The 71322-nt window shown below is 39.9% G+C and overlaps 3 protein-coding genes across 4 annotated transcripts; 1 reads left to right on the top strand and 2 right to left on the bottom strand.

The window, feature by feature from the left end:
• Positions 1 to 7171: 7171 nt before the first annotated feature.
• On the bottom strand, positions 7172 to 17526 carry CDO1 (cysteine dioxygenase type 1). Its single transcript, XM_086770406.1, has 5 exons — positions 17193 to 17526; positions 15077 to 15154; positions 12837 to 12994; positions 10131 to 10300; positions 7172 to 7938 (listed from the first exon to the last, which is right to left on the bottom strand). The coding sequence occupies exons 1-5, from the start codon at positions 17390 to 17392 to the stop codon at positions 7909 to 7911; spliced, it is 636 nt and encodes a 211-aa protein (XP_086626532.1). The 5' UTR covers positions 17393 to 17526; the 3' UTR covers positions 7172 to 7908.
• Positions 17527 to 28835: 11309 nt separating this feature from the next.
• ATG12 (autophagy related 12) lies at positions 28836 to 31934 on the bottom strand. The gene is made up of 4 exons (XM_086770259.1): positions 31750 to 31934; positions 31447 to 31583; positions 29673 to 29735; positions 28836 to 29301 (listed from the first exon to the last, which is right to left on the bottom strand). The coding sequence occupies exons 1-4, from the start codon at positions 31910 to 31912 to the stop codon at positions 29242 to 29244; spliced, it is 423 nt and encodes a 140-aa protein (XP_086626385.1). The 5' UTR covers positions 31913 to 31934; the 3' UTR covers positions 28836 to 29241.
• Positions 31935 to 32046: 112 nt separating this feature from the next.
• On the top strand, positions 32047 to 70716 carry AP3S1 (adaptor related protein complex 3 subunit sigma 1). Of its 2 annotated transcripts, XM_086770554.1 has the most exons (7): positions 32047 to 32280; positions 35549 to 35640; positions 38141 to 38252; positions 47458 to 47529; positions 60799 to 60906; positions 63903 to 63944; positions 70116 to 70254. In XM_086770554.1, exons 1-6 carry the CDS (start codon positions 32212 to 32214, stop codon positions 63936 to 63938), a joined length of 489 nt encoding a protein of 162 aa, XP_086626680.1. In that variant the 5' UTR covers positions 32047 to 32211; the 3' UTR covers positions 63939 to 63944; positions 70116 to 70254. The 2 variants fall into 2 exon arrangements, with proteins under 2 accessions (XP_086626680.1, XP_086626678.1); XM_086770552.1 differs by lacking the exon at positions 63903 to 63944 and having other exon boundaries at positions 32060 to 32280; positions 70116 to 70716.
• Positions 70717 to 71322: the final 606 nt, after the last annotated feature.

Here is a 71322-nt window from a genome sequence, read left to right as displayed (position 1 = left end):
TTTCCTTATATTTTAGTTCTCCTTGGAATATGATGTTATTTTAGGCAGCAACAGAAATACAGACTAGCTAAATGATTGGAAACTACTATGGTGTTTGCAACACTTGTAGAGCTATTTGCCCTGTCTGACAGAAGGTCACCAGTTTCACTGTGCCTTGATTCCCTTATTATTAAAGAACTTAATGTTACTTACCTACCACAGGCTTGATACAGTAGGAATAAATATTTTTAGGAGCTTGGATGCTGCAGCAGCTGAGGTTACTGCTGAGTATACATGTTACTTAGCCATAATTTTGCTCATCTGGTGCATTGGCATCCAGTTCTCTAATACCTATTACATACTTCTACGATCCATGGAAGAATGTCACCAGTGAAATGACATTGCATTGCATGGAGGAAGGTAACAATAATTTACATTCTTGTACCTTACACGTTTCATTTTCATTGAGAACCCTGCATACTTTTCCTACCTCGTTTACAAAAGTTTACAATTTGAATATTGCACTGGTCTGCAAATGCCCTAACCACTGTGTTAATAAAAATTCTAAGTTTGGGGAGTCTGCAGATGACTTAAGCTGTTTTTTCAAGTGCTTTGTGCCAAAAGAGCAGAGGTCAGAAATCAGACCATAAACCTTAACCTAAGGGTTTTATTTTTCCGAGATATCAGAACCCCAAAGTAGGATCTCCTTAATCTGAGTTCGTGTTGCAATGGAGCAATGAAGTGCAAAAGCAGAGGGGTGTGCTACTTGTTTTAACTGACGCAATGATCTGGGAAGAGGCTTTTCCTCTCACACTTGCCTTTTGTCCGGAGATCCTAGTTCTGAACACTCCTGGCCAACATGAAACACTGGATGTTAAACCCTTTCTCAAGCAGTGAGAGAGCACCTTTTCACTCACAAGCAACCATGTTCAGGGAAGGACACAAACTGAAGTCTCAGGTGATAAATGTAACCAGAATTAAGCACTCAATCCCAGTAAAGACTTAAAATATTGCTTCAACCAGTGTAAAACATTGTGACTCTCCCACCAGCAATCCCAGGCCCATTCAGAGCCTTAGTTAAGAAAAAACAATAGTTATACACCACAGGTCCGAGTGCCACTTAGGTTTTTTGATACTTGAGTGTAAGGTTCAAACCAGGGCTTCTATAACCCTGTGTAACCAGACCTCAGATGAACTTGGCCTTTGCAGTGGCAACAGACCCTCAGAGTTTACAGAGTAGTTCTCTAATCTCCAGAGCTGTTCCTGCTCCTCAGGATTGCCTGTTCTTGTGCTTAGGACACGCACTTTCAGGGCCATCCTCGAAGTGAGTGACGGACAAGAGGTCTCTGCACTTAGCACCAAGCACTTGCACAGCTGTTTTGCTCGAAACAATGGAAGAAACTTTTTTCAGCATGCTTATTTGATCAAAGTGCAGATTGAAAATAGATTATGTGTTGCAGAGGCATCTTTTTTTGGCAAGGGAGAGAAGAAAAGGTTCATTTTTTCTGGGTGCTGTTCTCAGGGCTTCCTGAGACAGTGACTTACAGAGAAAATCGAACACTTTGCATCCACAATGTGATTTAAGAAACAAAGGAAAATGAAAAATCAAAGATATTGACGGTCTGAATCTGAATACTGAGTGGGAGCAGAGAACAAGATGTAGCTGTCTTTTGGAGCAGAAGTTTTGCTTTCTGATCAGGGAACATGTGTTGCTCACGCAAATGCTCATGCTTCGTATTGTGATTCATCTGGATTTCAGGGACCTGGCCAGAGCAGAGTAGCATGTGCCACAAAATCCTCTTATGCCATTTCTCTAATTATTATGAATTAAGGAAGCAGGCTAATGAAGTTTCATCCTCTGAGAAATACATTAATTCACTTTTAATCATCATGTTTTAAAATGTTCTTCAGCGCCGTTGGCCACGGGTCAGCCAGCTAGCTAAAGTAAACTGGGAGAGCAAGATGGGCTCTGAAAGAATATAAATCTTAAACCAAGAGTAGAGCGGACATGAAAAATAAACCAAAGCATGAGACAGTGAACAGCATATACATTTTGTGGTTCAGAAAAGGGTTTTTTTTTTCCTACTGGCAAAGGAGGTGCAAATACAGCTGGTTTTAGCATTATGTGTTCTCTGAACCTACAATGAGACAGGAAGGAGGAACATCTCCATTCTCAAGAAGTCAGGCTTTCAGAGAAAATAGTGTACTCGTCTCTCTATACCAAAGATTTGTAGTGAATTGGAGAGTAAAAGCAAAGAGGAAACAGGTCTGGAAAAGACATAACGTGTTTCATTATTTCATAAAAAAAAAACAACACCCATACCTCTTTTGTGTAGCATGCAGGAATGATCAATTAGGTTAGAAGAGTTTGTCTATCCCTGTTTTGGGGCTCATTCATCCATGAAAAAAATACAATGCAGTGTAAAGTACCCACAGAATTCAAAGATTTGAGATCTAATTATGGAATAAAGCTTCATATAAGCTACAAGGGTCAGAACTAGTCTTGAAGGCCTGCACAGTTAGTCCATGGTGGTTTTGCTTCCCTTACCAGGCAAAGAGGCTGGAGCTTCTACCCATGCCTGGAACACAAGACTCTCTGACATTTAAGGACAGCAGAGTCTTTCATGAGCTAAACTGGCAGGAGCAGAATGTGTAGTATGGTTGAAAAGTACTGAGCTTCGCGTCATTCTGCTTGTTGCTGCAAACAGAGTCACGGTAGGCAGGTCACCTCTTCTCACCTTGGGAAGGCTGTATTCTTGCAACACAGCTTTCCCTTGGCCATGAGAGGAATGAGAAAAAATAGCTGTAAGGATTAGCTACTGAATAGCACATCTTGTGTCTTTGTGGTTTAGGGAAAAAACTTATGGCAGCAGGGTTACATATAGGGTGTATTTTGATTCTGCTGTGTTCCCTTATACATCAGCAACAGAAAAAGATGAATAACGCTCAGACATCAAGAGGCTTAACAAAGTGTCATCCAGACTTAAATAACAAATTGAAATAATGTGTGTACACTAGGATTTTGTAGTGAGTTAAACAGAAGGCAACTCTAGACTCAGTTATCCACAGGAATATTAACAAACTGTGTTTACACAGCAGGAGACCCTCTCCCAGCAGCAATTCCTGTTAGAGGCTTCAGAGCTCCCACATCTCAGCATGGAAAGAAGAGCTGCTCACCTGCTGGTTACACATAAGTGGAAACTCCCTGAACATGTCTTGAGCTTCTGCGAACCTAGTTGTGGTGGTTTAGCCCGGATCACTACACAGTTTCTTATTCACCCTCCCCCTACCCAGTGGGACGGGGGAGAGAAATTGGGAAGAAAAGAAAACTCGTGGGTTGAGATAAAAACAGTTTACTAAAAATACTAAAAACTACAAAGCTAACAGGATATAAGGATATTAATATACAAAATATACAAAATGAACAATGTACAACTTCTCACCACCCGATATCCGAATGACTGATGCAGCCCGTCCCGAGCAGCAATCACAGGAACAACACCGAGCAGCAAGCAAAGGGGGGACAGCAAGCTAGCAAGGTAGAGGGAACGATGCCAGCAAGCAAGAGAGAAGAAAAGGATGCCAAGGGTGCCCGAACGGATACCCAACAAGAATGCCCGAACAGAAAAGGAATACCAGAAAATGATGCCCCCTCCCATGGGCAACCCCCACTTATATACTGAGCATGACGTTTATGGCATGGAATACTCTCTTTGGCCAGTTTGGATCAATTATTCTGTCTGTCTTTCGCCCAGCTTCCCGCATCTACACGTTAACGAGACCTTAACGAGACTTGGAAAGCCAGACAGTGTCCTTGGTCTCATTAACAACAACTCGTATCATCAGAATGTTTTTATCAACATTCTTCACACACGAAATCCAAAACACACCAGCTACTAAGAAGAAAATTAACTCCATCCCTGCTGAAACCAGGACACTAGTCCTCATCAGCCAGAGCCACACAGTCAGGGACAGCATTTCCATTCCTGTTGTCAGCTTTTCCCTTGTGTATGGCATACGCCTTCCCTGGCACCCTTTGGTACAGAGCGTTCCCAGGTAAAACATGTGTCTGATAAACAACATCTCTTCTTGCAAAAATTTCTAATAATGGCTCTCTGAAACAACAACAAAACAACCAAACCCTTGGAATTTGCTGAATTCATGTAAATAATTGCACTTCACTCCACTCCTAGCGTTACTTTGCCTCCCTACGTCTTTCTGTTGAAGCTCCTCCTCTGAACTCTTAGTTAAAGCACCAAGCATAGTTGGACTGAGTTCCTGCTACTGTTGCCAGCCTGAATGGTTTAGTAGTATTAATGTTTTAGGGCAGTATCTCTTACCACTTAAGAATCTTAGCTGTAACCCAGGTAAATGCTAAACTCTCTTCAACTTCCAGTGACAGCGCTCAGTGGCACCTTCCCAGATGAAAGCATATGAAAGACTAAACATCTGTTCATTGCCCAATGAATGCTAATTGTCAGCCTACAGCATATTGCTACCTCATCAACTGACCAGTTAGCGCTACCGCAACGCTCAAGTACTTTCATATGCTAGAAGGTTTAATACCTTGGCTGTTCAGCCATAATGATGTGCAAAAACTATGTTGTTTTTACTGGTTTCAGTGCTTTAAGCCAGCACAGGTTATTTAAATGTATTTGTTTAAGTGAAAAAGTGACTCTATTTCTCATTATATCACTGGATATTTATTGATTAAATATTTCTTTCAGTAGATATCAGCTGCATGCTTGTGCCATGCAGAGCACAAGATGCGTAGCTAGTGCTTAGGAAGTAGCAAAGGTGGCAGTGGTGGTATGTGTCCTAAGGACTCTGGACCGAATTATTCATTTATCTTGAGATTTCCTGTATTAGTGCCCTTCATGTTGGATAGGCTACCCCGTTATGTTTCTGGTATGGTGGGCTTAAGTGCCTGGTAAGTACCTTGCTCTGAAACACTGACATTCCTGTTTTATTCTCTGCAATGTATGATTATACCAAGTTTATAATGGCTAAACAGTGTTTGGAACAACTTGGGTAGATAGCTGTTATCTTTTCTGCTTACATCTGCTCTGCCTTACTTGATAGGCATGTGAGTGGCTAGCTGGAGTACTGCTTGTTTCTGCATCAATGAGTCTTGGTAGAGCTGGCTGCTGTCATCCCTGCTGTGCTTCTTGGCTGTTTCTCTGATCTTTCCAGTTCTCCTGAGCTGGCTGAACCTGTGATGTACAAGCTGTTGGGTTTGTCCTTTAATTTTACCTAGTAAGCAAAAGCATGATGAATATGCTATATTTGAAGTTCATTAAGTGAAACTGCTCGTGTCATGTGAAAAGCAGGAGGAGGACAAGAGGCAGTGGATGCAAACAGAAATACAAGATATTTAGTCTAAAGGTAAGGCTCTCTAACTGTGAGGATGGTCAAACACTGGAAGAGTTTGCCCAGAGAGACTATGATGCCTCCATCCTTGGAGATACTCAAAACCCAACTGGATATAGTCCTGAGCTGCCTGTGCCAGGTGACCCTACAGGAGCAGAGTGGCTGGACTACCAGCCTCAGCTCATGTCTGGTGCTATGACACTATCACAATAACTTAAGCCATGCCAAATTACGATGCTTAAGCCCAACATCTAGCTTGAGAAGATTTTTCAGAAACTGGTTCATAATTGTCGTGGTTTAACTCCAGTCGGCCATTGAGTGCCGTGCAGCTGCTTGCTCACCCTCCCCAGGAGGATGCGAGAGAGAAATAGGAAGAAAGGAAAACTCATGGATTGAGATAAAGACAATTTACTAGGTCAGCAAAGGAAGAGGTAGTAATATATATATAAAAGAATAATTATAGTAATTATAAAATATAAGCATAGTAAAATATACACAAGAAAAAGATTTCTCACCACCCAGTGATCTGACAACAGATACAACCTGTCCCAAGCAGCAACCCCAGAATGGAACCAACAGCAGTGTTGGACTGATCCCAAGCAGTGACAGAAAGAGAGAGCTGCTCACTGGCCAACCCCCACTTATATACTGAGCATGATGTTTATGGTACAGAATACTTTCTTTGGCCGGTTTTGGCCAATGGTACTGGCTATATCCCTCCCAGATTCCTGCACCCGCACATTAGGAAAACCTGGGAAGCTGCAAAAAGTCCTTGGTCTACTAGCAACAAGTCATAACATCAGTATATTATCAACATTCTTCAGACACCAAATCCCATACTAAATCCAAAACAGAACAGCTGCTGGGAAAAAAAAATTAGCTCCTTCCCACTTCAAACCAGCAACAGTGAATGAGAAAGAAACATGCTAAACTCTGGGTTGCTCTGGAGCCCAGGTAAAGCACAGGGGATTTTTAAGCCTCTGGTGTCATTGCTCCTAGTTCTTCTTCCAGTTTTGGGCTGCACATTCCCTTGACTCCTCTTCGGCATAGCCTCCAGATCCACCTCATCCACACAGTCCCCACTTGCTGCTGGTGCTTATCCCTGTTCTTTTTGCCTTTAGGCCTGCTTTATATTTTCTTTTCTTCCCCCTTCTTCTTCCATGCTCCCTTTCTTCCTCTTCCCCGTCCCCCAAAAAGAAAAAAAAATACTGCAAAGCACCTACTGCTTTCCCACTGGCCCTCAAGGAGTAATGGCAGCCCAAGGGCATAGGTTCATTTAAAAATTGTTATGCTGCCCAAACATTTTTTTAAAATTTGACACAACCTCCCTGGAAACAGGGTCTCATAAAGGAAATATTTTTCTGGGCTTGTCAACATGGAGGGAAATATGTGAGTCATCCAAAAAAGACATTGTTAAAACTTAAACTGCTGCCTGAGTAACCAGGTGACTACCTATGAGACTTGCTACACAATCTCTACTTGTCTTACATACTAGCTGCATTAAATGAATGGGATAGCCTCAGTGTGGGCAGCTTTGCTCATTTTGATATGTTTAATTAGCGTTAACCATTTTCAAAATAGTTCTTTCCTTGTAACTAAATCTGGAGGATAAAACTAAGTACCAGTGAACTCCATGGCAGAACTCCCACCGACTTAATTGGGATCAAGATTCTTTGCATATTTGAAATACTTTCAACTTTTAAAAGCCTTTTCTAATAATATATTGCTTGGAAAAGACTTAGATGTTTGTGAGGAATGTGAATTATGGCGAAGTGTGATTAATATTTTCATGAACAGGAGAAAAAGGCTGAAAACTTTTAAATCTGTGCACAAATTCAGTTTTATTTCAGTTACCTTCTTCAGTGGCTATACAGAATACTTTGGAAAGGACATTAGCTGAATTAAGTATGATTAATCTTATTAAAAACCCAAATCTCTCCCAATCAGTTTTGAAAAATCATTGTGCATTAAGCGTTTCACTGCTTCTATTTAAAACAAGATCTGACAAATGAAATTGTAAAAAAAAAAAGAAAAAAGTAAAAAATGCACAAAATTATCAAAATGGCCGACAGCATTAAAACCTAAAAGGTTTAATAAAAAAAAATAAGATGCTGTTATTAGTTGTATCTAGTATACTACCCATAGGTACAAGTGACTGGAAGCTTAGAAGTTTATAAAATTTTTATTACATTGGGAGCATACATACACATAGGCCTATTAAGTAGTGTCAGATGATGTTTAAAAACCCTATTTCTGATCTTCTCAGTGTGGCATCAGAAGTAGAATTAAAGGAGGCTAGAATCAGAAAACAGACTACTTAATTCTGACAGGAGCCTAAGAAAAGGCATCTAACCTCTGAAGTAGTTTACAGCACTAGTTAGCTTAGTGTCCCGCAGTCGGCATTCGCTCGGGGGAACTGCGGGCGGCCTGGAAGCTGCCCTAGTGTACTTCTATGTACAAGGTATACAAATATAGCTGGCTGTCGGCCTTAGCCGAGCGAGTCTTCTGTCCCCATTTAAACATTCAGCAGGTCTTAATGCAAACACGTGCTGGTGCTTCTCAGTTGTTCTCCTGCAGCACTCCTGTTGCCTAAAAGGAAAGAGGAGCGGTTGATGTTTTAAGGAAAGAGACAGTCACCACCTACTTCATGGTCTCAGCATGGGCCTTTATTCCCAAAATACCAGCACCTTGAAATACTTAGTGTATTTATTTTGACAGTTTTACAGAAGGCACTGTGCACCTGAAAAAACTACCCTGTCCATTGGCTCTGTGTGACCAGAAGCAAGCCCACAGCAGAAGGGACAGCTGAGGACTGCTATCTTTTCTCCCCAATACTTCGCTCAACTTTGTTTGGACAGAAAATGCTTGAAAGTCCAGCTTGGAATACAGGCTGCAAAGAGAAGCCACGTCCCACAGAAAAATTTGTGATTTTTTCTGCAGGAACTGATGTACTGTGACACTCAAGACAAAATCAGTTTTCAGCAAACTTTCACGCTGGTACTCTCATGGTTTGTACCTGAACTGTGTAAACAGTTACTTTCACGGACAAGTAACATATGTACTATGGACATACTACACAGCTGGACATACTCCATACTTTTAGTTACTGGGCCTACATAACTTATTATGTATTTATTGGAGATCTGGTTAATTAAGACTTGCTCATGGCCACAAGCCACTAGGGATTCACCTGTGTGCTTTAAAACAAAGATGAAGCACTGAATGTGAGCCAGGCAGATCTTCTCACTCGTAAAAGATACACAAGTAGACTTTACATAACTCTCTTGGTGTTTTTAACTTACAGCTCTGTTTTCCTATGTCCTTTTGAGATCTGGTAAGCAGAAGAAAGTTTGATTTTCCACTCAGCTGTCCAGAAATCCTCACTAAGACAGGAAGGTTTTTGGAGCATGAAGTCATTTCAGACAGCTGGATAGCCCAGACTCACTACAACCTTCCCCCTTACTGGAATTCCGTTTACAGGAACTCATGAAAAAGACCCAATGATTAAAATTTACCTCTCTCCTATAAGCCAGAGCCAGTTTCCCACAAAAGGTACAAACACTGCCAGATGGTTACAGATCAAGGGTAGGAAAATAGTCCAAGACGAAACATCTAGTCTTGCTTGTTATCTTACATACTTCATATGCAATAAACACTTAAACCAAAAAGAAAACAAGTAAATGCTGAATTCTTGCTTGAATTTTGTTCAACATTTTTTCATGTTTATTTCCCTTTAAAATTTGAATTGTAAATCTGAGTTTATTTTCTCAAGGAGCTTTCAAACTCAGGAAGGTTGAAGTTTGTGTTTCAGCTGTTTGGTAAAGTTGTAATCACATAATATGACAAGCTTTGAAGAAATAATTTACATGGTACTTGTCAATTATATAAAACTTTAACTGGATCTTACTAAAGGCTCACTCTGGGAAACTCCCGAGCACTGAATTTCTGGCTTCAGTGAAAGGTGAAAGTGTTCCGTATCTAATAAAACCAAACAGTCTTTGAACCTCTGTGGCTGAACATCAAGAATCTGTCTTTTCTCCCTGCATAAGTAGTTATGTTTCCCAGTGCATGGAAGAGCACTAAAAGGAACCCTGTTAAACTCTCCCAGATGTCCTAGCTTGATACCCCAGCGCTGATCTTAAGATTTCTTTTCTGTCCAAACAAAATCTCATGCCATTGCTCAAGAACGCAGACAACAGCCAACCAGCCTACTCTCACGCTCAGAGCAAGTCTTTCTGTGTCAAAGTTTTTATTTTAAAGAATTAAATTAACTTTATTAAACAATTCTTCACTTTACTGCAAGCTACAAGGTTTAAAACCTGAAATCTGATCCTTCTTGGCAGAACAGTTTAGGTGGGAAATGTTACACATGACTTAAGTTGGCCAAAACAATGTAGCTGCTTCACTGTTTTCCATTGACTAGGTTGCCTTCACCAGGGTTTGCTGCTGGAGGAGGCTTAGCTAGTAGCAAAATTCTCATCAATCCTCCTGTCTGCTCAGAACTGACCTCCGGCTGATGAATGGCAGGCAAGCTACAAAGCAGGGACATCCACATCAGGGAAGTGCGAGTCGGCAAACTGAGTAGTATTTGGAAACAGGTTTTATGCTGGTTCTAGACAAGCATGCTCTGGGAAAGATGGGGCTGCTGGACCTCCCACCTGTCCTGGGTCACCCGTGCTCTGCTCTATGCAGGCAAGAGGGCAGCCCCTCCTGCCTGTCCCCCCAGGGGCTGAGGGCTCGGAGCCCAGGGGTGGGCGGTGAGTGCGCCGTCTTGTACTTACGCAGAGAGTCCTCTCTCCAAACTGGCTGTAGAAGGTCATCTTGACTTTGTGCTTGTGTCCAGTCCTCTGATCAAAGGTGTTACAGCTGTCGAAGGGCGGGCTGTACAAATGCAGGCTAACGGCAGACTCTGTGTGGCTTATGTTCTCCACACGGTGCAGGCCAATGGAGTCTAACACCAGCGAGGGCATGAAATGAGAGGTCGTGTTAGCAGGAAGATCTAACGAGATCTCAGACACCTGGAAAATGCTTTCCAAACCAAAACTCATAAGCAAGACAGTTAGGCATGCCTGCACTTTTATGGGCAACAAGTAACTTGGTACAGGGAATTTGACTGCTGCTCTCAAGCACAGATTCCTAAATACACTGGTAATTCAAAATACCCCATTGCCTTCCACGCTTCAGGTGACTTCTGGATTATCTGCTACAAGGTAAAGGCCAATAGAAATCCAGAGAAACGTAGGGAAGGCCATGCTGTCAATAACTTTCTAGCTATCATTCCCAAAGGACCTCAGGGTTATTTACTCTCCTAGGAGATGCTGTTGTTATAGATGCTCCAGAAGCAGGAAGGTTTGTGTTTCTAAAAATTAGCAAGACATCTTACAGGGAAAAAGGTTCTGTATTGGTAATTCTCAGCCCAAGTAACAAGGATATCAGTCACATTAAAGGTCAGCTGCATGTGTTTGGGGCACGGACTACTGCACAGAGATATAGTACTCTTCTACTGCGGGCATCTGCTTCGTAATTAATCCTTTCTATTTGTTAGTTTGGAGAATAGGCTTTTCATTTGTCTGCTCTTTTCACCTAGGTGACAAATCAGTAGTGACTGGCATGCTTCCAACCTTAACTGAATAGTAAGCATAATCAAACATGTAATAAAAGAAGGCACTGTCTGTTGTGTGGTGACTGATGAAGTAATGGCACTTTCTGCGATGGCAGAGTAGAAATAAAGCTATTTCGTAAAACTGTAGGGTATGAAGAATCACATCCATGAAACAAACCATTTTCATTCTACTCTAAAGTGGACTTTTTGAGTTAGTTGAAAGAGACCTTGAAATTAAATTTATGACCCTGTCGTAAAAACAACTCAGGCCTTTGTACTTGAATTAATTAATGTGTTATATAATACCCAGACCTGCATTGTGCAACATCGGCACAATACTCTGAGAATCATGAGTACACTCTTAACTCTGATACATCTGAGGTGTAAGCCCTAAGTGTCATTACCATAGTTTATCTAAATAGAGGGCATACAGGAAAAAAGTCCTAAACCTGTGCTCATCTAATGGGACACTCAAATGAACTCTGTTTAGTGGGTTCTAACCTTGAGAATAAAGTACGAGAGCAACCAAGAAGCACACAACAGAAACATGAACGTCACTCACTATTGAAGTAGTCAGGGCAGTCAACACATTATCAGTGTTTTCCTTCTACTTGTTTTACCCATTTATTTTAAACCAAAACATCTGTTATGAAACATGGCAGAGACCCAAACTGCCTCAGAGAAGTGGATACCAAATTTATTTAAAACAACCAAGGAAGCTTTGGAACAGATGCACGCAGGGTGCAACTGCTTGCATTGGAAAGTACTGCAAAGGTAGGAAAACCTGACTGAGTCTGGGAACCCACATCCCTGGCATGGGAGCATCAGCAGACATGTCAAGCTCCTTCTTGCATTTCCTGCCTTATGGATTTTGTGGTTTTGCTTAGTGTGGCATACCTTCAACAGAGGGCTGCAGGACACTAGTCTTTTTTTCCCCAATGCCCTGGTTTAGTCTATAACGCAACATGAGACTTCCTCCAGCTGGGGAGTCCCCATGCTCAGCCTCGCAAGGTGTCTGCTCCAGTTTTTAACCCCTCACATAAAAGGCAGATGGCCCCCTTCTCTGATGCTTTCCCTTTGTTCTGCTGAACTTATCGCTGTTCAGCATGATGTGCAATGTCTTTCATAGCATCAGAATACGTTACACCCAGCTGGCCATGCCAGAATGGCCTCCAGTGTAGCACAAGACGGTGATAGTTACAGACACGTGTAATGGCATGGATTTCAGTACCTAGGGAGCCTTCCTGGTGGAGATTTACTCGTCTCTCAGCATCTGTGCCATCAGGCATTTTCTTTTGTAGATTGGATAGACTTGAGCATTTCAATTCTGCTGACACTGCACTTCAGCACTACAGACTTGTGTTGATTTGGACAAGAAGTAGCACTGAGGAGGCCTCTGCTCCTGGCTGGTCAACGTATTCTGTAGACAGCTTTTACATTTTGGACCTAGGATTTCTATGACTGACCAAAAGAATTATTTGAAAAAAAAAAAAAAATTCAAGGTGCTTAAGCTATCCAAACTTTGGTTCCCTTATTTCTCACACAATACTATTTAATTTCTATTCTTACAAGCAATTTCAGGTAGTCACTAGGACACAGTGCTGAAGGCTTCTTGATCTAGAGGAGATACTCAGCATATTTAAGTATCAAGCAAGTGCTGCAACGTCTTAAGAGTGAGTTAAAAGGACATTCTTTTGTTGTTTGTTTTACTGAATCTAAATCCAGGTTTGTGCAGAATCTAGAAAGCCACATTCTTAAACCATGCATAGAGCTGTTAGTATTACACTAACAGTATTAAAGGTAGGAGACTAGAAAGCAGATGAACTCTTCTGTTAGGAATAATACTCGTGGATGGGCAGTTGTCAAAACAAGCTTAATAGCTTACCATTAATGTAGGCACATTGATTTTCCCTCAAAACGCGTTCTGATTTCTTAGTCATTTCACCATTCCCTTTTTTCTCAGGCCATTCAAACAGAGTCTCCTTTAGATTTCCCTGGAGGATCTTCATAAAGCAGTGTGAGTCAGTGTGATCATGGATGCTGCTATATATGTAAAAAGAATAAGCAAACTCAGTGCGATCTACAGATTTAATTTGAATACAGCAAACAGGACAGATGGCATAGCATATTGTATCTGGACAGAGCCCTAGAATGAAATGCCATTGCACAAAAGTCTTAGGAGAAAAAGATTCACAGTGCCTAAAGTAGGCCTACTTAAACCCGCTACTTTAGAAATGCATTGCGATAAGCTCACATACAGCAGGACTTGGAGAAGAGTCAGGTATTGATCAACTTGCCACAGAGAAATACAAAGGAAGTCAGAGGGAGGGAAGAGGACAGAAAAATTCTTCATAACACAAAAACTCATGTGGGCCAAGAAACAAAACTACACTTTCCACAGTGACCCCAGGCAGAGGCTGGTATTAACTTGCAAGAACACCTGATATTTGCAGATCCACCATGCTTACTCCCGAAACATGGAAGAAATGAGCTACTTCTGCTTAATTTCTATGGTCTCTTTACAGCTGGGGTGCAGAACCATTTGTTGAAGAAAAAAATGCTATACTTCTCACTCTGATAGTACTAAGTACTACCAGCCACAGTAAGCTGTTAATTTCATAAGTTCAGCAAAACATGAGCAAAATAGCAGGATCTGATATGATTTCTCTGCTTGCTATATCTGTCTCCTTCCTCCAAAGTATGTTTTAATTATTACATTGGGAAACACATGGGCTAGATATGTAGTTTAGTTTTGGTTGGTTTTGTGGTTTTTTTTTTGTTTGTTTGTTTTTTTTTAAATAGGGGACTAACTGTTTCAGAAGTCAAGGGGATTAGGACAAAGGGACAGTTCGCCACTCATCAGGGCTGAGGGAGAAGGGTGAATTTGACCGTCCCAGAAGTATGGTGCTAATGAGTTTCAGTCAAAAACTTGGTACTTGTATGTTGCTGTTTTCAGTAAACAAATATCAGAGTTTCTTACTAACTGAGATGCCAAGAGAGCAGAGCTTGCTTCAGGCACAGAACAGTTCACAAATGCCACGTTGTCATGCTCCTTCCACAAGCCATGAGAACAATCTGATCCTCCTCATGTAGGAAGCAAAAACAACTTGTGGTCTCAGTCTCACTCTAGCAAATGCACATCCAACTCAAACACAGTTTGACATAAATTACTGGCTTTGTGGGAATAGCCTGGAAGGAGTAGAGGTGGTGAGCGTGATTCCTGTATCCCTCTGAGTATAACATCATGGCATTCCCTAGAGAATACTGCAAATATTTAATTGCATGCCTAATTAAAACAAACAAAAAAACAGCTCTGACATCTCCTTAGGTTTTCAATTCATATGTGCGAATAACCAGTCAAACCCTGCACATTTTCTGTATTCTGTATTTTGTTTTGGCCAATATTTTGTGAAAGACCCTCCCAGGGACAGATCCTGCCCTCATGTTTGTAGGGACTAAGTAACCCAGCATGCAGTCTGCATCCACAACTCCAGAGGCCACAGAAGCAGTGTGGTCCATTACAAGAGATGGGTTGTGTGAACCTAAAGAAAGCCAAGTACTCCTGGAAAGGGGCTCCCTCCTCACAGCCTGCAATCCTAACCCAAACATACTTTTCTCATCTTATCACAAAGGTGGGATTTAAACACCATGAGAGAGCAAAGACTATTTAAACTGCACCAAGTCCTACTTCTGCAAGCAAATATTGTATAGGTGCATTGTATGGGAGAGATTGGACAGGGTCTGTTCAACCTGTCCTGCCCACAGGTTTTGTGTTTGTTTGTTTGTTTTTTAAATAGAGGACTAAATGACTAAATAGAGGACCTGCCCACAGGACAGGTTGTATCTCTGCAACTGAAATGTTCTTCTGGCAGAAGGGAAGCTTAGACTTGGTAGAAAAACAGAGTATTTTTAAGAGTGTTCTAAAAAATGTCCACAGGCTACAAACTTGCAAGAGATATAGCAAATATTCAGGACTGCTATGCCAATAGGAGCTCTGCACATCTTAGTTTCCAGTTACTTTCTGGTAGTTCACATAGGGCTGATTATTTGTGTATTTTTGTATGATGGTGAAAGATAGAGTGGTTTTATATCTGTTTGCTAAAACCATAGTCTTTGGATACGAACCTGCCATGCCCTTCACCCCAGCACAAGATCATCAAGTTGAACTTTCCATTTCCACTGTCCACAAGATTTCTTGTATACCTGAAATACAAAGTGTTTGCTTTTTACTATACTGATGTGCCTGTAAGAGACAAAATTTTACAAACATGTTTATGAAGGAAGGTTGCAACATATAAAAATCCTTTTTCATCTTTTTCTTGAAAGCCAAGTTTTACCTGGAAAAAAATGTAAGCTTTTTTTTGGTAAAAGTTCTTTTTTCTGAGAAGAAAAAAATAAATGGACATATTTAATATTTTATAATCATATTGCTTTTGAATTACATAGATGATTGGATTTTGGGAACTGTGAGTCTGCGACTAGTGTGGTAGACAGGATCAAATCAAAATAGTTATTGAATGAAGTCACTTCAGCAGCTGGCTTATAATTAGAAACAGAGGACTGCAATGAAACAAGAAAAATACATGGTTACATTCTTCTGCAGTTCCTTTTCAGATATTCTTGGCTCTCCTTCTATTACGCAGCACTCATTTGTACAGAGCCAAAAAACCAAAAGAAATAAGATGTCAGGCTTTCCATACACGGTCTTCCTACTCTGTTCCTTAAAGTTCTACGTCTTGTACTGCAGCATTTGTGTGTGGATAAAACACCTGTGGGGTAATTTCTGCCAGCATCTACTTGTAAACAAAGTTTATCAGAGCAAGATTTCTTAAAAATATTTTTCCATGTGCTAAGTTACAGGTGGCACACCATAAGCTTGCTCCTAAAAACTTTTTATTCATACTTGTGTTCTAGACTGATTTGCTCTCAAGGCTTGAAAACATCCTCAAAAACATCTTATGGTGGTCTCCCTGTACTCTCCTGCAAGCCTCCCCCGAGCTGCCGCTCATCTCGTCCTGCTGAAAAGTTCACTAGGGAAAGTGCTGGGATTTTGCTCTATACGTTACTCTCCATGCTGAGGCTTTTCTGATCTGGGGACAGTGCTTCTAGCTGTTGTGGTGCAAGCAACCCAGTGGGACCTCCTGGTTTCATTTTACCATTAGTTATGTCTATCCGCACTTTTCCAAGTAAAGCAAATATTTATGCCAATGATAGGATACCTCACTCTCACCTAAAAGGTGCAAGCAGGGGCACACAGAAAGTGCACTGATGTCAGCTGAATGGGTTTTTTTAATTAGTTTCCCTATCAGACCACTCTATTTTAATCAAGATAGGAAGCTCATAGCGAATTATTTTCAAAGCATAACACGTATGTCTATATGCTGCCTCTCACTGCATCGAGAATTTGTGTGTATATCAGGTGAGACATATTTCTCCTATGATACCAGAACACAAGCAATCAACGCTGGCATTTGACTGAACTTTTCCAGTGCTGTTATTTCTGTGCAGCAGGTCTGGTTAGCCAAAAAAAAAAAAAAAAAAAAAACCAAACCCAAAAAAACCTGCCATGCATACTTCTAATGTTAGCACACTTTGTTTTCCTGATTCTTGGTTTCCCATGTTCTGTTAGGAATTTTGTGATCTGTTCTGAAGGGAGGACAGCCAATGTGAAAGGAGGCTAAAAAAGGTCAAACTAGAGTGATGCTTTCATGCTAGCAAGGTTAAAAGGAAAAGTTTGAGGGGGTTTGTTTGTTTTATAAAGGAAGCACTCAAATAAAATGTACTTGTATCAAAATGTAAGACGGGGAAGCCACCAATGGCGGGGGAAAAAAAACCAAAAACCACACACACACACAAAAAAAAAACCAAAAAAAAAAAACCAAAAAACCCACAGCTGTTCGCGAAGCGCGAGCGACTCCAAACCCACCCAGGTACTTTTCCTTCCTCCTGGCAAGCAGCGAAAAGCCTCGACCTGCATTACTCCGGTGTTTCTGCGTTCTCCGTGGGTTTGTTTTTTTTTCCGCCGGGACCCAGCGGCACGGGCGGTCCCCCGGCTGCCGTCCAACGGGCCGGCACCGCCGCGGCGGGTGGGGGGGGGGGGTACGGTAGCCGGAGGAACAGCCTCGCCGCCCCTCACCCCATCAGCCAGGTCGAGTAGGGGGTTCCCCTCTCTCTGCTCCGCCGGCACGGTGATGGGGCCGTCGTCGGGAGAGGTTGGGAGGGTGTCTTCCCCGCTTCGTACCTGTACTGGTCGAATTTGGCGTAGCGCAGCCACTCGTCGGGATTGCTCTCGTAGGACTCCATCAGCGCCTGCACCTCGTCCACGCTGACTTTGTCCTCGGCGAACAGCCGGTGGAGGATGCGGATCAGCTCCTCCAGGCTCTGCGCCTTCCACGTCTCCGTCTGCACCGGCTGCTCCATCATCGCCGGTTGCTCCATCATCGCCGCCGGCCGCTGCCCCCCGCCCGGCCCCCGCCGCCTCCCTTTATGGGCTGGCAGGCACGGCGGGAACCTACCACCGCCCCGGCGGGCGGAGGGGCCGGGCGGCGGCGGGCGGGCCCGCGGGCAGCCGTGCCCGTCCCCGGGAGCGGGGCCACCGAGCCCCGGCGGGCGGGGGCAGCCGGAACCGGCTGGGGGGCCGCGCCTCGTACCGCCTGCCGCTGTCCGTCCGCCCGTCCGGCGATCCCACGGCGGACGTCTCGGCCGAACCCCTCGCTCTCCCCTACCCCAGCCGGAGGGAGCGCCGAGAGGAGAAGTGGCTGCTGCAGCCGGGCGGAAAGCATCTCTCCCGGCGGCCGCAGCCTCGGTGCAGCTCTCCCGGCCAGGCCCCTCTGCCTGCGCATCTTCATCCCCCTCGGACGGGGTCACAGGGTGGCCCTCCCTCCCCGCTGTCACACAGAAAGAAGCTTCCAGGCAGAGAAGCTGCAGGAAAGAACTGTTAATTCGAGGCTAGCCTTACTTCTGGAAGCTCTCTTTAAAACAAAACACACTGGTACCTCATTCACACACAAAATTGCTGGCAGAGGTTACATCAATACAGCTGGCCTGCAGAAAGCCCTGTGCCCGGCAAACCATGTGCTCCGCAGTCACACCGAGGCCTGCTGTGACCACTAGCGCTCTGCAGGACACCTTAAAATGCAATGGATGGGACAAAGGAGGCCAGGCTAACACGACAGACCGTCCTCATGCTCCACCATCTGTCAAACCTATACACCCGCTGCAGAGCCAGCAGATGCTATACCAGCTGCCTCCATTTCCAGTTCAACTGTTAATAGGATGTTTATCAGTCATGAATTCTCACAATGAAACTCACTATATGTCACAGAATTGTGTTTTCAAAAATCCATCTTTTCTTTATGAAAAAAAAAAAAAACCCAAAACCAGAGTTCAGCTCATTAGGTCTGCCTGATGACTGTGGGGCTGGAAGTCAGCAGAGTCGTGAAGCTTAAAGGTGCTCACAGTACCGGCAGCTTGCGATTTCCTTGAGACAGTCACAGCGAGGTGCTTCTAGCACGCCTGCTTTCTCTTCCCTCTTCCTGGCCTGTGCATCAAGCAGGTGTGAGAAAAAGAAGCATCATTAATACACTACTACAGCTTGAGAGGCTGGATGGATTTCTGGCTCCACTGCAGTCAGGAATACATTCCGTAGATTCAAATGGGGCTGGGATCCAGCGCATTGGAGTGAAATAGGAATGAGCGCACTGACTAGGTACATGGTCAGGCATCAGTCCAGAACCTCTCCCAGCACACAAAAAGCAGACCCAACCTTGTCACCACTCTTTTAACAAGTAGTGTTTGTGTGTGCATGTATGTCAGAGAGAACTGTGATGATTTCAAGAAGACTTTTTTAATCCTGAATATCTGAAAAATCAACCAGGATAACCCTGGTATCAACACACATCGTGCGGTTTAAGAACAAAACATCCAGTATTCCTGGGAGAACCACAGGTAACAAACAAACACATCACCTCCCTTAGTGACTTGTTCAAGCTCACAGTTAAGCACAGGTGCCTTATTTCTTGATGAAGTTTGCCTTGGGTCCATTTCAGCTATTGGTGGGTGTCAAAATATTGTGTGGGCAAGTACCACTGCTGTTCAGTACTTGCCTGAGTGTTCCCATACGGGCACTGTTAAAACTGCTGTACCTTGCAAAGTTGGGATTCGTGTGAAACACCTTATGCCATTTATTTCAAAGGCGGAACATACATCATTTTAGAGGTTGTCGGAAACACTGCCTAAAGGAATAAAATACCTTACAAGAATAAGTTGTGGTAGGAATCACCAAAATGGGTTGTGAAATGAATGAGAAAAGTTTTCCAAATTTTTTTTTGTTTTATTCTGATATTCCCAGGATCTAATTTAAATTATTTTCAAGCAGTTGTAATATCTCTTTGCTTATTTGTACAGCTAGGGGTTTGGTGATATCCTGGTATTTAAATAAAAAAAAAAAAAAAAAGAATTATGCTGTTAATCCCAGAAACCTCAGAACTTTTGTTCCTTTGCCACAATGTTGATGAGATCATTACTGATGACTTTAAATACCGCTACTAAAAGCAAATGGACATTTTGTATCTTCTTCCAGGCTGGATCTACCTACTGCAGTTTCAAACTGCTGTTGTTGTTTATTACAGCTCACCTATATTGCTGTACCAATTTGTAAAACTTTTTCCCTTGATTACCAAAAACTTAAATTTCGCTAGTAGTGATAGAAAATCTTATACTTTTATTTGCTCTTATTCAAAAGTATTTACACAGTTTTTCATTCTGCATCTTTCAACGTTATGTGTTGATCCTGAAAACTTCTAGATGAATCGATTCCTTGATTGCATGAAAATCACTAGGAACAGTATTTGTGCCTCTCCAGCTTGTGTTTTTTGCTGATACCCCACTGACAGAAATGGCACAAGGATCTGAGCACATACAGCAGTTAAGAAGATTCTAGCCACAGCTACTGAGGCTGTCACTGAAAACTGAAAAAAAAAAAGAAAAGAAGAGAAGAGAGCATTGTAATCCACACAGCATGGGAATTGTCTTCAGATTCTCTGTTGTGTTTCCTGTAAAGAGGTGTACAGCATTTTACCCATTTATTTTTATTTCTGAAAATCATATATTTATACCCCTGTAGAAATTAACTATTTCACATATTTCTGAACTGCTCTGCTATTATAGAATAATACTTAGTCTGTGGGAGGCTTTATTCTAACAAGTCTAAGGAATGTTGTAACTTCCAGTTTAATAGCAAAAAGCTCAGGTCCCTTTCAAGACCAATTACTTAAAGCTTATTCGAAAAATACGTCCAAAGTTGAGGCAAATGGCACAGTGATTTACATCTCCATATCTTACAATGCAGGATGCAACACTGCAGCTGGATGTTCAGTTCCTCAGGAACTGGACTGCACACCAGTAATAGTATCATAGTCACATATCAATGAAGGTTAAAAAACTACAGAAACAATAATTTTTCATCAGATCTTTACCAACGTGCCTCACAAATTAGGTCTCTCACTCTGTCTTTGGGTAGCACCAGTTCTCTCAGTCCTTGGCTTTTCATGACTAGCAGGTAGTTAGTACCATACTCCCATTAAATAATTCTGCAAGAATTACCTTGGCTAGTTCTTGTAATCAGAGTCTCTTATCTTGTTCCTCTGATAAATGAGCTATTGAGCTTTGCTTAATGATGCCACACCTTGGTTTTTCTTGGAGGAGATATGCAATCACATTTGGTTCTCCTATATCTTTATGATGCTACAACATCAGTAAGATGAAATGTGGGTACTTCATACTCCTGTGTTCAAACACCACAGTTCCTAAAGTGGATATGTATTTGGGCTACAGAGAAAGAACAAGCCTGTAGCTTTGGGAAAGAAGCATAAAGGTTTAAGGACTTTTCCTATATTTCACATCATGCAGCCTCTGTGAAAAGCACAGAACCTCAGAGGGTTCACACATAAGTGAATCACTTTTGCGTTCTTCATGACGTAACTTCACTGAGAGGAAAAGAGGAGACTGACAAACCATTTCTGCCGATACCCTGACGGTTAAAACCTTGTCTTGGAAAATTGGACTTTGGGATTTAACCACAGAAACATTGATTTATGGACAAATGCCCAGCCACTCAAACACTATGCAAAAGATGTGTAAGCACTTCAAGCAAGCATTTTTACATGAGGTCTAACTCCAGGACAGACTTACCAGCTGAAATGCCCAAGCATATACTGGCGCCTCATCTCCTATTGGTGCACAGCTCACAGGGCTTTTGTCCTGACTTACTGAGGAAAATCTTCAACCAAGACTGACAGAATTAACATAGATAACTTGCACCCTGTACTGGGCCTGAATATGTAGCTTGGGATCGAGGATTTTATAGCGCATCTTTTCATTTCAAATAAAAATTTTGGTAAAGTCAAAAGTGGGATGAAAGGTGTCTGAATCCTCAGACTATTGTGGCAAACAACTACACTGTGTTTCTCTGGTCTGGACAGGTAACAGCACTTCAACACAATACTGAGCATTTGTATCTCCTCCTCCAGATACTATGACTTTCACCCCCTTAAGTCTCTGTTCATCTAAGCTGCTTTATGTTAGCTGAGAGGGCTTTTTTTTAAGAGAAAATCTGGATCCGCAGGTGTAGGGCAAGTTTTAGGGCTACACAACTCAATAGTAATACCTCCCTGAGGAGGCATAAGAGAACATTTTGTCACTCAAATCATAACACAAATAAAAGGTTAACAACCTGCGCCAAGGAAACTCACCTTACTGAAATACAACATTGTGTTGTGTAGTACCAAAGCATTACAAAAGAGTTACTGCCTTTCCTTTAAGCTTTGTAGCATTTAAGGACTGCATCCTGCACCTGAAAACCTGAAGTGCCTCAGTCTACAGCACCTAGAGTTCTATCCCCTTTTATTTCACATGAAGGTCTTTGAACTCTTGGAAGGATACCAATTACACAGAAGAGACCTTTCGGGTTATAATCAGGAGGAAACGTAAGTAAATGTTTGTTGTAAACGTCACTCAAATTGCCATTTGGAAGCAATGCACCATCTAAAGCAGCAGTTCCCAAACTCGGATCTGGAAAACCAAGCTAATTATGGAGACCTGCATCCAAGTGGGATGGCTCCTTCTGGGGCTGTGGAACAGCACTGGAGCTGATCCCTCAGCACACAAGAGATTTTGTGTGAGAATCTGCTGCTTGCACAGTGATTCACAAAAAAAAGCCTGAGAACAAATCACATCAAACACATTACACAGTGAAACATCATTAGACTACAAAATGTAGTAATCAATGAGTTAAATGAGGGCAGCACATACTAAGTCATGTCATACGCTGAAAAGGCTAACAGCTACTGAGCATGTGTACTGCGAAGGAAAAAAATAAACTGCACTGAAGAGCTGTGGGGCATTAAACCACACAGCATAAAAAGCACTCTTGGAAGAAATCAGTTTGATCCACTTTTGGTGGGAGGTTAGTACACTATGTATGTGTTACAAAATATAAAATATTGACATTCCTATCTGGGAGAAAAACACTTTAAAATATGTCTCCATTTCTTTCAATTTGTGGTATTTATATGAGAAGGCTAAAGTGCTCGCTAGTCGTCTCTGCACTGACAATATTTACTATGTAGTTTTCTGTTTGGAGCCCTTCTCTTTGAGGTTTCCTGTTTCAGAGCTGAAGAGCTCTTAATGCATTTTAGTTCCCAAGAGTTGCTAGGGTTATTAGTTCTGTTACCAAATGGGGTTTGAGGGAGAGGCATTTTTGTCTGCTTTAACGTCATATACTGATTTCTGCAACTGGAACATGTAACTTGAATCTTTTTTTTTTTTTTAAATGCTAAAGCCCTCTATGCAATTATGTTTTAAAACTGTATTCACTCAGTCCAATTGGTACCTATTTGTATACATTATAATAAAAAAAAAAAATCACATGGAATTGTTCCATGAGAAGATACAAAGCAAGGACACTGAGACTCCTGTACTTTTTCCTAAATCTTACTAATTAATGTTTGTCATCTACTTCTAATAAGAAAAGGTATGAGTGAATTGAGATGTGTAAGTAGTACTTCCTCATCATCTATCATCTGCATCCTTAATAAAAATGCTGCAGCTTCTAGCTATTGGTAGGCATTTAAAGCAAGCATCTATGTGATGTTTACATGGAAGGAAAGCTGGAGAACCAGCTAAAAAAAGTTCTGAGATTGCTCCTGGAGTTTGAAGAGAGACAATGTTTTCCTTCCCAAAGTTTAATTCTTCTTAATGTGCAAATAAGGGATCAAATCTCACCTGAAGTTCAGACTGTGTATCTACTAATAGATATCCCAAGGACTGCCCTCTGGCACAGAGGCCAACTTGCAAAGAACAGTTTGGATTGACATTATTTACCTTTCAGCCTCCAGAACAGGCTGGTCATGTCCAAAGTATCTACCAGAAACAGTATCTTGCTAACTCCTGAATTGTGCAGAGGCAAAAATCTGTGCCAGCAACTGTTCTACCAACCAGCTGTACAGATGACTGAGCTACAGTGCCCCAGAACATTTCCTGATACTATGAGTCCAGTGACTGGCTTAATGGTAACCTTTTAACATACTAATTTTAGTCTGTTAATAGTCAATAAGTATTGACTATTTAGTCAATAATATGATTCATTCAACCTTTCTTAAACACCTATTTTAGGATGAAATGAACCTTTAAATGAGTTTTTATATCTCTAAGTATTCTGACATCAAGCCAAAAGTCTTCTGACCAAGGTACAGTGAGATGCACCTGACAACTCGTGGCATTACAGCTATTGAAACAAATGCAAAGCACAGACAAGAAAAATACATAGAATTTTACAATGTTCAGCCTTAGAAGCATATGAAATACGATGCTAGCAAAGCTGAAGCATGGTGTCTGCAAATAAGAACAAACATATTTAACATGCTTTCTTGTCAAATGTTTTTATTCTCTTGATGATTAGTACAAAACAAGGCTGAAAACACTTTTCATTTTTTAATGCACACGGTGTTTATACAAGCTTGTAATAGTCATAATCACAGAATCTTTAGAGTTGGAAGGGGCCTTTAAAGGTCATCTAGTCCAACCCCCCTGCAAGAAGCAGGGACATCTTTGACTAGATCAGGTTGCTCAGAGCCTCATCCAGCTTGGCCTTGAACGTTTCCAGGGATGGGGCATCAACCACCTCTCTGGGCAACCTGTGCCAGTGTTCCACCACCCTCATTGTAAACATTTTTTTTTCCTAATACCTAATCTAAATCTACCTCTCTCTATTTGGAAACCACTACCCCTTGCCCTGTCACAATAGGCCCTACTGAAGAGTCTCTCCCCGTCTTTCCTGTAGGTGCCCTTGAGGTACTGGAAAGACCGCAAAAAGGTCTTCCTAGAGCCTCCTCTTCTCCAGGCTGAATAGTGCCAACTCTCTCAGCCTCTCTTCGTGGGAAAGGTGCTCCAGCCCTCTCATCGTCTTCATGGCCCTCCTCTGGACCCTCTCCAACTGCTCTATGTCCTTATGTTGGGGTCTCCAGAACTGGACGCAGTACTCCAGGTGGGGTCTCACCAGGGCAGAGTAGAGGGGGAGAATCACCTTCCTCAACCTGCTGGCCATGCTCCTCTTGATGCAGCCCAAAACCCCAGAGTTAAAGGCATTTTCCCCCTTTTTCTGTCTCATCTCCGACTATGAAGATGTTGTAGTATGATAATGCCTTGAAAAACCCTGCACAAAATCCCTGAAGAGTAATTAAAACTTCAGGATAGTCAATAACAGCATAAGCCAAAAGCCTGTGCAAGTAAAAGCAGAATTCGATCTGCAAAATCAGCATGAACAGCAGCAATGGATCAACAGAAGCTGCTTTAGCATTGAAAAGGAGTTCACAGAATGGATGTGTGAATTTCCACACCCCCTGCCTTGATCTTACTGTAGATCAGTACATTCTGATCTATAACCCACACTATGTTGTGGGGATAATTAACATAGACATATCTTCTGTTAATACCTTAGCACTAATTCCTTCAGGACTTAAAAGTAAAGATGACATTTCCTTGATATGCACACAGGTGACATGACTATGCATTTTATCATTTCACTGTCAAGGTAACTTTAGTTCCACTTAGTTCCTTCATGTTTTCCATGTGCTTTTAAGACTAGTGCAAGCTACAGATTAGAAATTTATAATGAATGCTAGTCTCAAAACCATTATCTGAATAATAATTCATATAAATAACGCCTCCCAGTTCAGAGGGTTTGAACTTGGCAATTGTTACCTTGGAAACAGGATAACTGAATTTTGCATAGCACCATTTTTTAGTATCAGGACATTGTGAAGTACTAAGTCTCTTATAAAATAATAATCTTCCTTTCCAATATTGTATTTCTCAATCTTTAAAATTTCATTTATTTACTGATTTTTTTTCCCATTTGCCTATTCTGTTAATTCAATTACATAAAATCAAATTAATTTAATTATATTACAAATATTGGTAGCTCAGCACTGCAGCATCTTCGAGTGGAATACAACACTATTCTAAGTAAGTCTACTCTTTTTTTTTTGTTATGTACCACTGTGACAGACTTGCCCAAAACGTCAATCCTTACTTTCATATCCTTTTTCCTCCTATCATAGCAATCAAAGTCACTTAAACTACACAGCCAACACTGTTGCTCAAGGCATACTGAATACAGAGAACATATTTCATGTTCTACTTAAGCTTCTGATGTTTCCAATTTACTGGAATTTTTCCTTTTAAAGAGATACATCCATACATTTTAAAGCACTTCAGGATCATCTATGATCCTGAAATCATACATCATCTATGCCAGCTCCATCAACATGAACTGGCAATGCGCACTCACAGTCCAGAAAGCCAACCACATCCCGGGCTGCATCAAAAGAAGTGTGGCCAGCAGGTCGAGGGAGGGGATTCTGCCCCTCTGCTCTGCTCTTGTGAGACCCCACCTGCAGTACTGTGCATCCAGCTCTGGAGCCCCCAACATAAGAAGAACGTGGACCTGTTGGAGTGATTCCAGAAGAGGGCCATGAAGATGATCAGAGGGCTGGAGCGCCTCTCCTGTGAGGACAGGCTGAGAGAGTTGGCACTGTTCAGCCTGGAGAAGACAGAGACTTTATTACGGCCTTTCAGTACTTAAAGGGGGCTTATAAGACAGACGGGGACAAACTTTTAGCAGGGCCTGTTGCGATAAGATGAGGGATAATGATTTTAGGCTGAAAGAGGGTAGATTTAGATTAGATATAAGGAACAAATTTTTTACAATGAGGGTGGTGGAACACTGGCACAGGTTGCCCAGAGAGGTGGTGGATGCCCCATCCCTGGAAACATTCAAGGCCAGGTTGGCTGGGGCTCTGAGCAACCTGATCTGGTTGGAGATGTCGCTGCTCCCTGGGGAGGGCTTGGACTACATGACCTTTAAATGTCCCTTCCAACCCAAACTATTCTATGATTCTATGAATTTAGATGCTACCACTGTCACTTTTTAAAATATGAGTTTTAACTAGTCTTTGGCAAGCTTTGTCTTTTGCAAATTCTACAAGCCACAGGCTGCTAATCGTTTTTTTGTTCACTCAACATATCACCTACTTGACGTGTTTGCAGTCTAGTCTGTTATTTAAGCACATGCACAAGGAAAAGTTTGCACGACTTAAAATGGTCACACCTTGACTCCAGATAGAGACAGCTCACGGTACTTAAGCAGTTACAAGAGATAAACAAGTACAGACTACCTCCCTGATGCGAGAAGGTAGAAAACTACAGGGAACAGTGGCAAAAAGGAGGACTCTCTGTAAAGAAGGTACAGAGGCTATAGGGGGGAATTAGTAGAATTGGAACTGGCAGCCGTTAAAATTAAAAGAACAGAATAAAGGCAGCCACTTAGAGCATTCAGGAAACCGAAAGCAAGAGCAGGATCAGGTGAGCAGTCACTGGTAAACTAGGGGACAAGAAATAATTAGTGGAGGTTGGAGAAAAATTAAGAGCAGAAAAATACTGGACCAAACAGTAACAAATAAATACTGTTCAAGGAATAAGCTGAATTTTAAATAAATGAGCAATTCAGATCTGCATGAGCAAGTTCTCCAAATTAAAAAATGCAGGTGGTGAATAAAATAAATCCAAACCATTACTGCAGGTTTTACGCTAGTAGACTATTACCTTTGAAGAGATCAAGGCAAACATTTATTTATTTTTTTTTTAACTCCAAAGGATAAAGAATATCTACAGTTCCAACATGAAGGACAACCTTCTACCATTAGCTGGCAAGATACAATGACCTACAGTCCCCCTTCACCTCAAGGTCCCAGTTCTTTTAAAAAAACCCAACAAAACAAAACAGAAACCCTGCCCACCCCCAACCTAGCCTTCTTGCATCACTTCTGAAGAGCACATTTGCAGTGTATCAGTAGTTTCATTTGTTAAGATCAAATGAGGTGAAAGGCACCAACAGAACATTCTTTAAAGAAAGCCAGACTAGTAGCTTATCTCAGGCAAACATACTGCCACACAGGAGAACAAACTACTTATATTTGTAAGGCCGACAAGTGGACATACTAAGAAAAAGACTGAAATGAAAAATCTAGGATAAACTATGCAAATACCTTTGTCCTTGTGTACCCTCTAGTGGCTGTGCAAGCTTACGCCGGCCTCACAGTAACAGCAGGCAATTTCCTCAAGAAGACAGAATGCATACCTCTGCACAGACAAAGATTCATGACATCAGGGTTCTGAGCAGACACAAGTACTGATTATTTGAATTGCTTACGTTTACAACCAATTCTGCCTTGTTAGCTTCATCCAATGAATCCAAGTTTTCCACTTTAAAAAGCGGTAAAATGCATCAAGCTATTCACACAGTGAGCATTCAGGGCATGTGCCTGTGTTCAGGGCAGTAACAGATTTCAGGTGCCATATACGTAGCTTCTATGCAAACTGCAGCAACATCAGTAAGCCAGGCAGAGTAATAGTTTTCCAGAAGTCCTCTAAGGGTGGAAACAATCTGATACACAGGCTGCAGACACCACACAAGAGCCACTTATACAAGAAACAGCAAAGAACAGCTCAAGACTATCGTACAAGCTTGCTTTAAACTTGGACACGCTGTTTTGCCTGTACATGCTGAAGAAGCGGATTATGCCAGGGACCAAAACTGTCATCCAGCATAAGAACACTCTGTGAGCAAAGAGCTGACATTTAATTCAGTTCATCTTAAGCAAACATAAAAGATTGTACAACAGATCTTTAAAATAAACCTTCAAAACCCACCCCCCACATCCAAACCCATCAATAAATAAAAGCAAAGGTCAGTACCCTAGTCAAGGTACCAAAGACTCTCCAGAATGCAAAAAAATTCCTCATTATGTTATGACTTAGCAAAACGATTTAAAGTGTATTCTATATTGTTGATGGAACATGTAGCTGGTTAAACAGGAAAATAACAGCAGCCAAAAGCAAAATATATATAACAGGTTTTTAGCACCTCATGTCAATTTCTTCATTAACTGAAAGATGCAACAGGTAGTTGCACCGTTCAGCTAATGATGCTAGTCATTAAACAGTGCCAGAAGAAACACCTTGGCAACTGCTGAAGCATTCAGCCTTCAAGAAATCACAACACAATTTGGGTGGAAGGAAGATATTTCTGAGGCCTATCATTATGCTGTGCCTGTAAGTGAGGTACTTACACTACCAACAGGATGAAGGCACAGGATGAAGTGATTAGATTATATACCAATATCTATATATTAATTATGACCAAAAAAATCAAAATACTGTCTTGAAATGACATGAGATAATGCATGCTCAAGATGAAGCCCTCACAAAGAACAGAATGCACATAACACACAACATGTCAGAAGTAAAGTGGGTCCCAGGCTACATGTACAATAAACATCCCTTTTAATAAAAAGGAACTTTTATCTTCAGTACAGCACACAGAGTGACAGAGTTGCCCAGTCCTACAGAAAACTATGAAATCTGATATCTGATCTGTACCTGATTTCCCTTCAGATACAGCAATTGAGAACTCAGCAGCAAGAGAGCTGGCTCTACTCTACAGATGGCAAATGCAGATTTTTTTCTGTACCCTAGACGTACAAAAAAGCTACACGATCAGATAGCCTAGGTAGCTCTTCTTTTATGCTGTTCATCTGCATTCTCTTTATAAATGTACAGTCATAAGCAGAAATGCAAAAATCCTTCTTTCTGTGTGTTTACAAGTTGAGTTTGAGAGTTACTCCCTTTTCCATTTTTGAAGACAACACCTAAACAACTGCATTGCTTGTCATTCATCCCCATGCCTGTGTTTTGCAATAATGCAGTACAAGCTTGCCATCGCTTCCAAAACACTGCAAGAAAAAACAAAACAAAACAAACAAGAGCCGTTAGATTAGACATGGACTATCATATACATGAAGCAAAACGAACAAAACCCCCCACCACCAGATAACTGTGTCATGGAACGCTGTTACTGATAACAAAGCTCTCCGTCATAACGGGAGGCATGACATACTGCATGTGAAGAAATGCATTTCCAGAGGTTGTACAAAGTCATTTCTCTTTAAATCATATTCATACAGATCTGTGAATACCAACTACATTACATTAAATGCAAGATATTACCAGCATAGCTACGGACAGTAACAGATTTCAAGTGCCAGAAGTGAACTGATAAATTTTGCTAAAGACATTCGGAAAGGATATTTAAGATGAAAGTCACCTCATAGAGAGTCCCAACTTCTTGGTCTGGAGATGGAGCAAAAGACTGGTTTACATATATAAACTGCAAGAAAAGAAAACAGAAGATGGAGATCCCCCACAGGTATCACAGATCACATAGAAGAAACATTGTGCAGCTAGAAGTATGTAAATCTGTCCTTTATTTACCATTTATTTTATAATATTTAATGTCCATATCAAAATACTACAAATTAGTATTTTTACTTCAGTGTGGAGGGTCAACATGACTTCCAGGGGTCAGCTCTGACTGGCCAACCAGATCAAGCCAAGGCAAGCATGCTGATTGCCTGCTCCTGCAAGCTGACCCATTAGTCTCCCATACAGTAGCACAAAGTGAACCCACTGGTTTAGTTCCTACTCTTTTTCAAGTATCCAAACCATTCCCCCTATTCCAAATTTGCTTAATGAGAACAGCAGTCACAGACATAAAAAACAACTATTTTGTTCTTTTTTAAAGTAATCCTTCTCACTTCCTCTTCCAAACATTTTTATGCAGACAGTAGCTAGTCCATAACGTCTAAGAGGGCCTTGGGATCTGCAGTGCAAGAGGGCAATGTGTAGCAGGGTATCCTGTGCTATTTCCAGAGAAGAGTCACAAAATTCCTAGAGCTTTGCTCCTGAAATATAGCCTTAAGCTCAAGGCACACTGCAAGACTCCATGCTCCTATATTTTTTCCTGAGACAAGGAGATGCCAGTTAATGACCTAAACTGTTGAGACTATCCACAAACAGTACATACCTGAACTACTACTCTTCTTTGAGATATTAAGCCTTGGGAACAGAAACCCTTCACGATTTCTGGGTGAAAGAGATGGCTAGTGAAACTGTTTAAGCCTATATGCTTAAATAAGATCCTCTAGACCAAGCGCAGAATGATTTCACCTACACTTTAGCTATGCATTTGACTATTTTAATGAGTCTAGCTTTCACTTTGTATCTTAAATCAAAACTTTGAAGTGTATGGATGTTAAGAGTTTACTGCTAACTGCAAAATTAGTACAATTATATTTCTGAATCTGTTCCAGCTCTTCCAATGTTACTAAAAGGGCACTTGGGCTTCACAAGGAAGCAACACATAAACAATAGTGGTAATGTGCTGCCAAACTAGGAACATTTCCAAGTTACCCATTTTAAAAGAGATATGAGTCCTATGAGAGCAATTAAGCTGCTTGAGAAGTAAGTTCTGAAGGAAACAGACATCAGTATTCAGCAGGTCAAGGCCAAACACTTCAGGCTTTTTCCCAAATACTCCTTCCACACACCTAACTTCTACAGTTACACTGTGTATGCGGACCTTTCACCGACGTGCATCGCTGCACAACATGCGCACAGCTCTGCACGTCAGCACGAAGGAATGGAGACACTGCGAAAAGCCCAAGGGTTGGAGCTGAGCACAGCCAAACTGCAGCGCTGCAGCTCATCTCAACGTCACGCTGCCGTGCGCTCTCCCAGGAGCTCTACTACGCCCAGTTTCCTGCTGAAAAGCGGCGGCCGACATTCACGCAGTGTCCCCGGAAGGTGTGACAGCTCGGACCCAGGGGGAGCCGAGCTCCCCGCCGTGGCGGGTGCCGCCTCCCCCGCGACGCGCAGGGCCGGGCAGGGCAGGGCAGGGCAGGGCATGGCAGGGCAGGGCCGGGCCGGGCAGGGCCGGGCCGGGCAGGGCAGGGCCGGGCAGGGCACGGCAGGGCAGGGCCGGGCAGGGCAGGGCCGGGCAGGGCAGGCCGGGCCGCGCCGCCGGGTACGCCCGCCCCTACCAGCTGCTCGGAGGCCACCAGCTTGAGGAACTTCTTGATGAAGTCGACGAGGCTCTGGATGGTGCGGGTGCGCTCCACGGCCCACTTCTTGGTCTTCATGATCGGGGTGTCGCCCACGGCCTTCAGCAGGATGTCAACTGCGGGGGAGGGGCGCGCGTTAACGCCGCCGGCCGCGGACCCGCCCCCCGCCGTCTCATTCGCCAGAACCACCCGCTCCCACCGCCGATTGGCTAGCGCACCTGCCCATCACCGCACCAAACCCGCCCACCCGCCCGCCCCGGCGGTGATTTCTCGCCCCATTACTTTTCTTTTTCGTGTCGCCGGTGGGCTCCTCGGTGCCCGGCGAGCCGGCGGGAGGTGGGGTCGAATCTGCAGCCCCCGTTGCCGCTCCGCCTTCTGGGGCTTCCTCCTCGCCCCGGCCCTCGCTCTGAGGCGAGGCAAGCGGCTGCTCCTCCGCTTCCGCCATGCTGCTGCCCGGGCGGCGGAAGTCACGCCCCGCACAGGCGTTTTGTCCCTTGCGGGACACCGCCTTCCTTCCCGTCAGGTGACGGGGAGGGGCGCGTCACGCGCGGCCGGGGCCGTTCCGCCGCTGAGGGCTGCGGTTCCGCCGGCGACGTGGTGCGCGCGACCGGCCGGCGCCGCCGCCCCGAGAGCGGGGAAGGGGGTGGGGGGAGGGGAAAGGAAAGGAAGGGCGGGGAGCAGCAGGAGCAGCGCAGCGCAGCGAGCTCGGCGGCCGCCGCCGCCGCCGCAGCCCCCCGCCCCACCATGATCAAAGCCATCCTCATCTTCAACAACCACGGCAAGCCGCGGCTCTCCAAGTTCTACCAGCGCTATGTACGGGCGGGCCGGGGCCGCGCGGGGCCTGCTGCTGCCCGGGGGCGGGGCGGGACGGGACCGGGGGGCGGGAGGGTGCGTGCTTGCGGTCCGCGGGTCTCCTCGGGAGCGGCCGGGAGGGCGCTGCCGGCTGGCCGTGCCGCCTGCTGCTCCTTGCTGAAGGCCGCGGCGTGGGCCCGGCGCGTGGGAAAATGGAGGGTGCTGAGACCTTGTCAGAGCTGGCAGTAAGGAACATCAGACTTCGGAGAGGGCTGTTTCCCCAGCCAGCGTGCTTTTCACTGGACGCCTCCTTTAGTAGCACTGAGACTGAAGAAAGGGAGCCGCGCTCAACGGCAGACTCGGTTCTCAGGGCTTGTTTGTGGAAGCCCTCCTCTGAACTCTGCCCTGCTTTTTAGCCTGGCTTTGTGCCTCTCTGATGTGGTGCTGCCGGTCTCCATGCTGTGGCTGAGGTGTTTTAATGGGGAAAATGGGTGTTGGAGGACTCGTAGGTCCAATAAACAGAGCCATTTCTTTTGGAAACTTTCAGAGTACTATGAAAATACAGTTGACCTGAAAAAAAAAAAAGTAGTGAAACAGAAAAGTTTATATTCTTTTACATATGAGAAGGCAAGTAGGAAAGCAGATCTGAAAATGCAGCACAAGCACTTGATCTGAATGAAATGAAAGTGCAGCCACAAGGAATTAAGAAACAGTGTGGAAACAGTTGATTTATTTCAAGGATAAGAGATTTTAAGGTAGTGTTTTAGTCATGTACTGTATTTCCTAGCAAATAGGCTGAGCTCTGCTTGGGCTGGCCTTAGGCATTAAAACACAGGAAAGCAACCGATGCTTCCCAGAATTATGTGAATAAAATACTCTTTTCCAGTAGTGTTATTACTTACTTGGATTTGTGGCCACCTACTTGTGATTCTGGCTATTACAGAAGTCATATTTAACTTTATTGGAAGTGATGTATCTTATCTCTACATCTCAGAGCAGAAATGATGACTCTGATAATTCAGTTTGCACTGTCAGGCTTTTCATTAAAGGAGTGTAACTGATACACGTCATTGCTGTGGATACTGAATTTGATGCCTTCTCCTTAAAAAGGCAATATTGGGAAATTCTGATATACTTTTGTGAACCCATTTTCTTCTTTCTCACCAGTTCTGGGCTACCAAGTAGATGTCTTTCATTTACCCTTTCTAATTTAAAACTTAAAATGGAATATTCTCACCTGCATAGATAGATAAGCATTCTCCTTGTGTGCATCCCCGGTCTGTGTGGAGGTAACAATTAAACAGGTAGATGAAATACTTTGGAAAGGTATGCAAAATTTGCATTCATTTGAAAGAGTTAACTTCCATTCTCATTTTCCATGCAAATGTAATGATCCTTTTGTATCTTCTGTTACTGCTGTGTAATCAAAGTCCTGGGAGGGAGAAAAAGCAAGGGAAGGAGACGAGTGAATGAGAGGAGGATACCAGATTTTTCTTGTCACCTCCATTCTGCTCTACCACTGTCAGAACTGGAATTAGAACAAATCCTCAATGCTTAAAGTAGGGTAATATGTCTGTATAAACAGAACACCTTGAAATTTTGAAAATGTGAATAGTAAATGAAATAAAGAAATCATGTGATTTCCCTAAAGCTTGGTGGTGCACAGAAAGAGGTGCAATTTTCTTTATTATCTTTTTGTGTGTGACTTCAATAAGACAGGTTTATTTATGGACTTTTTGAAACTTATGCATACTTTAATATTGATGGACCCAGTACTGGAGACAAATCTGAGGGTTTTTTTTTCTACAAGTGAAAGCATCTCCTACTTTGTAGAGAGATTAATTTGGTCAGATCTGTGGAAGAGGTATTTGTTTGCTTTGTGGTACCAAAACTTATAAAATGTGTGTAACTCTTTTCCCTGATATATATGAGAATGAAAAGAGTGTCTGGTGCATAAAATGAAGTTAATAATCTTTTGCAATTAGGTAGCGAAATAATAATTAATGGCAATTAAATATTAATACATATGTGCCATGGTTTTATGTTTCAGAATATAGACCTGTGTCAATTTCAAAGTTAAAAATAAGTTTCTGAACAACTTTGTGAATAAGGGCAGATTCTGAAACCAGAAGTTATCTTAAATACTCAGTTTCTTAAGGAAGAAGACACGTTGTCTCTTTCCTATAGAAAATATGGAGGAAGTAACTGAGATAAGTGTAGCAGAGTAAGACAGGCACAATTTAAGGAACACAAACTATAAAAGCAGAAGAACCTGCACTTTCTTGTTCTGAGTTTCATGGAGCAATTTACTTCTGCTGGAGCTTTTTGCTGATATCTTTGTGGATTCTAGAGGCTGTTTGTGAAATAACACATTGATTTAAGGTGATGAATTCAAACCAGACTGATGCGAGGCTTTGTTTGCTTAGCAGTTTTGCAGGGTATTGCGCTGTTCTAGCCGAAATAACTTTTAAGGTACATGCACCAGTTGTGCTTAGAGTGTTTGTTCATATGCTGACTTATATGCTTGGGTAGGGAAGGGACCTAACTGTGCTCTGTAACTTTAGGGTTCTGTGCTGTAAAACAAATGCAGGATTTTAGGAATAGTATCTGAATTTTTTTTTATTATGGAAGTACAGGCTTGTTAAAAATGAGACCATTCTTACAGAAGGGTAGCAAAAGCAAGTGTGCAGGAATGATGGAGTCATAGTGGGGCTTCAAGAAGAGTCAAACAAATTCAAGCTTAGAAGTGCTGTTTCTGATCTGCTAGAAGGAGAGTTCATGGCTTAGAACCTGTTGCTCATTATGCCATTGTGTTTTAAGCTATTTCTGAAAGAGTTATTTATTGTGGGATTTTTAGCTTCCCCACCCTCTTCAATCTTTTGAGACTTTGTTTTCCCCCTTGAGTGAAAGTAGTTTCAAAGCACATCTATAGCTATTCAGGCTATGGTAGAGATAAAAGAAAAAATTCAGAATACATGAGAAGACTTCTTGTTTACTTGAAGAAACTCTTTTTAGATAGGGTTTTTTTTTAGAAGTTTCTTAAAAACAATCACGTTTTTCACGGTTCTTTCTCAGGCATATGTTCTTCTGCAACTTAACTTGTAAAAATGTCTTTTTGTGTTGAAATGACAAAACCAATATGCATCTTGTTAGTCAGCAGATTTAAGGCTTCAGAAGTAGATGGTTTGAGGGTGCTGATATACTTTGTGTTCTGTTTATTAGCTCTGTGTGCTGTGCATTTTTAATTAATCCATTTTAACTTGATAGCAAAATATGTTTTCTTTCATAGAGTGAAGATACACAGCAACAAATTATCAGAGAAACTTTCCATTTAGTATCGAAACGTGATGAAAATGTCTGTAATTTCCTAGAAGGAGGATTGTAAGTATCAAGTTTGAAATAAATGCCAAATATTTATTGGCTAGCAAATATCACTACTGATTGTAATATAACTGTTTTTACAGTTGTAATATAAATGCTGTGTCACTTCAGAGATTTTAGTACATGTAGTATTATGTTGCGGCAGGTATACATATTCTTTAGTAACTGAAGCATACAGACATATATATATATAAAAATATGTATAAGTATATATATGTATCAAAATGATTTAGGCAATAAAACTGGTTTTTTCCTAGTACTGTAACTGACACAGTGCCATATCTAGTGCTGTAATTGTTTTAAACATGAGATGGAGAAGAAACAGGCAGACGATACATGACCTATTTTTCTATAATTGGCCTAGAGATTTATCATCTCATTTGAAGAGGCATTGACATTTGCCATACCTGTTGAGAAAATTAAAATATTTTGTAGCTGGTGCTTTGGCTTGAGCTCCTAAAATTTGAGTGTACAGCCTCTGATTAGGATTCCTCGGCCTATTTATCAGGGTTCAGGCTTGCTATACAAACTAGGAAGAAAAAAAATAGATTTTAAATGTGCTAACTAATGCAATTTCAATCAAGATTTTTTTCATTAATAAAGGTAGAGCAAGGTAGGAGCAAAGCCAGCTTTACATATTCTGTGTCTAGAAGACACACACAAAATATTCTTTCTTGAATCATCTAATTTTTTTTTTTTAATGTGGTCTTCCTTTAGTTAAAGAGAAGAAATTCTGAAATGGAAGAGCGTTTTACTTTGAGCTAGTAGTCATCAAGAGTAAATAGTTACAAAGCCAGCTTCTAGGAAAAGGGTTCATAATTGATGGAGTAAGCTCGTGATCTCCAGTCTAAACATATATATTGTCTTAGCCTGTTAAATATTTAATGATGGAAATTTCTGATTACTGAAAGTTAGTATTTTAGTACCTGTGCTTTCTCTGTGGAGAGTGAGTTAAATGCTTAGTTGTACTGTGTCAGCTATGATACCTTTTTCCTGATCAAGATAATTCCCGATTTTTTAATTTTATTATTTTTTAAGCTAAATTCATTCTTTTGGCACTACTTAGCTGATGATTCTGTCGTTATGTTCTTGGAGATGGCTTCAAGCTGGAAACTGCTGGCTTGAATTCTGTAAGTGAAAGACAGAAGCCATTTAGAGCCTTTTAAAAAAATAATAGCTGTGCAACAGAAAGAAACTAAGAGAGAGGACACCATTCTGGCTTTCCTTCTGCTCAATTCCAGAGTTACCATTTCAGTATTTTTTTTTAGTTTTTTTTTTTTTTTTCAGGACAGGGGTCACTTTATACTTTGGAGTTTACCCAAAGGGCTCAACAGTTTATATATACTAACTGTGTGTACTGAAGTATTTGAAAGAGCTGGGTAACTTTAGTTGCCATTTCTTTCAACTTTCACATTTGTTTATAATATTTTTGTCTGATACTTCTTAACTGTAGTTCCTGCTCCTCAGGAGCAAAGGATTTCCTTCCACCCTACCCAAGCATTAATGCAAAGCAATGTGCTTAAGTGAAGATGACCTAAAAGATTTCATGTTCTTTTTATTTGTTTGCATATTCTCTCCCTACGATAAAGGCAGAAGCTAGAGGGATGAGTTATGTTACACTGAACGGGTGATTCAGTTCTGGTACAGAATCAAGGGAGAATTATGGTGTTCTTAGCCATGTAGGTTCAGGCTACAAAATATTTTCATTTCTATTTGAGCGGGCCTCCTACTGCTCAAAGCAGCTGTCAGTGGTCTGAAGAACATCTCTTCTTGTGATTTATGTACCTGCTTTGAGAACCTTATAATGGAAAAGTGGAAGGAAATACCTATTTAGACCTCTTCTCTTCTTGTTCAGTAACTCAGTGATTAGTGAGTCCATAAAAATCTAGTTGCTTTTGTGACTATAACATTGCATCACAAACTATTGATTGTAGTACAGTCTTATTTCTCAAGATATCAAATGTTTTGTAGCACAAGAGTGTTACATGTTCTGGCTTATTAAGTGGACCATAAACTTGATTTAAGGCTTTTTCTGTAATCCAAATGGCAGTTTGCATTATAGTTATCTTTTTCTGTTGATGCTCCTCTGAGGAGGACAGGGGAGGATTCATAGGCATGCGTTCTGTTAGTCTGTAAAGCAGATTAATCCCTCTACAGTGCTTACTAGTGTGTAGTGGAAATACCTTTAATGCTCATTTTTTGATGAAGCTGCATGATCTGTTTGAATTTATTTTAGTAAAAAGGTGCATATGTTGTTGTAATTATTAGCCATATGTATAACAATAACTGTGCTTGTGTGGTAAATGTAACTTTGGCTGTCTTGGTACTTAGTCTTTCATTGTAATTATATCACAAAATAAAAGCTGTGATGTAATTGGATTTCTGGAAGCTCCAGCCAACCATTAACTATAGGCCTCCTATTAACTGAAGTAACTGTGAGGATTTGTCCAGCTTATCCTGAGATGCTAACTCGGCTTTCCTGGTTTTTTTTCCTGTTTAGATTAATAGGTGGATCTGATAACAAACTGATTTACCGACACTATGCAACCTTGTATTTTGTCTTCTGTGTGGATTCTTCAGAAAGTGAGCTTGGCATTTTAGACCTCATACAAGTAAGTTTTTTTTGCTGTTTTGTTTTCATAATAAGTGGAAATCTACTTCTAAGTACGTTAGAACTTCAATATTTAGCTATGTCTTTTCCTGTAATATTTTGAAGTGAATGTAGCTTTCATACTGTGAACAAACCTAAAGTGCTGAGTATTACTTTTAGATTGTTTGCAGTTTTCTGGACTGTCTTTGAAAAAGTTGTTTTCCAAGTTGATGAGAAAGTAAGGAAACTGTTTGAAACCTACTGAAAAATCAGCAGCTATTTTTTGCTGCATCTTTTCAAGGCCTTGTTTTGGCTGCAGGTGAAAAGGCTACATTTCAAACATTTGCTAGAGAAGTTTAGATTATGAGAACCTTGATACATAAAGCGCTCTGTGTGTGTGTGTGTACATGAACAGAGAGACACATGCAAATGTATATATATGTGTTCACTACAAATATATAGTAGATTAACACATGCAAAACCTCTTTACATGAAACTTTCCTTGTGGCTTTTGAGCTTTTTGGTCAGGTAGATCTTAGAAAATGAGCGCAAATGGTGTCCTAGGTGCAAATAGTGAAATCTGTGATATCCTGACACAGGGGTCTATATCTATTGAATATTTCACTGCAGAAAGCACTGAGAGCCTCAAATGCCTTACAGTTCCCTGAAGTCCTTTCTTGGAGCTGAATAGCTTCTCATAGTCACCTGTTAGGGTTCAGGTGTTCCGCACCAGAGGGGTGGGTAAGGAGAGGTGAGGAGAAAGAGGTGGTACATGTTCTTTCTGGATCTCAGTAAGAAAGTCTCAACAACAAAATGGCTTAATAAGAAAACTGTTTAATAAAACAGAGTGAGAGGAGGAATGTAGATAGTGAATCTTACATGCCTTCAGGTGCTGGGCATCCCATGTTCATGCAGCACCCAGTGGAGCCCAGGTGGATTTTTGCATAGTGTATTGTGCAGAGGATATCCTGTCCATGGTGAGAAGGTCTGCTTTTTTTTTTGACCACTGAGCTATTATATAATTTCGTCACAAGAAAACAACTCTAATCCTAAAGGATATTCTCCTGATAAATTTTCGCTGCACTTTGAAGCACAGGCAAGGCCCTGCAGGTGGCATAATCACCAGGACCGAGTGGAAGCTGCCTGGAGGCTCCTCTGTTGCAGTGAGCTGGCTGAGTTCATCCTGCAGCCAAGCAATTCGTGCCGCACAGCACAGGCCTGTGCCTACTCAACTTAAGTGTTATGTGGATTACTAACTCGTAAACATGCAGTGGGCTCTTGATCAGGATCAATGAATTCCACTCCGTGATCCACTTACAGTTTACCTTTGCCAAAGACATTAGATTAGTTATAGATTATATTAATAAGATGCAGGCTTCTCAAGCCCAGTAGAGCAGACAGCCTTTTCAAGATCACTAACTCCTCAAATGTAGTGTCTTCTGAAAGGCTCCCAATACAGCATGTATGATTTGAACTGATAATATGGCTGTATCAGCTCAGCAACAAAAATCGTGTCTGGTAATACATTCACTCTTATGTCAAGAGAACTCTGACTAGACCAGTCGTTTTTCAACTTAAAATCGGCACATCAGCAATTTCATTTACAATTCTTAGTGTAGTCAGGTGTGGCCCAAAATAGTTTTAGACCATGAAGTGATGTGTGTCATGACATAGAGTGGGTCTCAGATAGATGTATGTGTATGTATAGTGTATGAATGATTCGCTTACTGTTAAGCCTTTCAAAAGCTTGCACATCAAGATAATTGATTACATAAGTGAAATCTGTGATATCCTGACACAGGGGTCTGTATCTATTGAATATTTCGTTGCAGAAAGCACTGAGAGCCTCAAATGCCTTACAGTTCCTTGAAGACCTTTCTGGGAGCTGAATAGCTTCTCGTAGTCACCTATTAGGGTTCAGAATAGCTCTTCAGTCTCTAGTGCTCTTCTGGACAGTAGATCCAAATTGTCTTTCTGGGTGGCTGTGTAGATAGCGAGGAAGGAAACTGCTTTTCTAGATTCTTTTATCATCGTTCTGCAGTATCTGAACAGTGCAAGTTACTGAGTGAGGTATACAATAGACTTACCTGTTCTTAGCAGTTTGTTGTACAGAGGTGCTTAGTTGTTGGTTGCTCAGTGTGTCTTCTTACTTGGAAGTGCTAAACTATTTATGAACTGAGAAAAGCAACGTGTTAATATTTCATGTGACTTAGAGATGCTTTTCAGATAAAGTGGATGTTATAAATATCTTATGCTTAATCAGATAATAAGGATAGGATCTAGGTCAGTCCGTCTGACCTGTTACATTTGCAGGTCCACTATGCAAGTTAAACTCAGGCTTTATTCATTATGGTATAGTAAAAATGTCACGAAAGTAGCTTCCAGTTACTTTCCAGTTACATAGTGTAACCTAAATTTTACTTTGTGTTGAACGAAATTGCTTGAGCTTACTACTACCTATATTTGTGTAGCCCTCAAACTCTCTGAATTAGGGAGAACTTAAACTTTTCTCTAAATTGTGTTCCTTCCTGTGCCGGAAGTATTTTGATGAATTTCAATCTCTCAATCTCTGTATTTCACATCCTTTCCATTACACCCTGGTGTTTAATTACATGCCAGCATAATTGTTTGAATGAAGCAGAAATAATAGAAATGCTGTTTCTATTTATAGAAATACTTTACTTTTTTCTGACCTGTATAATTTTGTTTATAAACACAGTCTCACCACAGTGTCTGCAGCTGTACAGTATCACCATTTATCTAGATAATTTTAGTTCAACCATTTGATTATAGTAAAAAGTATACAGAGATTAATTAAACGTTTTTAATTTCCAGTCTGACTCAAAAGAACGATCTGTTTAATTCTTTTAGCAATAGCAATCTGAATTAAATTTCTCTTACACTGGAAAAGTGCCCTCAGAAAGCTCATGATTACATCTCAACCCCACCCCAGACTGGCAGTATGTACACATACATATCTACTTAAGAAAACAAGCTTTGTCTGTTTTTTGTTCACAAGTGTTGAAGCATTTTCATACATCTTTGTTTACTGTAGTTCAGAGACAACACAGTTAAGACTAAGCCATCTGGAGTTTATTATGAGTCACATATATTCTGAGTAATTTTAATAAGTAGTTATATAAAGGGCAGTTTATTATCTCTTTAAGAGAAACCAGTGAAATGAACCTAGAACTCAGTCTGTCACTAAAGAATTTTCTGTCTTGTAAACTGTATAAGTTTATAGTAGATCAGATTACGTATGTCAGTCTGTAGTTCTTTTCAGCGTAAAGTTTTGTTGCAATACGTAAGATACTTCTGTGAAGTCCACTTACATTACCATTAGGTCAGAGGTCTTTCACATGTAAGTCTTCTGGCCTCAGGCTTAACGAATGCACTGTATGTGTTACAAATTACAAACTCTGTCTCAGATTTTATACTGTTGTTGTAGTTCAGCCCCACTCAGCATCAAGCTACACAGTCTCTCACTCAGTCTCCCCACCCTCTGAGGGAATAGGGGAGAGATAAATAACAAAAAACTCAAGGTTCGAGGTGAGGACAGGGAGAGATCATTGAAGTTATCATTACAGGCAAAAAGACTCAACTTGGGGAAAACTATTTCAATGTATTAGTAATAAAATTAAAGCAGGATAATGAGAAAGGGAAGAAAAAAAACCCAACAACTTCCCCCCCACCCCTCCCTCTTCTGGGCTTAACATTATCTACCTCAAGCGGCGCAGGGGGGAAGAGGGAATGGGAGTTATGGGTCAGTTCATCAGTTTTCTCTTTACGCTGCTCCTTCCCCCTCAGGGGGAGAACTCCTCACATTCTTCCCCTGCTCCAGCCTGGGGTCCATCCCATGGGCTACAGTCCTTCACAAACTGCTCCAACGCAGGGCGTTTTTTAACAGGATGCAGTCCCTCTGCACAGCTGCCTCAGCTTGGCCCCTCCACGGGCCACAGCCTCCTTCAGGCATCCGCCTGCCCTGGCATGGGGTCCTCCCCAGGCTGCAGGTGGATCTCTGCTCCTCCGTGGGCCTCCATGGACTGCAGGGGCACAGCCGGCCTCACCATGGGCTGCACCACGGGCTGCAGGGGAATCTCTGCTGGGAGCAGCATCACTGCTCACCTCCTTCTTCACTGACCTTCGTGTCTGCAGCTCTTCCTCTCACAAGAAATTCTTCACAACCGGCTCAGGCAGACGCCTCTCAGGATCTCTTCACATCTCCTCTCCTCTCCGCTTCTATTGGCTGGGCTGAGTGGGGCCCAGATGACCACCCGGCGGGAGGCCAGAGTGTGAGGGCCATAGGGCCCACGAGGCTCATGCCTCCCCCTCTCTGTCCCCCGCTTATGCTGCTTTTGCTTTTTTAAAATTTTCCTCTTAAATACATTACCAGAGGCGTAATCACTGTTGCAAATGAGCTTGGCCCTGGCCGGTGGCAGGTCCACCAGACAAAGGGGAAACTTCTAGCAGCTTCGCACAGAATCTGCCGCTGTAGCCCCCACCACTACACAAAAGCAGCACAGCTATGTCCAACCTAGATGTGCTGGAATACCTCAGGCAAATTCATTCTGTTAGTTTTTTTCCATTTTCTTTTTCTTAATATAAACACAAGACTCTGTTTGTTGTTTTTAATTAATTGGATGAGACATAGGTCAACATCTGTGCTTGGTAGGTTTTGAAGTCTTTTAAATTCAGTGTAAATTTTATTGTGACTTTAAGCTATTTCAGATTCTTCTCATTAGCCTGTGAAGTATAAGGTTATAGTGCACAGAAATAAAGTACATAAGAAAATATAGCTAGCTGTAGACTGCCATAAGGAAAAACAGAGACATTGTTCAGTAAGGTCTGTTGTGACAGGAGTACGGGTAACAGTTTTAAAATAGAGGGAGGTAGATTTAGATTAGATATTAGGAAGAAATTTTTTACACTGAGGGTGGTGGAACCCTGCAACAGGTTGCTCCGAGAGGGGGTGGAAGCCCCGTCCCTGGAAACATTCAAGGCCAGGCTGGATGAGGCTCTGAGCAACCTGATCTGGTTGGGGACGTCCCTGCTCCTTGCAGGGGGGTTGGACTAGATGACCCTTGAAGGTCCCTTCCGACCCAAACCATTCTATGATTCTGTGATTTACAATGGTACCTAACTGTGTTGTCAATGTAAAAGCCTATGTCAGTTCTAAGCATTTTTGAGGATTTTAGCTCGTTGCTCTACTTCCAAGACATGTTGACTCAAGGTAAATCTGTGAGATCAGTCTTCCATAAAAAGTTGTATAAAGCCTTGTGAGATAATGTTGTTCAGTAAGATGCGTATGGGAAATGCAGTGCAGTTAATGAAAGATGTTTTTCTCAGTTCTTAATGATAAATCATCCTGACCAGAGATGCTTTTATGCTCATTAAATAAAAAAGAGAGAGGCATATAACTGGCATAACTATTTTGGTAGAAAAATCTCTAACTAATGCTCAGTTAACACTGTTACTTTATTTTAGAGTTGGGTGGAAAGTGAAGGGCAGGAATTAAGAAAGAAAATAACGATTTGACCTGAAAAGCCTTTTTGGTAATGCATTAAGTCTATTGGTAGATCTGCTTGAAAGACCTAGCACAATTTGGTTTTAACTCATCAGCAGGACTTGTACAGTCTTTCCCTTAGACTGTAATCTTGGCATTCTCTATATAATCTGTGAGTAATTAAAAAAAAAAAAAAGCTGAAAGAAAACTAGCTGTAAGAGTGGGCGAGTGTGGTGGCGACACCAAGGATTTCCCAAGTAGAAAGGCTGTGGAAACACTGTAGTTGGTGTCATATGTTTGCAATGATACCTGAATGATGACTTATTAAAGGTCATTCTTAAAGCAGAAGGTAAACCGGTCCTACATATGGAGAACTGGCTATATGATCAGGCTATGATGTTCTAAACCAGCTGGAGTCTCAGATAGCATTTGAACAGTCACCAGCAGCAAAGGAGAGGACTCTCCATGAGTAGATTGAATTAATTCTTAAGGTTATTATTGCTGTTTAGCCTAGGAAGAAGGACGGGATATTATTGATATGAGTTACTACTGTTGCTTTCACTTCATTTTTTGTACCTGCTTTTGTTAGTATTTGACATTATCTAGCATCAGATGCATTTAATTGATTAGGAGTTCTGATTTTTCTCCAAGCCTTGTTGTCTTCCCAATATTATTTTCTGATTTACTCCTTTGTCATCTTATTTGCGTAATTAAAAAATGAGCGCTTCCTGGTAAAGGTAGTGGTTTATGTTTTGACATATTGTTGAGTGTAATGAGCCCCTGGCTTGTATATATCCAATAACAATTTTGTATTTTGATTCATGTACTTTACTCTCCAGGTGTGTATGTGGCTTTATTAAGCATATTTACAACAAAAGAAAAGTGTGGGGTTTTTTCTTTTTATTTTTCTTTTTTCTGTTTACTTGCATGAAGATGTGCATAGATTTTTCTTGGAACTGTGAAAGATTGTAATTTCAAAAATGAAGCACAAGAGGGAGCTAGTAATTCATTATGCATGGATCCTTATTTTTCTACTATTTCAGTAACATCACAAGGTACATTTGAACTGATGTGGCAGGGGTGTGTGTCCTGAAACAACTGTGTTTTCTCTTCTGGTTGTTTTGCTCTACAAGTCTGCAGCATCTGAAGTAATTACTGAAGTACTTAAGTTCTAGCACTGCTTGCCATAGTGTGCGTTTCATTTGACTCTCAACTAAAATGATGATGAAAAGGGCTCTAATTTTGTTTACTGTATTGACTATTTGAAGGTTTAAAATAGGTCAAGGAATGTCAGTGTGAAAAATCTAGTTTACCTTGTAGGATAATGCTTTTAAAGACTAGTTATTCATGATATATGTATACCTTATCAGTGCTAGTGTTACTCAAGAGTGAGCTCACCATCATGAATGGACAATTGAAGTTTCCAAAGTGTCCATGAGAAATCCCTAGCTGGTGAAAAATCACGCTGAAGAATACTCAGTGCCAACTGATTTCCCTTAGGTTGAAAAATGTTTAGTGTTCATTACTGGCCATGCATTGCAAGCAGGTATCTGTGAGTTCGTTTAGTGTGTGGTGCTGTCACTATGTAATGGGTGAAGATTTAAAAGTATAACTATGTTGTAACTATGAATCAAGTGGTGTTCTAGGAGAAGCCCTAGTTATTGGAAGGTCACAAAAATAAAACCTCTGTGGTGTCATATGGGCGTATATACTGCTACTGAATTCTCGTATCTGTGGGGGCCTTTTTAGAGGATTTTTGAGTTGTTTTTGTTTTTCATGTATTACTTTGACTTTGACATCCATCTAATTCTTTGGAAAACAGAGTATTTAAATTCATGTGCAAACTTGGTGATGTAGGTGAGGGATGTTTTCTTTCAAAAATAGTGTAAAATTGTTAGCCCTTTCAAACAGTTAACTAAAACCTTTGGATAAAGGTTACATTTACACTTTATTTTCAATCTTCTTCCTGCAGCTAATATGAAACAGCAGTGTCCTTGTAACCACGTTCTCCTAAGGTACAAGGAAAGTAAGAGAGCATCTCTAGTAATTTGTCTTGCTGCATATAGTTGTGAACTGTGTAGTTTGTTCTGCTTAGCATATAAGTTTTTTTGTTTGCTCGCCTACCTTCTTTATAGAAGACTGTTAATATCACAACAAATTAACAACTACTTGAAGAAAAAAGAATCTGCTTCACTTAGCTTCAGTATAATTTAACAGAAGCATATTCATTTACTTGGCTAACTGTTGTCAGTGAACCTTACTGTCTTGAGTCTGCCTGTGAAAATGCTAGATGTTCCTAATTTAAGTTATTAATTGATATTTTGGTATTAAAGAATAATTATGGTTCGAAGTGTGTGGAACATCAGTTAGATCTAGTTTGACTTTAAAACAGAGATTGGTAATAGTAGTAATAGCAACTGCAGGGTGTGATCTTCTTCACTTTTATAGTGTTAGCAGGATCAGGGACCGAGGATTCAGATGTAAAAGTAATCCTACAGTATATACAGTGACAATTTAATAAATAATATTAAATGCATAATGTGACAAAATGGCCTTGAAACATATGAAAATGAGATTAAAATTTCCCAGAAGTTGCAGCTTATTTGCTAGTCATTAATAAATGATCTGTAAATTCTTACAGAAATTCTTATTAATGTTGAGGACCCTAAGCACTGAAACTCAAGCACGTATTTAACTTAGAGGTCTTCATACAGCTCATCTAAGTCAGTAGGAGTTAACCCTTGCAAAAAGGGAACTGTGCTTATACCTTTTTAAGACTGGAGTCAGCACTCACCGCAAGCACATGGTGATTGGCATTCGGGAGCTTTGGGAGTGCATGTACAGTCGTCTTTTCGTTATCTGGGCTAGGATGTTCTTAGTGTGCCAAAAACTGTCCAACCAATGTCCTTGGTTCCATGAGTACCAAGGAATCTATTACAGAGGTACGTAAACCAGAGTAATGTGCAGTCCATATCCAGCAGAGATCATCAGTGGCTGGGCTTCAGCAGCTGCTTGGATTTTTCTCTGCGCACTTATATTCTAGATTCTGGCAGGGATTGTTTGCTTGGGTGCAAACTGCTGGACTTTTCTAAGTTTATGTAGTGGTATGCCTGGCAGGATCAGTAGGTGTGACATTAAGACAGCTGCTTTGCTTCTTGGTCAATCCTGAATTCAGCAGCTCTAAACCAGGTGAAAACTGCTGTGCTGTTGCTGGAAGCTGTAACACTAACAAACTTATATGATGCTGACAGGTTGCATTGCACATGTGCATCTGTGTGGCAAAGCTAACAGTAGTCTGGTTAGCTGGGAGATGTTTGTAACGTAGTAATTGTTAATAGTAAGAATGAGAAAAACTAGCTGATTTTTGCTTCATAATTGGGTTCTAATGAAATGGGAAGGAAACTTAGAATCACAGCTGAGAAAATTGTAGCATGGATAATGTTACTGTTTTTTTTTCCAAGATGCAACTGTTGTTTAAAACTGTGTGACTTTTAGTAGAGTTATAACATAAACTGACTTGTGCATACAGGTTTGCCCTCTACAGGTTAACATACTGTTAACATAATAATGTCAACTACATAATTTCCATAGATGCTTTTAATGCCTTAAAATCTGCCTACTGTTTATTTTCTGTATTTGCTTTTGTTAAACCTCACACCTAATGAAACTATTGAGTTTCTGTTGAAGCTTGACCTCTGATTTTTTTTTTTTTTTCTCTTTGCAGGTATTTGTGGAAACACTAGACAAATGTTTTGAAAATGTCTGTGAACTGGATTTAATTTTCCATGTAGACAAGGTACTGTGATGAGCTCCTGTGATATTTCCTGTCAAGAAAAATGTGTTTCATTCAACTCATACTTGGTATTAAACTCTGCAGTGATTCTACTTTTATTATCAGTGAAATCTAGACAGCTTCTATCAACATATTATTTTTAAGACTTGAAAGCTATGGTGGAACATGTTCTGAGGAAAAATAAAATAACATGGGAGATTTGCACAGTGCTATTGCACATGTTATTGTCAAATTGGAGACATCTGAATATTCTCAGAGTAGGACTTTGTGTCAAGAAATAATTTGTTCTGTTTATGGTTAGGTGTTTTATTACTTAGAACTGAAATTGTTATGGAATTTTCCAGTTAAGGGGCTGACACTTGTCTTTAAGATACTATGATTACGTAATTTAAATGCTGTGTGGTTCTTTCTCTTCTAAATCTCAAACAGACATTATGTCTTTTTTTTTTTTTTTTTCCCAAACATTTAGAAACAATCTTGTTTGACTGTTCCTAGCTATGGGGAACAAGTGTTTTGTTTATTAATCTAGTTTTTAGAAATGCTGTTACTATAGTAATCTTTCGTTTAAAAGGACATTGGAACCTCTTGGTACCTAAAATGCTGAGAATTGAATATACGTAATCCTTCAGTGGCATTTTGTTTCTACTGTAGCTTTCTGTGCAGTCACCTTTCCCCATCTGTCAATGTCTTTTTGCATCAACAGCAAAAGACATGAAAGGAAAATAAGACAAAAGTCATGAAAGTGGACTAAAAATATTAACAAATTAAGTATCTGAAATAACCATTTGGAATTAACTTCATTTATTTCAAAATCAGGATTTTATTTTGGAAGAAATGCTTGTACCTTGAGCAGACAGTGAGATGCAAATGACTTGAGTACGTGTTTGAACAGGTACTGTGCTCGTGAGAAGTCATTAGGATTTCTAGCCTAGCTGGAACACATTGGCTATTTCCAAAATGGCAAAGTACAAAAGAATTTATGAGTGGATTGTATATTGGCTTCTGAACTTAAAGAACCCAAACACTACAATCATTTTGTGGCAAGAAGTTTGATCTTTGTCTTTAGCTGCAGAAAACTCTGCCTGCTATGCAGTCTAAGCTGTTGCTCTGTAGCATGTTTCATTCGGTAGCATTCCTCAACATAAGTAGTCTTCTACGCTTTATAGGAGAAACATCTTTCTAATAAAGTGTGGAGAACTTAGGTGCTCAAAATGTTAAATTTCATGAAGAATATTTTACTTTTTATCAGATGTGAGATGATACTTTCTTCTTGAAAACTATTTGTCAAACAGAAGCTAAAATTTAAGTGTTTCATTTGATATACTAGAAAACTAGATGAAAATCTGATCAAATGTTTAGGCTAGAATTTTCAAACTCTGAAGAAAATGTGAACTGTAAATACTAATTAGATATTTTAGCAAAAACAACTAATAAAAGATCAGTGAAACCTTGAGTTAAAAAATTTTTGAACATGGCATAAACCAGTGCAGTGATTTTTAGCTTGAGCATAAGTCAACAAAAGAATACAATAGAGAAAGCTGAACTTCTGCAGTAATGCAAGGCTACTACCAGCATTACAATAGCATTAATTGTGCAGTTGTGACTAATCTGATGTCATCTCCATTTTTTTTTTTTTTACCCCCCCCACCCCCTTCAGTACTATTGGTTTGTAAGACTTACTTTATACCATAACATAGGATCAAAACATTTGGTTTGGTACAGTTTGCAATCATTAGTATTCTTGTAGATCTGTAAGAAAAGAACAGGAATATGTATCTGTGACAATGAAATTACAGCATTAAATTCTCTTTGAACTACAGATAATGTGACCTTGTCAGGAAGAAAAATGCAATGAGTTTTCTGAGTTACAACACGTTAACTTTTGCTTGTCAGATATTTGTGGCCTGGCTCGTTAATAGAATGCTGCTGGATGTTTGTTACAGACAGTCTTCGTTATAGCGGCCGCTTACATGTGGGAGCTGATTGAGGTGAAACATTTCCAATATTTGTACTCTGGTCTGGTGTTGAGAGTTGACTAATTGATTTGGATGAGAGATGATCTGTGTATTCAGTTCTTGATGGAGTTTTGTAAAGTCACTTTCTTCCAATCCTCCTCCTAGAACTGCTTAAAAACCAATAAATACCTTTCTTATAAAAAAATAATGTAGCATGTAAAGAGTTGAACTATGTAATGTCAACTGCTGTTGCCTCTTTAGTAGCATTTTATTTGACATTAGGACTAGATGATCTTTGGTCCCTTCCAACCCAAACTATTCTATAATGTTGCGATGGTCATTGGTGACAAGTGGTGTCCCTCAAGGGTCCGTACTGGGACCGGTACTGTTTAACATCATCAGTGACGTAGACAGTGGGATCAAGTGCACACTCAGCAAGTTTGCAGATGGCACCAAGCTGAGTGGTGCATTCAGCACGCCAGAGGGATGGGATGCCATTCAGAGAGACCTGGACAAGCTTGAGAAGGGGGCCCATGCGAACCTCAGAGGTTCAGCAAGACCAAGTGCAAGGTCCTGCACCTGGGTTGGGACAGCCTGTGGTATCAATACAGGATGGGGGATGAAGGAATTGAGTGTAGCCCTGCTGAGAGAGACTTTGGGGTACTGGTGGATGAAAAGCTGGACATGAGCCATCAATGTGCACTCACAGACCAGAAGGCCAACCATGTCCTGGGCTGCATCAAAAGGAGTGTGGCCAGCTGGTTGAGGGAGGTGATTCTGCCCCTCTACTCCACTCCGGTGATACTCTGCCTGGAGTGCTGCATCCAACTCTGGAGCCCTCAGCACAGGAAAGACATGGACCAGTTGGAGCGGGTCCAGAGAAGGGCTGCAAAGATAAGAGGGCTGGAGAACTTCTAGGAGGACAGGCTGTCAGAGCTGGCATTGTTCAGCCTGGAGAAGAAAGGTCTCCAGGGAGACCTTATTGTGGCCTTTCAGTACTGAATGGGGGCCTATAAGAAAGATGGGGAGAAATCTTTTAGCAGGGCCTGTAGCAATAGGAAAAGGGGTAATAGTTTTAAAATAAAAAGAGGTAGATTTAGGTTAGGTATAAGGAAGAAATTTTTTACGGTGGGAGAGGTGAAGCAGTGGAACAGGTTGCCCAGAGAGATGGTAAATGCCTCATCCCTGGAGACGTTCAAGGTCAGGTGGGATGAGGCTCTGAGCAACCTGATCTGGTTGGAGATGTCCCTGCTCCTTGCAGGAGGATTGAACTAGATGGCCTTTAAAGGTCCCTTCCAACCCAAACCATTCTATGATTCAGTTTCTATAAGGAAACGTTTACCTTCATCAGGCAGCCATCATTGTACAGGACCCTGTGATGGCTTGGAGCCAAGAGAGATGCATATTCAACAAGAATATTGGTATAGTACTGGAAATTCATTTGGAGAATGGAATGTAGGTGGGAATGAGATAGTGTTTTTTATGTGCTGTAGGAGGATTTGGAGTGTCGAGAACTGTAGTTTCTACAGGAGAGAATTGGGTTTCTCTTTTACAGATCAGCTGTATTAAAACCAAACAAACTTGCTGTAGCTGGAACAAAACATTTTCCAGAGGAGGAGGTTTATTTCAGTCCTGCACTGATTCTACATTGAATCTAGGAGTGTAACGCTTTCTGATGGAAAAGACGTCACAGAAGGCTATCATAAGAATATTTTACAACTGAAATACTAGAATACATTGTTAGGGATGTAAGGAAATACTTTTATTTTTCCACAAGTTTTTGGCACCTGTTGAAATATCCCTGGGAGTATAATGATCTCTTCCAAGAGTTTATTATCTGACCAGAACAGCGAACCCTCTGGAGTCAGATTGCAGCTTGAAGACAAGAAAATGTTTGCCAGATTTTTCTGGGAGAGTTTTTCCTTGATGCATTTGCTCTCCACATTTGTTAAAGCACACGTTCATGCTTTTATACAGCACATGGAACAGAAGTAGGAAGCACTCTTGATTTTTGTAAAACCATCTCAAATTTATTGTTACAAAATGGCAATTTCAGATTTTGAAAATCTGATATTCTCAACAATCTGATCTCTTTTACAATATAAATGTAAGAGCTGTATTCCATGTGCCTTCAGTCTTTCACTTGAACACTATTTTGAATACACTGTTGAAGTATGTTTTGCACTTCATTGCCACTTAATGCTTTTTTAATTCAGAAAATCTTTTTTGCCGTGAAAATAATTTGTGAAGTTTTTAATTAGAAAAAGTAGAGAAAATAGTGTGTATTTGTTAATTTGATATGTATTGGCAATGAAAAAGAAAGAAAAAATAGTTAATATTAAAAATTTATGTCTTGCTACTGCTCAGATCTGGGCAGACTTTTACTGTTTTATTCTTACAGTGTATTTAAGACATGAGAGTAAATGGATTACAATGTTTACATAATATTATTGGTGATAGTCATTATTTCCTTTCACTACAGATTAACAAGAAAAATTAATTGTATTCTGTTATTTAGAAAATGATCCCTTTAGAAGAAAAATGAGGCAAGACACAAAAAATGGTTAAGCCACTATGTCAATCTATGCTTTATAAACATTATAAAATACTGCTTGTTAGACTTGCATATGGTGTACTAAAAGTAGGAAAACAGAGAAAGGTAAGAAGCATGATTCAACGTATGGAAAAGCTTGCATGGAAGAAGTTGTTAAATACTCAAGATACTGAAGGCTGACAAGTAAGAAGCATTTTTAAAAAGGTGTGAAGGGCCTGAAGAAAATTAACAACTGTGTTTCTCAGAAATTAAGAACAGTGATGTCATAGTTCAGCCCCACTCGGGACCAGATTACACAGTCTCTCTCTCATTCCCCCTCACCCTCTGAGGGAATGGGATGAGATAACATAAGGAAAAAGGCTCGAGGTTTGAGATAAGGACAGGAAGAGATCCTTAAAATTGCCATTACGGACAAAACAGACTTGATTTGGGGAAAACTATTTCAATGTATTAGTAATAAAATTAAAGCAGGATAATGAGAAAGAGAACAAAGTAACTTCCCCCCACCCCTCCCTTTTCCCAGCCTTAACATTACCTCCTTCCCCTCCCTGAGTGGCACAGGGCGGAAGAGGGAATGGGGGTTATGGTCAGGTCATCACACATCGCTTTATGCTGATCCTTCCTCCTCGGGGCAAGAACTCCTCACATTCCTCCCCTGCTCCAGCCTGGGGTCCCTCCCATGGGCTACAGTCCTTGAGCTGCTCCAGCACGGGTCATTTTTCCACAGGGTGCAGTCCCTCAGGAACGGCCCCCCACGGGCCACAGCCTCCTTCAGGTGTCCGCCTGCCCCGGAGTGGGGTCCTCCCCGGGCTGCAGGTGGATCTCTGCCCCTCCGTGGGCCTCCATGGGCTGCAGGGGCACAGCCGGCCTCACCATGGGCTGCACCACGGGCTGCAGGGGAATCTCTGCCGGGAGCAGCATCACTGCTCCCCTCCTTCTTCACTGCCCTTGGTGTCTGCAGCCGTTCCTCTCACAAGAAATTTTTCACAATCAGTTCAGGCAGACGCCTCTCAGGATCTCTTCACATCTCCTCTCCTCTCCGCTTCCTGCAGCTGGGCTTGGCCGAGTTGGGCCCAGTTGGCTGCCCGGTGGGAGGCCAGAGGGTGAGGCCTGCAAGGCCCACAAGGCTCGCACCTCCCCCTCTCTGCCCCTGCTTCTGCTTCTTCACATCTTCTTCTCTCCCCCCCCCCTCCCCTCCCCTTCTTAAATACGTTATCGCAGAGGCGTTATCACGGGACATTCTGCTACCAATTGGCTCGGCCTTGGCCAGCAGCAGGTCCGCCCTAGGCCCGGCCGAGTCCACTGAACAAAGGGGAGCGACTTCTAGCAGTTTCCTACAGAAGCTACCACCATACCGCCCCCCAGTAATACTAAAGTAAGTGAGATATCACATAAAATTTCAGGAATTAAGTTTGAAACAAAGAAAATATATTTTTTTTTGTGACTGATAATTAAATTATGGAATGCCATTTTCCCATTTTATCATAGATACAAATAATATAAGTAGGTTCAAAAGTGATTATACATATTAACCGAAGGAAAAGCTAACAGAGGCTATAAAATAGAATAATATAGCAAGAAACAGCAAACAGTATGTGTTTTGGGAATCCTTAACTTGGAGATACTTGAAAGCAAAGAATTTCTATCAGGATAAATAGTACTCTTAAGATTTCTTGCATAATTTTTTAAAGTGTCAACTGGTGAATTTTTGAAACCAGATAATGAGCTAGTTGGATTTTGCCTCTGATTTGATAAAGCTTTTTAAGCATGCTTGAGCACAAGTAGAGATTTCCGCTGTCATGTTTTTTAAAGCAACTTGCATGATTTTTATGTATATTTCTGTAACATGAAACACTGAACATGAAATACCGAAACCACTGCTCAGCAGTAATTCATGGTGCTTTAATTTGTACTGTATACTTACAAGAGGACTTTCTGAGAGTGAAATGATAATAAAGCAATCCTTTAAAACATCAACATCTAGAATAATTAAATAGTTTCTTTACGACTAAAAAGATTAAGGAAGCAATGTAGTCTAGTGAAAGATGTCTCTGCCCATGGCAGGGAGGTTAGAACTAACTGACCTTTAAGGTCCCTTCCAACCCAAACCATTTGTCGTGGTTTTGTTAGTGAGGGGGGCCTAAGGTGGTAGCTTCTGTAGGAAACTGCTAGAAGTTGCTCCCCTTTGTTCAGTGGACTCAGCCGGGCCTAGGGCGGACCTGCTGCTGGCCAAGGCCGAGCCGATTGGTAGCAGAATGTTCCGTGATAACGCCTCTGCGATAACCTATTTAGGAAGGGGAAAACAGAAAAAAAAAGAGAGAGAAGAGAAGATGTGAAGAAGCTGAGCAGGGGCAGAGGCGCAGAGGGGGAGGTGCAGGCCTCATGGGCCTTGCAGGCCTCACCCTCTGGCCTCTCGCCAGGCAGCCGACTGGGCCCAACTCGGTCCAGCCCGGCTGCAAGAAGTGGAGAGGAGATGAGTGAGAAGTGAATAAGATGTAAAAAAGATCCTGAGAGACATCTACCAGCCTGTTGTGAGGAATGGCTGCAGACGCCAAGGTCAGTGAAGAAGGAGGGGGAAGAGTAATGCGGCTCCTGGCCAAGATTCCCCTGCAGCCTGTGGTGACGACCATGGTGGAGCAGGTTGTCCCCCTGCAGCCCCTGGAGGTCCACAGAGGAGCAGAGATCCACTTGGAGCCCATGAAGGACCCCGTACCAGGGGAGGTGGATGCTTGAAGGCAGCTGTGGCCCGTGGAGGGCCCGCTGGGGCAGCCGTTCTAGAGAGACTGCACCCGTGGAAGAGACGACCCACGCCGGAGCAGTTCCACGAAGGACTGTGGCCCGTGGGAGGGACCCCACGATGGAGCAGGGGAGGAATGTGAGGAGTTCTTCCCCCCGACCATGAAAGCAGCGGCGTGAAACAACATGTGATGAACTGACTGCAACCCCCATTCCCTCTTCCCCCCCCATGCCACTCGTGGGGGGAAGGTAGTAGGGATTATGTTAAGCTTGGGAAGAGGGAGGGGTGGATGGAGGTTATCTTGTTCTCTGTCTCATTATCCTGCTATTTGTAGTAACAAATGAATAGTTTTCTCCAAGTCGAGTCTGTTTTGCCTGTGACGGTAACTTTAAGGATTTCTCCCTGTCCTTATCTCAAACCTCGAGCCGTTTTTCTTACATTTTCTCTCCCTGTTCTCTCGAAGGGTGGGGGGAGTGAGAGAGAGACTGCGTAGTCTGGTCCCAATCGGGGCTGAACTACGACACCATTCTATGATTCTATGAAGGTATTTTCTTAACATTTTGATGTAGAATATTAAGACTTCCTCTGTGGACTAGTGTGCTTTAGGGAAAAAACAAAAATCCCCACTATTGTTTCTATCTGTGAAGCTTATTGTAATATTTGTAAAAGTGCATATATAGCCTCAATTATGAGCAAATTTTTTTGTAAGAAGCAGTATTCAGAATTATATTCATTCTTCTTCACTGCATCCATCATAATAAGGATAATGACAACAACTACCAAAGGCTGGATGTTAATGCCAGTCATACAGTTATCCTGCTGTTCTGTACAGCTCTGTCATCGGTGGTACAGCTGGCCAGAAACCTGAAGTTTGCCTTGTGCCCTTTTTTATCTGCGGACAGTGCTCCCTTGTCAATTACTTCCTCATCTGTAGCTTGCTGGCCTGTAGCAGACTTCTTTCAGAACTTACACCGAGGGGAATTGATGCCTTTGTGAGGAGCATTCTTTCAACTTTAAATCAACTTCTTTCTCTTGGTATCATGCAGTGATTGCCTTGTTTCATTGTTGCCGTTGAGCTACAATCTTGGTTTTATAATCAGTGATCTGTGTGCTCAACAAGCCTTTTTTCTTTTTCCTTTTTAACTTATGAAGTAGTAAAACAGTTCAGCTTCATTGTTCTTAAACTGAAAGAATAATTTATACTGGAAGGGGCTTCTGGAGGCCATGCGACTAGTTCCTCTGCTCAGGCTTCGGCACTTCTTGAATTTATGCCTATCCTCATGTTATACAAAATGCATCTGATAGGTCCTATCCTAGAGTTGTTCCCTGAAGTGTCATATATAATGTGCACTTACTGTAGAGACCTTGCACCGGTGCTATTCTAAGGTGATGTTACTGTCTGGGCCTCTTACTGCTGTCTATTAAGCATTATCTCTGCAACTTCTACCAGGCTGGAAAAAAAAAACAAACAAACCAAAACCAAACAGGCAGACCAAACCTCCACAAAACAAATGCAGTCTACAAGCTTTTGTTCATGCTTTCAGTGCTTTAAAGCCGTATGCAAAGATGCCACTGCGTGCGCTGTGAATTCATAGTTGAAGGCATGTGTCATTGACTAATGTCTAGTATCTTTTTCAATCTAAGTCATGATAGAGAACATTAATTGTACTGTTTTCTAAAACTTTTGGAGATTTGTTTGGACGCCTGTGTAACTGCCTGTCATCCTTCGACACTTATTATTTAAAGCATTAGCTACACTTAAGAAGTAGTAAGTATGTTCCTGAGCAATTTCATAATCTGACTTTTATGAGGTTGGCTTATGCAAAACCATTGTATTTTGAAATGCAATGAATTAGTCTTTCCTAATTTCATGTATATGTATACATTTTTTTCCTTCCTATCCATATATATATATATGTGTATATATACAGACACTTTTGGTACAATTAATACTGCTAACATATGCCTTACCCTTAAATTGTCCCCAGTTGTTTGCATCTAGTTTTTTCCAGAAATTAGGATTTCCTGTCTATAATGAATAGAACAAGTTTCTGGCTCTGAAGCATTTGTTTTTAACCAGTGAAACACTCTTCAAGTCATGAAGTACCATGTTTTTACCATCAAATCATAAGATAATTAAATTATAGACTTTTGGAGGTGCCAGGTGCAAGGCGCTCCTCCGAGCCAGGATCAGCTATGGGGTCAGACCGGGCTGTTCAGGGAGAGAGGGAGCCTGCACAGCCCCTGGGCAGCCCCTGCCACTGCTCATCTGTCCTCCGGGGCGGGGGAAGGTTTCCTTAGAGCCAGTTTCAGCCTCTCCTGTCACTTGCCCTCTCACCATACCCTGCTGAGAAGAGCCCGGCTCCCGACAGCCCCTTGTAGGCACTGTAGCTGCTTTTGGGTGCCACCAAGCCCCGCCTTGTCCAAGCTGAACCTGCCCGGGTGGTCCAGCCTCTCTGCCCAGGATGAATGCGCTAGCCCTAACCATTTTGGTGGCCCTCTGCTGAACTCATTCCAATTTATTACTGTCTTCCTTGCACTTGTCAGCCTCCAACTGGACACAGCGTTTTAGATCTAGTCTAATGCATTATATATTTACCATGTTAGTAGCACTCTAGAGAAAAAATTGTCTCTGGTATGAGTGGTGTTGACAGGACTGTAATTGCTTACCTTTACCTATTAGGGAAGGAAAAATAGCTACCAAAACTGTTATAATTTAACTACATTTCTTTTTAAATGCAACTTGCAGTCTTTTTCAGGGAAACCAGAACACTTGTGAAAACATAATCAAATGCTCAATCTCTTCAGACATTTTGGTGTAGGTTTCATTTGGAGTTCAGCCTGTTACCTTAGAGCTTTAGTGGCTCAGTATTGCATATCAGTTAGCTGTTAGAAACAAATTACCTGAGAAAATAGGGGTGTTTGGTTTTGGTTTTTTTTTTTTTTTTTGGAAAAACATCACTCATTATTTTTTGTTTTATTTTAAAACATAAGTGAGTAATCTGTAAAGATCAAGGCCTGCTCTTTTACGTTCTTTTGTTCTGTCCTATTAGGCTTCTATGGCTTATTCTGTGAAATCCTCTGCTGAATAAGAACAAAGTAAGCAGGAATTTTCTAAGATGTTATTTCTTGCCTCTTCAGTGACAAATATATTTGAATTATTCCTGTGTTTTTAAAGAAAGGCCAGGTTCTAGAACTTAGCAAAGCTTTCAAGAATGTTGAGAGGAAATTGAATTAAATTCCTTTTCTTCTCCAGGATGTAGACTGGAATTTAGTCTCTCATGTACTTATCAGTGCAGTGTCAAATATCCTCCACAAATTAAAATGTATTCTTCAAGAATGGAAATACTGTTTGGACTTTAAAGTGAGTAGTTTCTGAATTTTGAGGCTATTAGTTGGTAAAGTTAGAACTGGAGTTTCTTCCTTGACATCTCTACCTTTGCCAAAAAGAGCAAAATGAAAAGTACTCCCCTGAAATCTGGAAGTGATGACTGTGGTTGCTATTCTGGAGCCAGGTGCATTTTATAAAAAAAAAAAAAGAAAATCTAAATCTATAATCTGCAGCAGAAAGTGGTGATATTTGCACTGCTATGCTGTATTTTTATTGAGAAATGGAAAAGAACCACTTCATAGTAAATACTTAGATGAAATAAGACTAGCCAGAAACTTTTGCACTTGTGCAGGGAGACATGAATTATTTATTACTCACTCTGTAAGTCTCTATAATGGCCCATTCAGAGACTAGAAAAGAAAAAAAAAACCCTAAATTTCATAGCATGTGAAAAATACTTGCTTAGTAAAATTTTGATACAATAAATACAACCAGATAAATACTATATTATGAAGACTTTTGTACGTTTTATGTTTTGCTTTTGGTGGCTGTGCATATTGTAATAGCTAGTCTTTCTGTATTCTGAGGAGGATCTCAGATGGTTTAAAAGTTGAGAAGTAATAAAGATTGCTGGATAAACCTGTGTAGAAGCTTAAAATCTTGGAATGGAATGGAGTGGAATGGAATGTGATCAAAGCTGCAAATCTGTCTACTTATAAAACACATTTCTTGTACCATGTCCTCCTTAAGGAATTATCAAACCTAATATTGTGTTGATTGTTGACTAGCTTAAACTCTGATTCTAGAACATCTTTAGGCCAGCCTCTTTAAAATGGTGATCTTTATGACCATCACCAGTGGTAGAGTTGTGTTGTCTTCTAAATGCTGTTAGTGGTTCTTGTTAACTTTTTGGTTAAGGAAAAAAAATGCCATTTTGTGTTATCTTAATATTCTTTTTTAATAATTGTTTCCATATTAATATCTTTGATACTTTCTTTTTGATACTAACAAGACTTCAGTCGGCTTTTTGCATCATCAACTTATATTATCAAGCCTTCCATGAGAGTAAAATTGGGAATTGCCTCAAAAAACCAGCATTTTTTTTAGTTGATTCAGTTGAATACATTGTATCTTTCATCAGGTGTCTGTGAAATAATTGTTGCAAATTTGTAATCAAAACAAATTATGTAAATTTTTTTTTGTTTTAGTGTTTTGGGCAGCCCATACAATGTATTTACTCTCTCCTATCTGTGTACAGCTATAAATTGTTTCCTTGTGCTATGAGTAAAAATAAGTTTTTAGTAAAAGTTTTAGTAAATATTGGTGATGTCTTTCAGTGCATTTGGATTCTCAATGTAGGGTAAATCAGTGTTAGATTACACTATTTTTATCTTTTTTCTGATTGTGATGCTAAAAAGCTTTTAAATCAAGCTAACAAGAAGCCAGGAATATTAATTCTTTGGTACTGCTTTTCTATTATGCTTTTTAACTTAGTATGTTACGAGGGATATGTATATGCCAGAAGTAAGAGAGTGGCTGAGTAAGGATTGTTAATCTTTCTCATAAGTATTTGATTCTTAAAGCTCTACTCAGCAGCAGCAGGCAGAGAGGAAGAGCCATTTCCAGCCTCTCTAAACACATTCATCATAAGTTTCTACTGAAATATATTAATGATTTATCAGGGAAACAACTCTTCAATGTTGTTTTTGAAGTACGGCACAAAAATGGGAAGTGTGGTGATTTTCGATATACTACTTGCAACTTATCTTTAAAGTTGTTTGGTTTAGAGATTTACTTCTATTCTTGATAGAAAGGAAATTGCAAGAATATCCAAAATAATACCAGAGTTATGCTTTGAAGTATCTGATTGTACAATGTGTTTATTTGAGAAAAGTAATAAAATGTTCCTTGTCTTCAGAATTATAATAGGATTAAAATTTTATATGTTACGTATTAACTCTGGATTTTTACTAGGAAGTGTGGAAGCTTGCCTTTTTAAAAAAAATTAGTCTTTAGATAAAGTGCAGATACAGACACTGAAGCAGAGATTTGTGAACCAGGGCTCACGTCCCTAGATCAGGGTTGCAGGGAAGAGGGATATTTAGGCATACACATTTCATTAATATCCCCAGCTGGCTTATGTAGTCCTTCTTCAGCTTGAATCCTAGCTGTCAATCTTAGTCCTAGATGCTGAAGATTCCCTGTTTGTTGTGTAGCTCAGGTATGGGTCAGCTCAGGTATGTTAATTCTACTTCTAAGCCTAGTCTTAGTGCTTATGGTGGGCAAGCATCACTGTGTCTCTCTTCCTTCATAGATGTAGCCCAAAGTTGTTTTTACAGATTTATTTATGAGAAATTTGTTTAATCTTGTAGAAACTGCTCCTTAGAACTCCTGTCCATAGTACTTGGATAGAAAACATGTACTAAAAGAATGATCAATGTGGAAGTTTCTTCTAGCATTGATAAGCAAATTAGTATAACTGATTAATTTGTAACAGAACTGTGCGCAAACAAGATACTGGAGAAACAAATGTGAAGTTATGAGCTTTGTTCCCAAATGGTTTTAAATAAATTGCTAACATGGATTAAGTGACTTACAGAATATATGTGTCCTTGTATTGAGGGATCTAGATATCATCTATCCAGATGTATATAGGACATTTTGCATTTTAAAATTTTCTTTTGGTCTTTTTTAGGTCCATAATATATTGGCTGAAATGGTCATGGGTGGAATGGTTTTGGAGACCAACATGAATGAAATTGTCACTCAGATTGATGCTCAAAATAAACTGGAGAAATCTGAGGTAAGAGTGACACACTGTAATTTCTAAGCTAAAAACATGGTTGTAGTAAATGCATCCTATGTAATGCTGTTTGTCCTTCAGTAGCAAACTATGTACAGCTGCTTGCTTATAATGCTAAAAATTGATAATGTACCATTAGGTTAGGATGTCGTAACTTTGATAAGTAATAATTGCTTAGAGTCGCTGCTGATTAGTTTTTGCTGTTTGTATCTAGTAGCATTGTGTGCCATTGCTGTTGAGATACTTCTGTGGTTCTCTAAGTTTCTCTTGCAGAAAGCATTTTATTTCCAGTGGATTTATTATACTGGATTAGTGACTATTAACACTTAAATGGAATTAGGTAAAGAACCAAAATGTGTATACACAGACTGCATATTCCTGTCTGCTAGTAAGTCTAGCGCCTGAAATAAATGGCAGGATATTTAGTGTCATAATAATACTGCAAGACAAAATAATAAATTGGACTGAAATGGACAAGATAGAATTTAAAGCTCAGTTTTAGACCCTTTGAAGTAAATATGGATTCTGTCCTTTCTGTAATCTGAACATTTGGTCTTCAGTTGAATAGATTCAAGTGAGAAGATTGTTTTCTGTGTATGCCCGTAACAGTCTGAGTGAGGGATATTCACGTAAGTTGTGGGAATCACTTTTCAATTCAACAGTTGTTGAGTTTGTGTTTAGGAAAGAAACTTAGACTAAGAAAGGATTTTAGAATTACTTTAGCTATGACACAGAATATTACTGTTCCTTTAACATCACCAGACCTGCCTTGTAAACCAAAATAATACTAGTACATCTTGGCTAAGTCTGTGATTGATTCTTATTGATGAGAGTTATTCCACAGAAGAACCCATTATCTGATTTTCAAAGCGTAATATTCAAATTTCTAAACAAACTTTTTGCTTGAATTGGAGACTATTTCTAATGTTGAAGTCAGCTGAGTAGATTGAAATATTACAGGTGGCATAAATATGAACTAAATGACATTTTAAGAGAAGTCCTAGAGAACTTCCTAGTTTTAACTTAAGTGCAACGAAGAGAGAAATGCCTTCTTCAGCTTTTTTGTGGAACAATGTATGCTGTTTTTCTAGTTCTGAAATCTGACACTGTACCACCTCAAGTCTTAATACATTTAATTGTGTGTTTTTGCACAACTTTCAAACTGTATCCAAGAACAAGACAACACTGTATGAAAAACAGGAAGAAGCTAGGTATGGTAGGATACAGTGCATAGCAATATACATCCAGAACAATTGTATTGTAGATTATGAAGATGTCCAAAACGTTAATTTTAACATTTTTCTCAAACTCAGTGAGCCATTGATCACAGAGATTAATATTTGGAATTATTCTTGTAAATTTTTACTATATTGGAATAACTTCTGCATACATATATTTTTCTTTATTTGATGGAAAAGTAACATAGTGTCCCAAAAGCTGAACTTACTGAGCAGCTATGTCCTACCGTGTATTATGTGCATATCAGTTTTACCTAAAAACATTTAATTAAGGTATTTATTGTTAATTATGTGAATTCTGTTACTAAATCAACTGTAGACTAGTATCTGACTAGCCATCTAAAGCACATCAATTCAGTGCAGCCAGCTGCAATACTTGGTGTTTTCCATTTTTCATCAGTAAGTCATTCTTTCATTAAAGATGCTTTCAGTATAAAAATATGTGGTAGAAGATATAAAAAAACATGTAGAGCTTAGAGCATATGCAAGGCAAATAGCAACTTGTTACTTTGCATTCAGCAATGAATTATAGAAGGTAAAGAAGTAGCAGTGATAAATTAAAACACTTGGTGACTGGGATGGAGTAGAACATTTCACGGTCTGCTCACCACAAATGCTTTTTTTTTGTTGTTGTTAGTTCAGTGACTGTTTCTTTTCAAATTTAACAGTTACTGTAAAGCTGAGATACTTCACAATACCTGGTAACTATTTCCTCACATCATTAATCATTCGTTTCATGTATATCCACAGAAATATCCTGATTGCTATTTCTTTTCCTTTTGTCTTCTTGATCAGGATTGTAAATCTTTCAACATGTCTTTCCTGAACATGTATTTTCAAGATACAAGTGAATCCAGTTCATGTATATCAAAATCAGTAATAAATTAATAATATTTTTGAATGCTGGTCACTAAGAAATCAAAACTAGTGGATCTCCTTAGTTTTCTTTAAAAAAAAAAAATATATTTTTTTAAATTTATTGACACAGTCTGTAGTTCATAGGACTGCCACCTATGCCGCAGCACTCTTGCTTTAGTCTGTTCGGCTTGCTAGACCTCCGTCATAGTTCTTACATCCATAAAATAGCTGCTTTAAGTTTAAATTGCCTTTTATTTTATAGCTGAAATTATGAAGCTAATGAAGTTGTAACTGAGCTACATTTTCAGAAATATTTTATATTCTATATTGTGCCCACCTGGCTTCCCTTAATATACAAAATGTAGCCATTTGACATCAGGTATTTGTTTAGTTATGTTTCTAAACAGGATTTCAGTTAGAATTTAGAGTGAATGTGGGTAGTAAATTCACAAATATTTTAGCAAAGGTATCAACTCAAATAAGTTGTTAACGCTTTCAACAGAGGTTAATTACTTATGCCCTGTAATGGGAGTCCCTAGCTTTGATTTCTGATTCAGCTCTTACATTACTTGGATGGGCTACAAAGGAAATTCTATTTCTACCCTGTGAAATGTTGTCTTAAATGCATTTCCCTACCCTTCAGTTCAGTGTTTATCTGTGAATGGATTTCTGCTCAATCCTCCTAAAGCCAAAAGATCATTGTGATTAAGGGAGGGAATTTTTGGGAGAGGGGTCATTGGGATTTTATCCAGCGCTTCTGGAAGTATTGTAGGTAAACCTGGGCTACCTCTTCTCTATTTGGAGTGTTCAACTGCGTGTGATTTAAACTTTTAAGTTGGACCTCATTTTTTTCCGAACCTCCTGATCTTTTCTAGCTCTTTCCATTCTTCTCTCTTACAGACCTTTATCTTTCAGTCTCCCAGACAGGACAGGTAGACAAAGGTATTGCTGACTTTTAGAAAAAAATGTACTTTTAACAAAAAGGGAAAGCAAAATGATGTCAAAGGCAATAAATTATGTAGGCCAGACTCAAAAATTATGTGTAAAAATACCCATACTAGTCCTTGTAGCCTACTTTTTGTGCTAGTTTCTTCTTGTAGTTCCCTCATCTTTTTATTGGCTATAGTGTATTTTACTAGCTTTCCATTGACATCATATTTTTTATTTTATTTATCTTCCTGCATTTTAGAATTTAACTTTTCTTTGTATCATTGTTTCAGAAACAAAAGAATATGAACTTGTGTGAATATTAACAAAAAAAAACCCCTGCAAAACTAATCTGAATAAAAATTGAACACACAGATAATAAAATACGATTTGATGATGTAATAGAAAAAGCTTCCTTATTGGAAGAATTTTGTACCTGATAATCTAAACTAGGTGATATGAACTCTTTTACTTCACTATTTAGTATTTCCAAATGGAAACGAAGAACTTTCATATGCTTGCAAAGAGAAGTTTCAGAATAAGTTTCAGGTGAAGAAAACTTAAAAAAAAAAAAAAAAGCCACCAAAACCAATAAACCAACTCAAATAGTTTTATGTATACATAATACAATTATCAGTGCAATTTGTAAAGATGATGTAGAAATACAAAAGTTGATCTTTCAACCTTAAGTGTATAAAACATAAAATTAGAAGGGCTATCACATGTACTCAACTTCAGATGTACATTTGCTGCCGTTTCAATCTGAGTCACTGGATTTTGCTTAAAGATATCTTGGTAACTATGTTCACTGAATATGAATATTGACAAGGAACTGAAAAAGGAGGATGAAAATGTATGTTTGAAGTTCAGTTTATGGTCATTGTTCCCCATCATTTGCTGTTTGAAACATTTAGTTCCGCTCAAAAGTTTGAATGTCAGTCAGTGTTAATTGCAGTACTTCAAAATTCATTTCCACTCATTTAAAGTATCTGCAGGTATTTTAAATTAGCTGGAATCTTAAGTTGACGAAGTTTATCTCATTTGTTAACAGCTTTGTTCTTTACTTTTTACATGATCTTTCTAGGATAAAGTAATGTAATACCTTTAAGGTTTAACAAATGGAATTCTGTAATTGGATTTAGTAGCACTAAATTGTAAAGCATTAGCTAAAAATATTTTGGGGTAGTATGAAAGATTGTACCTAAATTTGAAGTATGCTATAGCACCTGAAGAAAATCAAGCAAATTACCTTCCTCTGCCTAATACAACAACACTTGTAACATATAATCTCCATTTCATTGTAGCAGTAGGGAGCTTGATTTCAGGTTGTTTTTTTAATTTATTTTATTTTATTTGTGCAAAGCTACTTTTCTTTTTCCCTGTTCTGCTCACACATGTTCTGTTTTCATTTTTGGGTCTGGCAATGAAAAACAAACAAACAAATAATTAATCATTCCCATCCATTACTCTCTTTGTGATTCAAGTGCTTAAAATTTCTAAGAGTATGTCTTAAGTCTTCTTATCTGTTTGGCCTCATTTTGGTATACTTGCAGACTTCATTTTGTTTTTTCTCTAATTATGTTCATTTATTTAACTTCATAAGCAGGGGACATGATCATTCCTTTATATTATGTATTGCATTCTTTCATGATTTCATAACCCTGCTGCTTTGAAGTCATACTTGTTCTGGAAAAAAGCATTGGTATGAAACACCAGCAGCAGAGAGGTGGTAATACCTGTGAAATATCTGGAAAAGGGTGGCTTATTTTGCAAAGCGTTAGCCTTCATTATTTTGTTTTCCAGTAGGCTGTATATTTTTATATGTTTATTTTAATGATAGCTAGCTCTATTTAGAGTTGTTTGGGGTAGCGATTTGAATGTGTTTCTTTTTTCTATTTGTATATGCAATTTAACTACATTCGTGATGTGCAATACTTTTTCCAAATGATCTGAATTTCTTTTAAAGAGTAAAACAATGTTTCTGGGATCACTTTCATATAAAGTTATCAGTGGGGCATTATGAGAAGGGGTGATGATAAGAATGAAGAAAATTGATTCCTGTAGTGATAAATAATTACCTAAGTAAACTAACAACAGCTCATATTTCTCACTTGATAGACTAGGACCAGTAGAATAAAAGTTTTATTATTAAATGTGTCTATTTCAGTCTTTAAAGTAGCATTATTATTTGCAAATGTGGCATTGCTCTTTCACTCTAAAAGTATACGAACATGAGTACAAGCATTTTTTTGCAGTAACTGAACCTAAAATTTTAATATAGAGATTCAACATTAAAGTACAGCCTTAAATAACAAATGAGAATACAAAGCAACTGTCGCAAAAAAAAAAAGCGCTGTATTGGCTTGTTGTAATACCGGCTATATGCAATTGGTACTGTATTTCTGAAATTTCATTAATATGCCTTAAGAAGTTTCATTTTCACTTGCTTATGTCATTCGCTCACTGTGACAGACAACCGATCATTCACTGCATGTTTAAAGCTTGCTACATGTTTTGGTTTTTTTCAAGTGAAACAGTTTTTTCTTTGCATCTCACCAACTTACCTGCTGAATTATTTGATAAAAAAGGCAGTTGAAACTTGTCCAGTTCAGTGTTACAGTGATGGCTGTTTTAATCAGGTACCTCTATAAAACTCCTTAAAAGCACACTGGGCTGCAAGTACTTCTTGTAGTACCTTTCTGTTTATAAATAAAGTTATGTTCTGTCAAGGAAATGATAAATAAATGGAAAGACTGCATACCAGTTCACTGTTTGACGTGCTAAAAAGGAATGCTAAGGCATTGGGATATAATAGCATTTGAAATAATGTGTTAGTTAATCTGGTTTGGAAGTTTAAGTACTTTTCAGTCATTTTATCCAACATTTTTTGTGAACTGTTTGCTCTCTCTTAGAAATACTGTATTGTGCTTGATAGAGTTTACATTAATTGTGATAAATAGCATTCTACTATGCATATTATATATAAGTTGAATTACAAACCCACTTAATAGAGAGAATTAGGGGAGAAGAGAATGTAATTGTTTGAAAGTCTCTACTCCAGCATATGATAGTGTAAGACAATCTCGCTGGCAAAAAAAAACCAGGTAATCTTAAATTTGCAGAACTTTTGTCAGGGATCTTCGCTGACCCTGATCCAGAATGGTCCTCATGAAATGTGACTGTTGGAAGTTGTGACTGTATAGGGGGGTGGAAGGGCAATGGTCATGTCAATTGTGGTATTTTAAATAATTCTCAATTGTGTCTCCATTGTATCCTATGCCATTGGGGCGGGAGGCAGGGACTGTAAGTCTGTGTAAAGAGGATAGCTGCAGGTAGGTAAAAATAATGACCAGTTATACTAAAACTTCTACTTGTCCATTAAGAGTAATTAACTTTCATTAAATTAGGGTAAGGAATCTCCATCCTAGTCACCTAGAAGGCATCTCTCTTTTGAATTGCCAGCCATGCCTGTTTGTGTGGACCATGTCCATCACTTACAATATTTTTCTGGTTTCCCATTGTTTCAGTTACAAATTGTATAATTCATTGCTTTTGTTACTACTTTATTAGTATTTTCATCTTCTCTATGGAAAACAGTTTACATTGCTCCACTTTTGGTTTTGCTTAAAGAATCTTTATCCAGTTACTGAATACAGAATTTAAAGGATAGAACCAAATGAAAGGAAATACATTTACTGTTTTGTCTATTAAAACTTCACTGGTAGTTACTTCTTTATTTCAAATTAGTATTTCCAAGTTCTCAACTATAAAAGGACAGTGTTGAGCAGCATCATATCTTCTGCGCTGTTTTTAAATAAATAACAAGACATTACAGTGTCTAATACTGCTCCTTTAAGATATTGCAGATTCAGGGATGCAGATTTGGGATACTTGCATCTGTTAGTACTGCTAGGGTTAGGTCCAGATTTTCCCCTTCATTAAGGTATTGCAAATGAAACAGTCTCTGAAGTAGACGACTTGATAGATTTGGTGATGTTAAGGGAAACCGAGGAAAAGCAGGCTTTGAAAATACTTTTTTGCACCTTTTTAGTTTTACTTAATCTATACTTCTGAGAACTGATGGTTTGGATTATGTAGGGCCCAAGTGAGAACAGATTATTTGGTTGCTTTAGAGAGTTAAGATTGCCTGAGCTTTCTCCCCTACCCCCACGTGCCTTTCCCAACCTTGGCATGTCTCCTATGTCAGTGTTTGGCAGGGGGGATTTTCTAATGGATGACTCATGGCTTTTTGGTCTCTGTTGCTGATACTGGCAATCCTCCTGTGACTAAAATCTAGGGATTTATGATGCTTTAGCCTTTCCACATGACATAAAAGGGTTAGTTCAAAATTGGAAACTTTAATCTCTTTTATTTTCATGATGGGTTATGTTTTTGAAGCGAGGAGGAGAACAGTAGGTATGATTTTAAGTGGAAATCTTATGTTAATTTGACCTTACGTTTATTTCTTGTAAGAGAATAGTAAAAGGGAAAAAAATTTTTTTTGGACAGCCTTCAAAAAGTAGAGTTGTTATCTAAGGAGTTGCAAGTGGACACCACAGAAGTCAGGTTTACTCCTCAGTAATTATACCTTGAAATTGCAATGAATGTCAGTCAAAATCAAGAATCTGAAAATGTTATACTTGGAGCAGCAGTCATCTACCAACCCTATTTAATAATCAAGTATGACAAAAACTTTTCCAGTTCTTGCTTTGTTTTGCTGTCTTTCTTGCAAAGAATTATTTTATTTGCAAATGCACTGGTTACTTCAGGACCTTCCATTTCTACAGGTTTAGTGGTTTTTTTAACCATATCTTAGCATGTTGCTTTGTTTCTTGTGCATTGCTCCTTTTTTTTTGCCTGCAAGATGCCTTACTCTAAAAGTGTAGTAGTGCTAAAAATAACTTTGTGGCTTTAATTCTTTTTTATTTTTAATCCTACTTTTAAAACATCAAAATAAAAAGTTAGATGTTTTACATACTCACAGAATTTTGAATATGGTGTCTTTTTCTCTAAATAAGAGCTCTGTTTTTAAAATCTTACAGGCCTTTTTTTTCTTTCCAGCAAGAACAAAAATGATTTTTCTACTTTCATGGCAAGCCTGAAGTAAAGCCACACAGCTAATTCTAAATACACATAGAGAATCTGAACTTTTAGGAGAAACATTCTAATACTTAAAATGAGTAATACATTTTATACACAGCATCAAATACAGCAAAAACTTAATTATTGGCCTTTTTTTATACTTCTTAAAATAACAAGGTGTTCTTCAGAAGTGACAGGAAAAGATCATGTTCTGTATGTATTCAGACCTCTGAGCTGTAAATCATCTTTGTTAGCTTTTCAGTAATATACCCTAGTGTATAACCTGGCAGTTATTTTATCTAAAAGGCAGAACTTCACTGAAGTCAGTATTGTAAAACTTCCATATTTATACAGAAAGGCTCTGGCTTTAAATGAAGAGGGACTATGCACAGTAGAGGACTTTAATACAAAATAGGTACTTAAATGTTTAATTTGACATAACCAGGTTATTCTGTAATGTTCCAGTGTGCCTGGGGGTTGCAGATATATTAGTGTATAATTAGATACTGTGGGACAACAGATTACTCCAGTTGGTCTACAGAAATGATCTCTCTGCATGCTCTTTATTACCTACAAATGCAAGGTGTTTATCCTTTTTGTTTTAGGCTAAGCCACCTCGAATTACCTTTTATATATATATTAATTTAGATAAGTAATATGGTTCAACTGACATTCAGTAGCTTGGTGCTTGGAGGATACGTATTCTGAGCCTATAACCAATGTTAGTCAACTGTGAACCATGTGAACGTTTAGAATAGATAAGAGACAAAGACAGCACATTGGACTTTAAATACCTCAAGACTGTCTGTTCTATAACCTACACATTATATACGCTTGGATAAGCCTCCTATTCCTCCCTGCATACTTTTCCATCAAGTTGACATTACATGTTTTACCATGTAAAAAAGGAATGTGTGAACTGTTTTCTCTTTCTGGTTTAATATTTCCAAATAACCCATTTCATTCCAAACACAATTACCATCTGGTCTTTCTAATTGTGTAACCATGGAAATACTTGAAAACTTACTTGTCTATGTATATTGCTGATGGATCTTCTTGTGATCAACTTTGCCTGACTTTCATTTTTCCTCACTTTATACACAGGCTGGTTTAGCAGGAGCTCCAGCCCGGGCTGTTTCAGCTGTAAAGAATATGAATCTGCCAGAGATCCCAAGAAATATTAATATTGGTGACATCAGTATAAAAGTGCCAAACCTGCCCTCTTTTAAATAACATGGCTACTCCAGGTAAAACCAAGGAAGAAATGTAATAGAGATTTACTGCATAACTGTTTACTAAATAAGCGACATGTCTAACTTTTACTATTTGGATAAAACTCAAGGTACTGTATAGACATAATTTGAAAAATCAATGTGTGGAGTTGAATGTTGCTTTTGTCTTGTTTGTGAAATTAAAGGAAATGGGTAGTTCCCGTGTGATTTCTAAATTACATTCCTATGCCCTTGTAAGGCATATCACTGTGTCTCGGCTGCTGCAGTATTTTGGGAAAGTAACTAAGATGTTCTTTACTTTGTATAACCTATAATGCTGAGTTTTTTGTATATTCACTAAGGTCAATAATTAGTGCATTCCTTAACTACTTCTGCTGTTTGTCATGATTATTTAAGACTTAAGTGCAAATGTGGCATGAAAACATTAAACTCTTGTTTGTTTAAATAAAATCATAACAAACTGGACTTCTAAATACCTGTTTGTCTGAAATCTACTCTTTGCAATAAATCATGTTATTTCCTATTCATGGAGCCAACTGACTATATATAAATACTGTTGTAGCAAGCATTAATGTTGTAGTTTAATCTCCGGAGGAGTTACATGGGGGTATTATGTTGAACTGTTGTACACTCCTCACAAAAGCTGTTCATTATTATTCTGAAGCAAAATCTGCCTTTACTGAAGATCTGATGACTTCTGTTTACATATAGATGTTGAGAAGATACTTACACAGTCTGATAGACTTTCCCTGACTTTGTTGTGGGGAAAAAGGGTTTCTGCAGTTGCTCTGTGTGTTGTGAGAAGTACAGAATGGGCTGAGGAGACTGGGCAGCTCAGAACTGTAAATGTGTGTGTACCAAGGGATATGATAAAGAAAGGCACTCTGGAAAGGTAAATGAGGATACTTTAATAGGACCTCTGTGCCTGGTGACATTTGTGATTCTCTACTTCGAGAATTAGATTTATGAGATATTTAGTATTGTCCAGACCTCAAAAAAAATCTAAGTGCTGTCACCTCTGTCTAAATTGCTCAGCTCTTAAACTCATTCTGTGAGTTAAAAAAATACAGAGTAGTAGT

This window comes from Chlamydotis macqueenii, chromosome Z, assembly GCF_036417535.1.
Source record: "Chlamydotis macqueenii isolate bChlMac1 chromosome Z, bChlMac1.mat, whole genome shotgun sequence".
In the NCBI taxonomy this organism is placed as follows: Eukaryota; Metazoa; Chordata; class Aves; order Otidiformes; family Otididae; genus Chlamydotis; species Chlamydotis macqueenii.
Note: the sequence above shows the minus strand (reverse complement) of the source record. Positions and strands in the feature narration are given on the sequence as shown.

What these genes read in the sequence shown, in the direction of transcription:
- CDO1 (XM_086770406.1), bottom strand. Translation starts at nt 17,392, where the DNA reads ATGATGGAGCAACCGGCGATGATGGAGCAGCCGGTGCAGACGGAGACG. An exon ending in TGGGGTGAAGGGCATGGCAG is followed by an intron (nt 12,995 to 15,076) that starts GTTCGTATCCAA and finishes TTACATATATAG; the next exon opens with CAGCATCCATGATCACACTG. An exon ending in TTGGAGAGAGGACTCTCTGC is followed by an intron (nt 7,939 to 10,130) that starts GTAAGTACAAGA and finishes CTTTCCTTTTAG; the next exon opens with GCAACAGGAGTGCTGCAGGA.
- ATG12 (XM_086770259.1), bottom strand. Translation starts at nt 31,912, where the DNA reads ATGGCGGAAGCGGAGGAGCAGCCGCTTGCCTCGCCTCAGAGCGAGGGC. An exon ending in TGGTGGCCTCCGAGCAGCTG is followed by an intron (nt 29,736 to 31,446) that starts GTAGGGGCGGGC and finishes CTTTTCTTGCAG; the next exon opens with TTTATATATGTAAACCAGTC. An exon ending in AAGTTGGGACTCTCTATGAG is followed by an intron (nt 29,302 to 29,672) that starts GTGACTTTCATC and finishes TTTTTCTTGCAG; the next exon opens with TGTTTTGGAAGCGATGGCAA.
- AP3S1 (XM_086770552.1), top strand. Translation starts at nt 32,212, where the DNA reads ATGATCAAAGCCATCCTCATCTTCAACAACCACGGCAAGCCGCGGCTC. An exon ending in AATTTCCTAGAAGGAGGATT is followed by an intron (nt 35,641 to 38,140) that starts GTAAGTATCAAG and finishes TTTCCTGTTTAG; the next exon opens with ATTAATAGGTGGATCTGATA. An exon ending in GCATTTTAGACCTCATACAA is followed by an intron (nt 38,253 to 47,457) that starts GTAAGTTTTTTT and finishes TTCTCTTTGCAG; the next exon opens with GTATTTGTGGAAACACTAGA.